This window comes from Cyanistes caeruleus, chromosome 9 (genome assembly GCF_971803275.1).
Source record: "Cyanistes caeruleus chromosome 9, bCyaCae1.hap1.1, whole genome shotgun sequence".
Classification (NCBI taxonomy): domain Eukaryota; kingdom Metazoa; phylum Chordata; class Aves; order Passeriformes; family Paridae; genus Cyanistes; species Cyanistes caeruleus.
Window position 1 is genome coordinate 11,552,331 of NC_141709.1, and position 72,089 is coordinate 11,624,419.

The following is a 72,089-nucleotide window of genomic DNA, read 5'->3' on the forward strand; positions in this document are numbered from 1 at the left end:
AAAAGTACTAATTGCACAAGCACATAGTCCCCTCTGTCAATCATTATGTATTTTATATTTATTGATGCCAGCTTAAATTTTTGACTAATATTTAAAATCTACAAAATAGGTGTATTAAGATAAGGAAGCAGATTGTGGCTGGCCTCTGAAGATGTGCATATATTGAAGTGAATATCACTCAAAGAAACTCTTAAATCTCTCTTGCTGAGGACCAACAACAGTGAAAATCAAAAGCCCTTAAACGCAAAAAGTGCTAATCTCTCACTGATCTTGAGGCATACTGGGACACAGGCTTTCATCAGGTGTTCTGAATACTGGTAAAAGAGTTGGAAAAAGGTAAGCTTCCTTATTTTATGGCAAACTGCCCTAAAATGTGGGTTTGAGGCAAAGAATAGTTTGTGGATCAAGATTATATTTTAATTTTTTAGAATCCAAATAATTTGTGTTATCTCTGTTATATTGTGCCCTACCCTACAAGATCTGTAGCATGAGCCTAGGGTGGCTGCCACAGACTGCACACTAACCAAAATAAGTGGAAACATAATTAAGCTAATTTGAAACACTTAAGAGAAGTCCAGACCCCATATTTATAGTAATAGTCCCATTCTACCACAAGGAACTCTTAATACCTCATTGTTGTGCTTTCAATTTATTGCTTTTACAGGACAAATCAATTCAGTTAGCAGTCCACATATAAGCACACATGAAGAATAGACTGTATCTAAGAAAATTAAATAAACTATATTTTAAAGATAAAATTTGGCTGTGTTTAATGTATTTCAATATGCATGTGCTGTTATCCCACAGCACATTGTGGTGGGTGTTATTTCATACAGACATAAAAATAGACTGGGAAAGCATTAAGGTCTGAGGAATTATCGGTAGATTTGACAGCTTTTCAAAACTTAAGACAGTATAATTCAAATTTTAATTGACTTGTGATGAAGCAGTTGTTTTGAAATCTTCCTTCTTAGTAAATCAGTAGCACAGCTCTCAGATGCTTAAGGAAAAGTACTTGGCCTTTTCCTTATCCCCAGAATCTTCATGCATAGCTGTATGTCTGCACCACCATTGTCTCATCTCCTGATTAATTATCTCATTTACATTTTTCATGCTTTCTGCTTAGAATGCTCCACGGACAGCCAAGATTTCAATCGTGTGCTGTGAGACACAACTGGTTCAGGAACACACACACACACACACGCACACACACACACACGCACACATTGTGTGCATTTTATTTTATTAATATTATTCTGAATTACATTATACTTTTAATATTAAAATAGCATATTATGTAGTGCTTCACATAAAATATTATGTTAAAGATGAAGCCAACATAATTTAAAACATTCTAAAATTAAGATTTTGTGTAATTTTCCCTGATCACCTCTTCCACCCTCTGGTATTACTCCCTCTCCACTTTGAGTCTATTGAGTGGATGAACTTTTTCCTTTTTTCCTATTTCATTTAAGGGAATAAAAAGATTCTTATACACTATTCTTATACAGTTATATTCTGTAGCTGCCATGCCATGCAACTAAAAGTTGCTCACAGTAGAGTGACACTTAATTAATAAATAAAAAATAAATAGTGATCTACTGATGAGTGCAAAAACAGCAAGTTCTCAACTGTAGGTCAGTCCCACCTAACTAAAGATATAGTTGGGTCCTTTCATGGTCTGATGCTTAATAAGACTGCGTAGCTGGAGGTCTCAGTGTATAAATTCCAGGGTGAATTGGGACCCTTAATACCACCTATCTAGTACTACACCTAGTACAAGTCTTGTCTTAAAAAAATTAGTGATCTCTTGAGGTTATCAGCTAAGGCAGCACATAGTGACTGTATTCTCACAAGATTAAGCATCTTGGGACCATGTATTGCTTTCCCTCAGGTTACTTCAGGGAATTGTTGTAAATGAAATTAGAATTTTGACAACTAGGTCCCTTGAGTTAACAACAGTTTAATTAAAAATTAATACAATTTAGTAAATTGAATAGCAATTTGGTATAAAAGAATACAGTTTAGTAAAATAATACAATTTAGCTAAATAATACAATTTATATATAATTTGCCAGTAATTAAGTATGATTAAAGCATAAGCAAAACCGTATGGGGAAAGCTTACCACCCCACCTCACGTACAAAACCAACCAGGGTATGGAGGGGGCTTCCCACCCTGCCTCATGTACAAAACAAAGCACTTCAAGCTAAGCTTACATACTGTATGCTTACACATATTCATGAATTTTTCACGTATGTTTCCTCCTAGTTCTGATTTTTCTGACTTTATGTCACTATTCTTCACAGCGCATGCCTCAGTTGTTGTTAGGGGGTCTTCAGTCTTCTTTTGGTGGTCTTTTGGCGAAGGCTTATCCTTTTCCTTGCTGTCCTCTGGATGGCCTCACAGGTTTGCGCATGCGTACTAAGCGTTGTGTTATGTAAGTCTACTAATTTGTCTTACATTTAATGATTTTTAGGCCCCATGCTTGAAGTCATTCTAATTTTGTCCATCTCAAGTTCGTTTTCATCTTGGGACATCACTTATATTCCAAACTACATCCTGTACCTTAATTTTAACATGTAACATCTGTAAAGGGGTACATCTGCCTCGTAACACTGATTCTCTTGATTACTTCTAATAATAACTTTCCAAATAGTTACAATTCAGTTAACACAAATCAATTCCATTTATTACAGAATCATGTAGTCCTAAATGTATGGCAGGTGGAAACCTTGGTGTTTTGCTCAGTGCAGGCTGGGAGTGTTCCACATTGTGCTCTACAGGCTTTTGTTGAGTGAGTTATTTCCCATGCAGCGTAGAGAAATGTCATGGGCCACTGACTGATGGCTGCTAGCCTTCCCTGCATAGCAAGATTAATTTGCTACAGAACAAGCCATATCAGCACCCTTGACAGGCAGAATATGTGTGCTTTCAGCAGCTGAAACCAACAGTTTTCCTAGTTAATGCTGACCTTTCAGTTCTGCTGAAAGGCAGCTTTGTATTGTTCCTTCATTTGAGGGTGGGTATTGCTACTCTTCCTCTCCTAAGCTGGAATAAAAAAATGGCAGAACATGGCCTGAAATGAAGTTTAGATCTCCACAGAGGTGTCAGGTAAACCTTTGGGGTCCTTTTCTGCGATGAACTGTACTATCAATCATTTTATATTTGATAGTTCTTTGTTCCTTATATTTTACCATTGATCTAAAAAAAGTCACGTGATGATAAATTAGCAGAGAAGTTTCTGAAGAGCACCTGACTGCAGGTATCGTGCATGCATTACTCTGAGGATAAAGACACAACTTAGGGGGTCAGATAAAATGAGGGTATTTTTTAAGGAAGACAGGAAAGATAAAAAACAAAGGGGAGTAAGGGATAATAGGGAGGGACGGAGGGAGGGAGGGAGGGAGGGAGGGAGGGAGGGAGGGAGGGAGGGAGGGAGGGAGGGAGGGAGGGAGGGAGGGAGGGAGGGAGGGAGGGAGGAAAGGAAGGAAAGGAAGGAAAGGAAGGAAAGGAAGGAAAGGAAGGAAAGGAAGGAAAGGAAGGAAAGGAACTCCAGGCCTGAGGATTAAGGACTCCTCTGGCTGAACTGGTGTTTGGTCCCAATGCAGGAACTCCACAACACTGCAGTGAGTGTTGAGTGCAGCTAATGTGCACTCAAATTTATATAAATGTCTTCAAAGAAGAGGTAGGTCGAAGTCTGCAGTGTTGGGTCCCTGCTGCAGCTAGCCTACAGTCACAAGGGATCATTCTTTAAGGCCTGTTGTCCCTTCTATGCTCTCAGTCCCCACAGCTTGCTGCTGGCAGCTCTGCCCCCATGGTCTCTGTAGATTGGTGCTGGCTGACATTAAAACAAGACCTTTCTTCCAACAGTCTGCTGTTCCTGGGGTTTTTGGCGAGAAAATTCCTCACTGGTTTGCACAGTTGCCGTGGTGTGAAGTAACAGGTCCTTTGATGCAGGTTAGAAATCCTTTGCAAAGTGCTGCATACTGTTGATGAGGGGATTTGCCCTGGGGCTTTTGAAACAGAGGCACTTAAAAGGAATCATTAAACTTACAAATAATGTATTAATAACAACTAATACATGAACAAGGGATTACAAAATAGGTATAATGCTTATTAAAATTGTTAACTTTGTTAACAGAACAATTAATATTAAATTAAAACATAAAGAACAGCCAGTACAACTCTTGAGTACAACTCTACAACTCTAGTGACTTCATGTAACTCATGAAAACCCTTTGTACAAAACTTGTACAACAACACTACTCTGCAACATTCTAATTGTTCTAAACAGTAATTTCAAATAATCACACATGCAAAAGCCAATTAAGGGGCTTTATAAATGACAATTACTGTACCTAAAAAAACCCAGAATATCTGAGCAGCTTCTAATAAGGAAATCTTAGATTAAGATAGAAGGTTGTGATCTATATGTACAGCCATGAAAGCAAGAGGGAGTCCCTGAAACCACTGCTCATAAGAAACATATATTGTAGTGCATATTTGTGTACAGTTCTGGAAAACAAATTCTGCTCAAAACAGCATCAGTCTGTCTGATAACTTAGGTGATGAAAAAACCTCAAAAACCAAAATGAATAAACACCTCCCCCCAGCCCCCAAAACAAAATAGGAAAACATTTTGCACCAGGTAGCTCATCCAAGTGTTGAGAACTATTTTTGTTTTACTTGTCATTGCTCTGATTTTGGGAATCACGACTTGACAACTGAAATTGCAGGGAGATTATGTTTTATTCCATCAGCTGACAGCATCAGGGATGCATGGGGAGATATATCTTCCAAACCATGCATACCTGGTCAAGACAAGCTCCAGGTGTAAATACACATTGATCCCACAAGCCCACACCTCCATGCCTGCCCTTCTCTGCCTTCTCTCTCTTCACATTATAATTAGCTGCCACACCTCCTGGTGGTCATGGGCTAGGGTCTCTGGGATGAAGGCCAAATGTCTTCCTTGGTGATTGCTGTTTGACCTCTGCTTCTGGGCAGGCACAGTGAAGGTTTGGCTCTCCCTGAGGTCATCTTGTTCTGCTCAAAATCACTCATCTGGTCCTGGCTGGTTTCTGGAGTCACAGGTTTCTGCTTTGTCAGATTTTCACAATACCTAGGTCTTGCTTTGCTGAGTCTTATAGTTTATATAATATAGCATATCTTAATGATTTTTCCCTGGCAACTAAGTTCCTATGTAATCTGTTACAAACTCTTTCTTCTCCACCTGCTTAAGCATGTTATAGGCTTCTAAAATTCTGAATTTTCAAAACCATATATGTTCCTTATTTCAACTCTCTACTGCTTTATACTGCCTGTGAGAACAAAGAGGGTACTCAACTGCCTTTTATTTTCAAGGTGTGTGCAATTTTAAGTATTTCTTAGTGCTCATTTATGGTACCTTCACATACAGGAGTTTTTTCACACAAACCCACAAGCAAACCACAACCCAAAAGAACCCCAACTACAAAAATCCCCGTGCAGAAACACAACACTTCAAGTATTTCACAGCAATCAGAATCAGCAAGTTTCTAGAATCATTATATTATGTGTAATAGCTCATCAGTATGTTTACTGCCTTCCATGTGCAGAAGAGCTTATGCTATGCTCATCCCCAACCAGCTGAAACTATAAATACATTAAATGGAAAACCATCTAATTATCTAGGGTGTCTTTTATTTTAACCTATATCGGGTCTTAATAGCTACAATGTGCTTGACTTGTGCTGTTCACAGTGTTTCAGTGATTCTGTTTTCTCTATCCACATTTTAACTTTGCTATTAACCTTGCTCAGACTCTGTGCCCAGGAATTTCTGTCAAGAAAGAGTAAAGTGTTGCTAGGACCTAATGGTTTTGACTTTAAATATCCTATTTAATTACAGTTTACTAGACATTGTATATCTGGCAGTTCAAAGGAAAAAGAGTTTGTCTAGTAATAGCACTGAAAGGACATCTATTTTTACACCTAATTTTGGAGATTCTAAAATCTGGACCTCTGAAAAGCTCTTTTTGTCCTGAGGATTTTCCATCTCTGTTTTAATAGTTATTTTTCAGTTATGATAATTCTGCTTTCCATAGGGTATTTTTTCCATAACGAGGGAGGATGTACCTAATCGATAAGATACTTTAGACCTTGATATGTTAAAATCTTAAATGCAAATATGAGTATTTTTTAAATTATCTGGTATTTGGACACTTAGTGAGACAAGCTAAGATTTCCCTAGTCCTAGGCATACTGTAAACTATTTTCCTGTAACTAAGGGCTTCTAAACAGCAAATAAATTCCTTTTCTTCGTTTTTTCATCTGTGTCTCAGGTTGCAATGCAAAGATAGAACCAGAAGTATGTATTCTATTACCATCTTTTAAAACCAGGTAGGACACTGTTCTTTATCTCTTCCATGACCCATCCCTCATAAATCTGGGGATCCTCTGTTAATGGGCCAGCTGTTAAAACCACATGTGGCTGTGTTCTTTATCTCTTCTGGACCCATCCTCCCACCAGGGGGTATCCTCTGTTAATGGGCCATTGAGTCTCACTGCATGACTGAAAAAATTACATCATCTCATTCGGAGATGCTCCACCCAGGGGGAGGAGCCAAGCATTCCTACCTGGGTATAATCTGAGATTTGGAACACCACAGTCACTCTTTTACCACTGGATTCCCAGAGGAAGACCAGACCCATCTACACCACCACTGGACCTTCACAGGAAAACTGCACCCTTCTACAGGATCAGGATCTACAGGATCATTACTTCAAGAAAATCACATCTGTCGCTCCAGAAGGACTGCAGCCACTGTTTAATCAGACTGCTAGCAACACCCTGACAAACAGGGTGTCAGGTTGTATTCTGACTGTGGTTTTTTTTGTACTACTGCATTTTTATTTTAATTTTTTAATAAATAACTGTTATTCCTATTCCCATATCTTTGCATGAAAGCCCCTTAATTTCAAAATTATAGTAACTTGGAAGAAGGGAGTTTGCATTTTCCATAGCAAGGAAGGCTCCTGCCTTCCTTAGCAGACACCTGTCTTTAAAACTAAGACAGTCAGGGGGTCAAATTCCCAGATTCTCAATCAATTCATTGATTATATTCAGGTACAGTTTCCATTTAAATACACAAAAACTAAGTTTAGAAGGGATGTTAAAATTTAGCCCAACACTCTTTGCCCATCTCTTGAGGGGGAAATAAATAAATTAATTTTTTTTTTTCTGAAAAGGCAAATGCAAAATTACTTACCACCAGTTTAGCTGTATATTCATGCAAGTCAATAGTAAATTCTTTACTGATTTTAATGGGAATAATTAGGTCAGTTTTAAAATTCAAAGAATCTCAAGTTTCCAGCTTCTGTAACACCCCTTTGTATCTTTCAAATAAGTACAAAATGCATCTGCAGTTGTTCCAAATTCCTTGTCCCGAGGCTAGACCCAGCCAGCTCTGGTTAAAATTCAGCAATCCACAGCTTTGGAATTGGTGCAAACAGCACTTGAGCTGCTGTGTTCAACTAGTTTGGAAGCAAATTATAAACGGTCCTATTTTAAAAGTCCGTATTCTTACTGTTCTGAGAAACTGAGTAAAATTACATTGCTTGTAAGGAAAGCTGTCCAAAATAGGTGCTGGATACCACAGTAATAATCAGCTTAATAAAAGTGCTTTGAGTGAATGCCATCTCACAAAAACAAAATGTGGCATGGTGCTTATTAGTAAAACCAGCTCGTTAACTGAAATTATTTGTAACTTGCCAAATATTAAATTGCTCAAATTGGTTTTTGTAATTGAATTTCAAGAAAATGAACAGTCTGTTGTAGTAATAAAGTGAGTATTTGGTGTATTTTCTCCAAATTAAAATTAAGTAAATGAGTAGCTAAGACTTTTCACAAATTTTGATTTTTTTTAATATCTAAAAATATCAGAAAGTTAATTTTCTTTTACTGCATTGCACTAAAAATTAATGTAAAGCTTAAGGGAACTTGAGAAAACCAGAATCATTAGAAAGTAATTTTTTAGGGTGAATTGTCATATTATTTTTGAAAATGAAATTTACTTTCTGGATCACTTGTCCTATTTTATAATTTATTTTACCTGGTTTATGTTTGATTCCTCTACAGGCACATCCTACTCGCAGTGGTGGCATTTGTCTTATTTCCTCATCATCAGAAGTACACTCATAAGTTCTGTTACATGCCCACCAATTGGTCTGCTTCTATTCTACTATTGGTTGCAGTGTTCCATGCCCCTGGATCTGTTTCACTTTCAGAGCCTTCCCACTTAATGCACCAAGGGGTATCTGCCATATATTGGAATTTCTGAAGCACACCCATTGACCATGTACTGTCCCAAGCCTCAGCTCCATCTTTCCCCTCCTGCCCTTCATGCCTCCATACAAGAACAGTATCTGAAACATTTTATATAGCTTTTTCATATTTTGGTAAAATACATTCCTACCTTGCTTCATCATTATCTGAAGTCATGCAAACGTCCCAATCTATGATTTGCCCCACATTGCCATGACTTATAGCACAATCTGGTTTCTTTAAAGGTTTCATCCTTTCTCTTACTATTTTCCAGGTTTCTTTAATGACATGTCTTGTCTCTGGTACCTGTTTACACACAATTGTTTTGTTCTTTTGTACATCAGGTAATTTTGATGTTATGATTCCCCAATTTATTTGATTTCCTGATGCCTTTGGTATTGGCATACAAGCAGTTATTCTGCTGGTGTTTTGCATATTGGCAAAATCTTTAACTAATCCAATCATTACATTTCCTGTCTGAATTGTATTAGAGACTTTTATCGCTTGTGTTTCTGGCTGTACCTCCACATCCCTCTTCATTCTAAAATGAAGAGTTATCAGCTGATCCTTTTGCATGTCACATTCCAAAGTAACATTGATTCCTACTGATGTTACTAAAGGCCATAAAACTATCATCGTTACAGTCACTGACAACCCAAACATTTGAAACAATTAAACACGTTTTATCTGCAGCTTCGTTGGTCTTACAGTTTGCACAGTCCACAATGCAGGAGAAATCTTCTTCACTTTGGTGTAGTGTATCCAGGGATCCAGTCTAGCTACTTTGACTGCTGTAAAGGTAGTCAACAGCACCTGATAGGGTTTATTCCACTTTCATTTTAATGGTTCCTCGTTTCAGGTCTTAATGTACACTTCATCTCCTAGATATATGTCATGAACTGGATTCTCGAGAGTCAGCGGCTTATTTCACACAACGGTGCTCCAAAGTCGAGCTAGAGTTTTTCCAAGAGACAGAATATAATTATACACCTCTTGCTTCCCTGTAACATGTACATTTAGATTAGGTTCAGGAGATTCATATGGTTTCCCATACAATATCTCATAAGGATTGACTGACATCCCGCTTCTAGGCTTTATCTGAATCCTCAGCAGTGCTATTGGTAAAGCTTGTGGCCACTGCAATTTGGCTTCTTGGCATATTTTACTGATTTGCCTCTTCAATGTCTGATTAATTCTCTCTAGCTGTCCACTGGATTGGGGTCTCCATGGTGTATGGTGATCCCAAGCTATTCCCAGCAACTTACTTAGCTCTCTCACTACTGTGGCTATGAAATGTGGGCCCCTGTCTGATGATATTTCTAGAGGCAACTCAAATCTTGGAATGATTTCTTGCAGCAACCACTTGACTGTCTCCTTTGCTTGGTTTGTGAGACAGGGAAGAGCTTCTGGCCATGCAGAAAATGTGTCAATCCCCATTAACAGATATTTGTATCCTCGAGTTCTTGGTAATTCCGCAAAATCTACCAACCAATAATCTCCTGGTTTTATTCCTACTCAAATTCTTCCTAACTGTGCCTGTCATCTAGCTACTGGGTTGTTCTTTAAGCAGATTTCACATTTTGACATTACTGATTTTGCCATTGTTAACATCCGCACCAAGATTAAATTTTGCTTTAACAATTTCACCAATGCCTCTGCACCCTACTGACATTCATTATGTTTAATTTGTAGAATTTCTCTCATTATCAAGGAGGGTACCACTATTTGTCCTTGTGTAGTCACATACCACCCTTCTGAATTCTTTTGTGCATTCAGCGAGCGTCCCAGTCTCTCATCCTCTGTTGAATATTTTGGTTTTGGAGGCAAATTGAATTGAGATACATTAGTTTTTAAAGGTGTCAATGCCATTGCAGTTTGCACTTCTCAAGCAATTTGTCGGGCTGTCCAGTCTGCTTTTTGATTTCCCCCATGAATTTTGGAGCTTCCTGATTGGTGAGCTTTGCAGTGCATGATTGATACTTGCTCGGGCTTTTGTACTGCTTTCATTAATTGCAGGACTGCATCTTGATGTTTAATGTGCATGCCTTGAGAAAAGTCCTCTTTCCACAGTGCCCCGTGTACATGTGCCAATTCAAAAAGCATATTTTGCACCAGTCCATATATTTACTTTGTTCCCTTCACTCAGCTCTAACGCCCTGGTTAAAGCAACCAGTTCTGCTCACTGGGCAGTTGTGTTTTCTGGCAAGGCCTTTGCCTCTACCACTGCACCTGTTGTTGTTACCACATATCCAGCGTATCTGGTCCCGTTCTCCACAAAACTGCTTCCATCTGTAAACAGCTCCCAGTCTGGTTTGTTCTAGTGGGACATCTTTCAGATCTGCTCTAGCCAAAATGCTGTGTTCTATCACTTCCACACAATCGTGTTCCAACGGGCTTTCTTCAACTGTTGTATCTAAAAACAAGGCTGAGTTCAAAAGGTTAGTTGTTTTTAATGTTACATCATCTTGTTCTGTTAGAATTACTTGGAATTTTATCATTCAATTTGGGGATGGCCAATGGCGCCCCTTTTGTTCCAAAACAGTGGTTACCATATGTGGTACATAGACATCTATGTGTCTACCCAGAGTGGGTTTTCTGGCTTCTTGTATCAGCATCACAGTGGCTGCAACTGCCCGCAGGCATGAAGGCCATCCGGCACTCTCATTGTCAAGTTGTTTGGAGAAGTAGCCTACCGGCCTTTTCCAGCTTCCCAAAGGTTTTGTCAGCCCTCCCAGTGCTAGGTGTAGTCTTTCATGCACAAACAGGTGAAAATCTTTGGACAAATCAGGTAATCCTAACACCAGAGCAGCTGTCAATGCCTCCTTTAGTTTGAGGAACGCTTTTTTCTGTGGCTTGCCCCAGGTAAATGGCTGCACCTTCTGGGCCTCATACAGGGGTTTAGCAATTAGTCAATAGTCCATGTTCCACAGGCAGCACCATCCAGCCATCCCGAGGAAGACTCGCAGCTCATGCAGGTTCTGGGATTCTGGAACAGCACAAATAGCTTGAATACAATTAGTACCCAGCTTTCGTTGCCCTTGTGAGGGGCACATGCACATCCCAGGTAAACCACAGTTTGCAGGGTAATTTGTGCCTTTTATTTCTTTATATCCTCCCATTCCCAGTTGATTTAAAATTACAATTGTTACCTTTATGCAGGTTGTTTTCTCTTCTGTAGCTATCAGCATACCATCAACATACTGTAACAGCAGGTATTGCTCCCTCAGAACTTGCCTGTTTTCGGTCCAAATCTCCAGTTCTTTAGCCAGCTGGCTTCCAAAGAGGGTTGGACTGTTCTTGTATCCTTGTGGGAGTCATGTCCAGGTGAGCTGAGTTTTTCTTCCGTTTTCTGTATTTTCCCATTAAAGACAAACAGCTTCCTACTTTCTTTGTCAAGGGGTATGCAGGAAAAGGCATCTTTTAAATTAATTACAGTAAACCATTTCTATTTCTCTTTTATGGATGTCAACAATGTGTAAGGATTAGCGACCACTGGATAAATATCTTCAGTTATTCTATTTATTGCTCGCAAGTCTTGTACTAGTCTATACTCGTCATTTGGTTTCTTCACTGGAAATACTGGTGTATTAAATTCTGATTCACATTCTTCTAGAATTTGGTATTTCAAAAATTTATCAATAATCTTTGCTATTCCTTGCCATGCTTCTGGCTTTATGGGATACTGTTTAACCTGTACAGCTTTTGCTCCTTCTTTTACTTCTACATGTACTGGTTGTGCCAACTTAGATTTTCCTGGTATGTCTGTTTCCCATACAGAGGGAATTACTTCATCCTCTACTTCCCTAGGGATAGTAAGGACTGGTTTTTCTTATATTATTAAAATTTGTCCTGTCTTTGATTCAAGAATTTTCATTAAAAGTTCTCCATTCACAGAAGTTATTACTGCATCCAGTTTTGCCAATAAATCTCTTCCTAAAAGTGGAATTGGACACTCAGGCACATATAGGAATTCATGTGTTAAAACTTTGTTTCCAAAACACAAATCCAGGTGTTGCAAGAATTTCCAATTTTCCTCCTTCCCTATGGCCCCAACTATTGTTGTTTTGTCCCCAGTTTACCCTTTCAGATCATTTAATACAGAATATGTAGCCCCCATATCCACCAGGAATTTTACTTCTTTATCTCCCAATTGTATAGTTACTAGAGGTTCCTGTATTGGTTTTTGTTCCAGTTCTAGTCAGCTGCTGTATTCTCCCAATACTATTAATTTCTAAATCTCCTGATCCTGATTGAACTGATTGCCGTGGTTAAACAGACTCAGGCATTCATTTTTCCAATGCCCCTCCTGTTTACAATAAGCACATTGGTTTAACATTAATATTGACAAAACTGATCCCCCTGGTCTTCTGCCAAGTCCACCCTTCCCCAGTTCATGACTACATCTACTGCGTCCTCTGAAACCTGGATTCTCTGTTGTATTACTGCCAAAAGATTTTGCTGCTGCTTTTTCCTAGCTTCTTTTTCCCTCTTATGGTATACCTTCCAAGCCACCTCAAGTAACTTATCCAAATTCTTTAATTCCTCTCCTTCTAACTTCTGCAATTTTCTCCTAATATCATCCTGTGACTGCCCAAGGAAAATGAGAGCAAGCTGAACTTTTGCTAATTTTACATAAATCTTGCCCAAAGTAACCCTGTTTGCAATGTGCTAATAAGCACCCCAAAGGAGAAGTACGTGGTATAGGGGCATTGCCATTTAAAACCCTTTGAGCTTCTCCATGTTAGAGTTACAATACACCACACACCACTGATGCTGAACCTGCAACACTTTCACAGTTGTCTGATGGATGGTGCCCAGGCAATACCAGGAATTCCTCCAGCCCAACCGTGCTGAGGTTTGGCTGCGTCTTATCAGCAGACACCAGACCAGACTGCAAAGCACCTTACCTCTCTCAGAGGGATGTTGTGAGCAGCAGAGACAGTTGCAGCTGGATGGGCTCCCTGAGAATCCCTCATTGCTGGCTGGAGCGTGATCGGGTTGCAAACTTGCCCAACAGCACTCACAGGGTCCCATCTGGGTCGCCAAAATATTACTGTTCATGAACACACATGATCACAGAATGATTATATGCAGGTGCTTTTATTGAAGCACACGGGAACTAGGGGTATCAGCAGCCCAAATCTAGCTCCATCGTCTTTGTCCAAAGTGCAGATATTTATACAATTTCAGCTGTAGCAGAAATCACGCTAACAACCTTATCAATATTGCTTCGTAGCTTAGCCCCTACTTGTACGAACATGTACAAATCTTATCTCTAGGTGTCTTAGAGACCCCAAGCACCAATTCCTGTTACTACAAACATCTTAACTTTCTAAACCATCCCAAATACCATGAATTCCTGTGGCCTACTTTTTCATGAATTTCAAAAACATTTAACCCTATAGTAAGACTTCCAGCCTGTTTGGAAAAACTTTCTGTCAATGGGAATAAGAAATAATATGAAGAATGGCATTTCTAAAGAGAGAAGCCAAGTGTTTTATAGATTCATTTGTTTGAGATGAAAATTCTGGAAGAGAAAGTGTCACACTGCAAATTGAAAAATTTTTATCAGGGTAGGTACTGATATTAAATGAAGTAATTTGGTTTAGTTTTTTTTCTTTTTTTCTAAAGAAAAAATAATCTGGAATGTATAGTCTGAAGACAGCTATTAAGCAATTTCAGTTACTTTACAGAATATCTCATCTCCAATTCAGAAGAACCCAAATGCATTTACTTACTGCAAATTTAATATACTAGAAAATAGTGTTTAAAGTGCATTAAGTGCTAATGTATGGTCATTAAGATTTATGGAAACTGAAGTAGATGGATTCTGATCTGACAAGAATCCTCTCCCATAAAATCCTTTTTATGCTTATTTTTACTGCAGTAATTCAGCTGCTCTGTCAGGGCCCTGCAGTCTGAAAGGAGGAATGCACAGATGGAGCTGCAGTCCTGAGTTTCACCCCATTGAGACTGAGGTTTAACAGTGCCCTTCTGTTTTCAAAAAATGTTCAAGTATTCTCCTTAAAAAAAAAGTAACCACTGAGAATTTGTCATAGTTAGTCACACAGAAGCAATTTAGGATTACAGTAGAACATGGAAAAAAACCCATACTCATTATACCAACACCACGTGTTTATCAGCATCCTGCTCAAGAGTTGCAGGCCGTTAAAGCAATCAAGTTTTACTGAATGACATTTGATCACTAAGCTAAATTCAGTCAAATCAATGTGACAAATTTTCTGTCCTTTAAAGAATGTACATGTGTGGATGCTAAATGCAAGCAGCAAGCAGGGAGCTCAGTGTCTGTGGAAGAGCAAGTCACATAACTTTCTCAGTCTCACCTGAGAAAGTAGCCTGGGAAATCATAAGGAGGAATCAAAATAATCCTTAGAGATAGAAGACAGCCTTGCAGGTGTTGTCAGTTTCTTGTTTTCTTGCAAGAGAAGGCTGAGGAGTGGTGTACCCCACTGACCAATGATGGTAATGTCTTAGATTACTGACCAATAAAAATTTTACCTTTCTGGACTTTCGTGTACTTGTCTTTAAAAGAAGATTTGGGGTAATAAACCTTGATCTCCTGTTCAACTCACAAGATGGTCCGTGTCATTACTACCTTGCCATTCCCAATATAGTGCGACCTACATGATTCTGTCTTGTTCAAGTTTTTCAAAAGCATGCCCTCTTTTTCAAATGCCTTAGTGACAATAGTGATGAATTTGGTTGTATTCATTAGCACAAATATACAGTTACTCCACTCCTAAACTAATGAAGGACAGCATTAGAAATGAAGCAGTAATTTCCATAGATTTCTAAGTATTAAATTACAAAATGTTGTTCTATAAAATTCTGACAGCAGAAAATAAATTGATAAACATGCCAATAGATGAAAGAAAATTTGAAGTCTACTGCAGTATCAAGTACCCGGGAATTCCTGAAACAAGCAGGTCTCTAAAATAGTGATTCCTGATACATGTGCATTGAGAAGTCAGACTTTTAAAAAGATAATTTTGCAGTATTTTTAATCATTCTGTCCTAGTTTAGGGCAAATTAGGGAGGAAAACTCCAAATGGGGATTTCCACAGGAAAATGCCCCTCCCCACCAACTGGTCCGGGAAAAGGAAAAAAAAAATTCCTTGGAGAGAAGTGGAAAAAGCTGTTTATTTAACAGAAATTGAATAATATTAAATAATAAAACCTCTTGCTGTTTGATGGGATGGTAAGTCTAGGAAGAAAAGTCTTTTTTCATGTGGTGCAGCTCGGCTCGCTCAGGTTCTTATCAGTCCCTCCGGCGCTGGAAAAGTGCCGAGGCCCAGGCCCCGGTGGGCCACAGGCGTGAGCTCCTGGGGTTTGGCTGGGTGTTCAGTCCAGAGCAGGCTTGCACAGATCCAAAAAAAACCACAAAGGTCCAGGGAACTCCTCTGCCTCAGCTAGCTAAAACTAACTAAAAGCCAGAGAGAAGCTCTGTCCCGCTGTCTGTCCATGCTGCAGACAACACAGTCCAGGAGCAGGATGTGCGGGAGTGATGGTTTTCTTTAACAGAAACTGCGCGCTTCTTCTTCCCCCTCTCTTGCTCTCAAAGCCAGTCTTAAAGGTGCAGAACTTAATATATAACATAAACCAGACGATTTGGGATACCAGTATCATAAAGTCACCCCAGGACATATTCTTATTTCTGACTTGGGAACAGAAGTTGTAATGAGCAACTGAAAGGTAATTCTTGATATCTTGAGCTGGTTCTGAACCTGGAGGATGGTCTTCTACCTGCAGAAAATAATGCACCTCTGCAGGAGAGAACTAGAATTGGTTTTGATTCACCCACTTCATTTTTCTCATTGGTGGAAAAGCCTGCAGAGTGTTTCACAGCCCAAATATAACAAGTTCCTCTATCACTAATAATTCCAGGAATCATTTGTATATGTAATGTGAATTACAATTATATTTTTTACAATATTTATTACCAAGCATGTGGTATTCTCAACATTATTGTCAATCTATCTGGCACTTTGGAACAGTGGGAATTAATTAAATTTTCTGTATATTAAACAAGAATTATAAAATACTTTAGACAAACGAGAATAATAAAACGCAAATAACTATTCATTCTTACATGGTCTGAAAACTTAATTGTGAATCCTGAAAGTTATGACTTCTGTATTTTATTCTTTTCTTTTCCATGAAATTGATACATGGTACCAATAGCTGTGAAGTCTAATTCCAGAAAATGCCTTAAAGTGTTTCTACATTTAATGACACACTAAAACATAGTACTTTGCTGAAGTGAAACCCAAAACTTTTATATCTGCTGGACTTTTCTTGTTTGGTAAGAAAGGTACCTTGAAATCACATAGTCTGAGATGATGGAAGAAGCTGCGGTTTGGCTTTTCCAAAACTTAAGCAAGTTCCGTAAGAGAAGGGATGTCTCTTACTACTCAGCACCAAAGCCTATTTCTAATGATAAACCTAGTAATTACACATAATTATGTAAAACAGCGGGACAGCTTTAAAATCTGGACAAAAATAATTAAAAGCCCATTTGTCTAACTTCACTTTTATCTGGTGACTTTCTCACTTAACCCAGGAGTCATTCAGTGTGGTAAAATAAGCCAATATAGAAAAAAATCGCAATAAGGCACATGGAAACTCCGTGGAATTTCAGTGCAGCAGGCTAAAAGCACAGGATCACTCCTGCTTTCTGCCTGAGGGGCAGTGGCTTATCAAAGCAGAAAATCTGAGACTGTTCTAGGAACCTTTATCAGGTAAATGTCTGCAGGCCACCTATGATTTATATGGCCCACTGGCTATTTGATGAAATAAGAGGTAATCTCCTGTCCAGAAGAAACATCTCTCTCCATAAGTAACTGCTCTTGGCTTTAGTGAGATTAAGTACATCAAAGAGGAAATACTGCTCCACTTCAAAATACTCAAGAGAAAAACAAGGTGTGATGAGCCCTTGTTGGAAATCTCTGTCCCCAGCCCCGGGGATCACCCAGCTAGCTTCTTGTCCACCGGGAGAGGGGGAGGTCTGACGAGGGACAAAGGTAAAAGAAGAAGGAAGCTCTTTTTTCTGGGACAAAGTCCCACAGCATATTTTCAGAGCTAACTCCAGGGGAAAAAAGAGAAAGAAATCATGAGGACTTTTAAACAGGGGGTAAAGGAGAGAGAGAACAGGACCCCAGCCAGTGGGGTGAAACGGAAGACGGAGGGGCAAGGGGAAGGAACCAACACACCACCAACCTAGGTGGGGCAACAGGGAGAAACCACTTTAGTGTAATACAACAAACAAAAAGCCCTTTTTTTACATTTGTGAAGATATTTATCTCTGTCATCCAGTACAGGGAGCAGATTGGTTTTTCAAGCTCAAACACCTTCTTTATTGGCTCTTTGGACCTCAGGAACAAAAACCGTCGAAATATAATTCACCTTACAAATTAAGAATCCTTCCCTTGTCATTTAATGCTTCTGTGTTTCAAGATTTCAGTTTTGGTGCCCAGGATGCCAGTCTGGGTAAACAAGGTTTGTCAGGTGTCCTAGTTTAGGGTAAATCTGGGAGACGACCACTAAATGGGGTTTCTCCAGGAAAGCAAAATTCAAACGACCCCTGCCCCTAACTGGTTTGGAAAAAAGGTATTTCTTTGGAGAGAAGTGGAAAAAACTGTTTATTTAACAGAAATCGAATAACATTAAACAATAAAACTTCTCACTGTTTGATGGGATGGCAAATCCAGGAAGAAAAGTCCTTTTCATGTGGTGTAGCTAGGCCTGCTCAGGTGCCGGATAGTGCCGAGGCCCAGGCCCCGGTGGGCCACAGACGTGAACTCCTGGGGTTTGGCTGGGTGTTTTTCAGTCCACAGCAGGTTTGCATAGATCTAAGAAAAAATAAAAAAAAAGTCCAGGGAACTCTTATGCCTCAGCTAGCGAAAACTAACCAAAAGCCAAAGAGAAGCTCTGTCTCGCGGTCTGTCCGTGCTGCAGACACCACAGTCCAGGAGCAGGATGTGGGGGAGTGATTTTTTTTTCAACACAAACTGCTCGCTTTTTCTTCTTTCCTTTCATTCTCAGAGCCAGTCTTAAAGGTGCAGAACTTAATATATAACATAAACCAGATGATTTGGGATACCAATATCATGAAGTCACCCCAGGACACCTAGTCAATGACATCAGTGACACCTCATGTCTATCACACAGCAGTGACTCTTAGTAGTTGTCATTTGCAGGCACTGCCTTCTTAACCAGCCAGTGTGTGCACTTACAGTTGTGTGGGTGCAAGTGAGGCAGAATAATTGTTTTATACTTCATCACCTGGCACAGTTCCACCTAGGAAAATAATCCCACAAAATATTTTTAGCTTTATTTCATCTTGGTTTATATTCCAGTAATACAGTTCTGCAGCTAAGAACATTTCACATTTTCTTGTTCAATTGTTCATTATAAATTGAGGTGATTTTGGTCATACACATGCTGAATTACCTTCATTTCAATGTCCATTTTTTTTCACAATAGATTGACTGAACATAGCAATCCAACTGATGGTTTGTACATGTAGCTACTGTTGCAAGTCCATGAAATTTTAAAATTTTAACTACAGCCACCCATCACTTCCATAAAGTTTCATTTAGGAACTGAAGATAAGTTTAAGGTATCTTAAAAATACACAAGAAGGGTTGCAAAGTTTTCTATTTTAATTCTCATTCTGGGATCAGAGATTTCTGACACTGGACTTTGCTAGATTTTGTGCCCTTTTCACAAAAAATTCTGTATTTATGTGGAATAGCATTTTAAGTAGAAGCACAGAGAATTAGGTGCAAACAGTTACAGGTAAAGAAATTTCCAATTGCATTGTGTTTGTAAGACAGATCACAGCAAAGGTCTGCAGTTATATTTCTTTTTCTACTTGCTGATATAATCACTGGTAATCTAAACAATATTGCAGTTCATGCTGCATTAGCAGTTACAGCTTAGTTCTTGGATTGCATATTTTCCTTTCACCCATTTTTAAAATGAATGATTTAAATTACGTGAATAAAGAACACTAAACACTTTGCAAATTAAGCAAAACAAATGAGAAAAATTACCAATACCAGGTAATCGCAAAGCTGTTTTGATGCGAAATGATGTTATTTAAAATAGCACTTGATCAGCTGTCTTTAAGTGTGTACTTGGAGCATTTAGAAATGAAGTTATTTTAAATTAATAAAGCTATTTCATTGACTGCATTGCAGGCATGGAAATAAGGCATTATATTTTTTTCTCAAAACTCATGTATTTTCAGCTATTTGGAATCTGGCTGCTGATAGAATGCGTTAAACCCCTTTTACCTTCATTTTATTATCGTGTAGAAACTTTGAATTTAAACATCCAGTCATAATCATTTTTCATTCAAATTGATCACAGCTTTGAAACAGTTGCTATGAAAGTAATCACATCACAAGAAAGACAAAAATGTAGGTCATTTGAATAAAAGGGAAATTATCATACAACTAGAACACATTCGTATCTCTTTTTGCATGCAGCCTTTCAGGCAAAGTTGCACATATAGTATTTTGTATTCACTTGAATGTTTTAGATTTTAATGAATTATGAATAATATTATAACTGTTGTTGCCTTACACAGCATTTTGAAAAATATTTCTAGTTAGAGTGACCTGTTCTCATTAGTTTGTCACTTTGAGCCCTCTCTTGAAATTGTCTGGGTTCCAATAAAAAAGTAATTCATAATAAAGGATGTCTGTTGTTATAGTGGCATCTTTATTTTCTAGGTGAATAAAATGGCTTATACAAGCACAGGAAGATGGCTCTTCAAAAATCACATCTCAAAGATTATGACATTGAAAAGGAGGGATCTAAGAACAGAAATGCTTAGGTAGGATCAGCCTGTGCCTAGAGCAACCCTGGGAGGGCTGCAGAGGAAAGGAGTAATGCCAAGAGGAAGGACATCCCTCATCCTGTGGAAAGCTTTCTCTTCTGTGCTGGCACAGTGGGAGCTCCTATAGACAACCCCAGTTACATCAGGGGGAGATCTCTGGAGCCTGGTCCCCACCAAAATCTCATGGCAAGATAAAACCAAAAGTAAAAATGCAGAGCAATTTATATCTGTCAAGACATGGTAAGAGTAGCAGTTTTACTCTGAGAGGTTTCAAGACTTTATTTTCTGCTAGGTAATTATGCAACTTACAGAATAAATAAAATTACAAGCCATTTTGTTGCAGTGTCTCACTGGGAAGCACCCTTAGCACATGTGCACTGTTTTTCTGCAGGCTTCATGGCACTTGGTACTGATGCTCAAAAGAAAAGGTGCTAATTTTTGACAGCTCCCCATCAAAACAAGCAGTTTTTCTCCTTAATATAAGTTATATTAAGGCTCTCAAGACCTCATATACATTTAATGTGTATAATATATGTACAGCCCTTCTTTTATTTAGAGATGTGCTTCTGGGTTTAGGTACCCTCTACTTCTAAGGTAGCCCATATTTCTACCAAAAAGCATTTGAAATTAGCTCTGCCATGTCTGCTAGGAAAGCAGACCAAACCCCTTTCTGAAAATGAGCTCTGTCTAGAGCAGGACTGTTTCCCAGGAAGGCATGTCATTTTCCTAGGCTCAAAAAATGCTAAAAATGATTTTTTTTTTCATTATATTTGTGAGTCTTGGTGTGGTTTTGGTGGTATTTTGTGTTTTTTTGTGTTTTGTTTTTGGTTTTGTTTTTCTTTCTTTGATTTTTTTTTCCATTTTTCTTCTTTTATTTATGTTGATTTTTTAGACTAACTTCTCATTATTAAACAGGCTAATAAAATGGAGAGGTAAGAATCTGTCACATTGATGAGTAATATTTACCCAATATTTTCAATTAATAAAATACTCATTAGTCCATATTCCATTTCAAATTTTTACTATGGAAATATTTTATTCCTACAGACCTTAGAAGGACCTTGGCTGTCTTACATTCCTGCAAAATAGAAGCCTAAAGATATTACTCTATTCATCAGCACTGCCAAAATACTCAAAAACTTTCCTGCTTGGCTCCTGTGACAGTGCAAGCTCAAAGTGATAAAAAATCAGACAGAGAAATATGCCCTGCTCTCATCAGCATTTGAAGCAAGACTGCCATCAGGATTAGATTTTTTTTGTCACTCTGTACTGTCCATTTCCCACATAAAATTCTGATGAATTTGGAGTGTATAATATTTTGTGGTAAATGCTTAATGCCATGTTGCCTTGCACTACATACTTCAGACTGTGTAATAATTCTGCTGCATTTTGATAAGGCCTGATAACTATAAGGGCCTCTGCTGCACCAAAGAGCCACAGGCTCCTGTCTGCTGCCCCCATGATGTTCTCAGGGAAAATCCTTGCAACATGGGAACATGCAGGGAGATCTAATTCTGAATGTATTTCCACTATATAAATCACATACAATTTGGCTTTTGTGAGTTTAGCCATAGATAGACTAATATCCTTTTATTTTTCAGTCATCCACTTCAAGAAGTAAAATTACAAAGAGAACAAATGCATGTGATTCTTGGTATCCTCATCTGCCTTCCTCTCAAATCCCAAATCCCTTTTTTTCTTGCTTCCAGAACAAAAGGAAAATAGATCTATTTTACTTAATCGCTGATGTATTTAAAGTGGCCATGAGGAATTCACCTGAAAATTTATGAATGGGCCATTCATATTAGAACAGCAGCCTTCATGGATATAAGGAGATCTTGCCAGACTTCCTCCTGAGGTTGGCTTATAGATCACAACCAGTTACAGGTGAAAAAAAAATAAAAAATAACCTGTGCTGAAATATTTTTTACTTGGGCAGTAATGATGATTGCTTTTTTACAGCTCCAACGAGGAGCTCCAGTGAGGACTTAGAAACTGGGAAATGGGAAAAGAAATTCTGTTTAAGACTAGAAAAGTTTTTGCAGATTGTTCTTACAATTAATAAAAGATAACCTTTCTTTTATTGTCCCACCTTTCTTGCACTTTCTGCATGGGGTGTGCAGAAATCCCTCTTGGAAAACCTTAACTGCTATCATGTGCTTGATAGATCTGAAGCTCGAGCAAAGCAACTTTTGCTAGGAGCCTTTTGAAATTACACAGAAAGTAAAATAGAAAAAAAAAAATGGTCTGAGAAGAGCACCTCTCATCTAGAAATGTAATTAAAATCAGATGCCTGATATGCAGTCAGTGTTATGGATTTTCCACTGAACAGATGGTGAATGTGCTTTTCCTAGCATGAGACACTTTTGTTTAGTCTCACAGGAGAAATAAAATATTTTTCAATAAAAACATGATTTAGCATAAAAGAAAGACAGAAAAAAAATCTTCCTGTTTAATAATGAAAGAGGATTTTTGAAAAAAAAAATATTTGCAGAAGTATTCCTAGTTGAATCTGTGTGTATTCTGTGGCAGAGACTTACTGGTGTGTTTTCTACTTGCAGGGTGTCTGTCACTGTGTACTTGTTATTGCTGTTCCTTCAGTAGTAAATTAGATTTTGATTCATTCTGCATCCTTATCATGAGGTGTATGGCTGTGTAGGGTGGAATTAATTTTTTCTCCTGCTAGATCTAGAATGTCTCTAGCACATAAACCACCGCCTTTGCAAATGTGTTTGCTTAGAGTGCAGTGTCAGAAGTGTGGGCTCACAATGGGTTAGGAAAAAGAAAAATACTTCTACAAATTAATAGACAAGAACAAGATCCTGATGTCCTCCAGCTCCCTGATATTGTTTCTCTGTTCAAAATTGCCGATCCAACATCTGAATTTGCAGAAAAAATTTATATGAGAACTCTCCAGCTACTCCAATGAATAGAGGACAGCCTAATCCACCAAGAAACATAATTTAATGTTTTCCATCTCTGTGTGAAGGAATTAGTATGGTGATAGGAAGTGTCACTTCTTGCTCTTCTAACAGGAGAACAAAAGATGACTGAAATAAAAGCAGGTGTTCTAAGAGCTTGTTTTGTAACTTTTTATACCTAGTTTTATGTGGTAACATTTCAGAGGTTTCAGATGCATAACCATTTTAAGCAAGCAAATTATGAATTTCTAGGTCACTGACAGGTGGTTTAAGTTTGCTTTCTGAACATCGCATGGTCAAGGATTAACATGCGTGACTGGAAATAAATTTTCTTTCTCTGAAGTGTAATCAATGATCCTCATTTTTGTCTTCAAATCAGAAAACCTGTGCAAAGTCCAGACACTGTGTGTGTAAGTGCTGGTCAGCATTTGCATTTTGTGAATTTGATAAGTAAACATAAATCATAAGAATGCATAAAATCAATTAACCAAACAAACCGTGCATGGCACTCCAAAGATGACTGAGTGCTGCAAATGCACTTATCTGCAGCTCCACTTATGCTTTCACTTACCAAGATAAGGGAAGTTATTTATATGTTTTAACATGTAAGGTACTTGCCAGAGAGTAAATGAGTTTCTGCTGAAATTAATGAGGAAATTTTGATTCACAATCACTCACGTATGTTTAGATTAATGAGAAGTCCAACATTTACTGGTACTCATATCTCCAGTAAAGTGTAGTTCAAACTTTGCAATGCAATTAGAAAAAATTAATTAGGGGGAAAAGTATAGCATTAGTTGAATTTTCTGGATGTTATCTGGTTTCTGTGAATAGAAATGGTAAAACTGTCTGCTCAAAGAGCATTTTAAAATTTTTCATGCCTTCAATAGCAAAATCTCTTCAAAACCCATACACATGGAGGGAAAGAGCTGAGAAAGCAACACATACTTCACTGTGGGGTTTTTTTAGCTGGAAAAAACATGTATGGGGTGTTGATTTCAAAGCATGGTACCCCCTCACTGTATCCAGTGGTCTTGATTCACCTCTGTCCTGCATCTTAAATCAAAAGCTGTGGAGCAACTTCTTGTAAGTAGTACTTTACCTTTGTTTAACACCAACGTGACGTTAAAGAAACTAGTTAAACACAGATTTCAAATGAAGAAATTCTGAACTCTTCCTAAGAAAATAATAATTACAATAGGACTTCTAGAATCTTTCACATCTTTTTCATTTGGCTATTTAATGTCTGTCTAGAGAACTGGACGTAAGTTTTTGCTATAAAGCATATTGTTATATTGTAGGTGTAAAACGTGTGCAAGAATATAGTGGCAGGGAAAATTCTATTCATTAGGTGATTCCACATATTTTAGTAAGAGCTCATTGCCAGTGTCATTTTCAGATAGTCTTTTCACACAATTCATTTTATTCCAAAAGGGATCTACTTATATTTACATCAAAACTTTCTGCAGCTTGAGATGTCAGATATTATTCATTTATGCTATCAAATCTACTTTTAAATTCAAACCTCTAATCTATTGCACTCTAACGGTGTAATAGGCTGCTTCTTCTGGCAAAGCTGTCCAAAGGTGCTATGAACCCTCTCTGAATAACTGTGAAATGGTCAGAATGACCATTTAAGTAGGAAGGGGACCCTGTGTATTTCCAAACTAATAGCAGCATAAATATTCAAACTTCTGGTGGCACAGAAATCTATGTCAATGTAATCTTAATTTCCTCAGACATCAGGATTTAAAATCATTTAGACCCTATAGTAAAAATCAATTTTGAGAATTACCTTAGAATCCTACTTGCATTCAAGCCAATATTGTTTTGATTAAAACTTTAATTTACAAGCACCCTGAAGAATTCTTTATGTTTCTAAAAAATGCTGTGCTTTAGATGTAATGAAGATAGGCCATATAAGTATAAAATGAATAAATCTTACTGTGTACAGTGCAAATAACTTATGATAAATGTGTCAACACAGGGCCACAAGAGTGAATACTTGGCTTTTTTAAAAAAAAGTTTCAAGTCTACCTTACGGGAGTGTTGCCCTGAGAATCAGGCCTTTCAATATTGTTTTCATGATTTCTAGCCACTTTCCCAGGAAAATAACTATAAACATAGGTGTTTATACATTCCATTAAAGATATGCCTTTTGATGGATGTCTCTCACAGCCAGTGTGGTTGGGAAGGTAGTAACCTGACTATCCAATCCCTGGTCATTGTCAAAAACTTATAAATACTGAAATCTCTTCTTCTTTCATCACACTTCGAGTTGTGTCTGTGTGAATCATTTCATGTCCAACAGTGACACAGGAGTAGTTCTGGTTAATAGATTTTAAGATTAGAAATATGCATCATCTACTCACACTCCCCAATATTGACCTTGATAAATTTTCTTGTTCACGTACTTGAAAATCCTCCTCTATAATTGGTCTTTTTTTATTTTAAATTATAATTATGCCCATAGTAGACTTATAATGAAGGAGAATAAGGTATAAGAAAATAGTAATTAATGGATTTTTATTAGGTTTGAGGGTTTTTGTCAAATAAATCAGCAGTAAACTAGGGCCTAGCATAGGCATTATGTTTCTTTGCTGTTTTGACTTGAATCTTAAAAGCCAAATAAGGGAGCATTTAAACTTGTATAGTAGCCCGTAGTTAAAATAATTACTATTTTTCTCAGCCTTCATTATAGCCCTGGTGACAGTGCAAGGAAACCCTGTGGAACAAAAAGTAATATCAGCATTTTGGTGATTTGGTAGCTTGTGCATTAGAAATAACCTTTCAATAACTGGTAAGGTATCAGTGCCAGGAAAATCTTTGAGAAAAATACTTTTTTTCTGTCATGATGAGAAGCGTGTTAAATGTTTACCTGTGCCTTTCTATTGCTTATGCTTGTTCATATATGTTTCAGAAGGAAGTTAGCAAAGTGTCCTAGGAATATTTTCTTAAGGAGTATTTAAAACCTGTTTCTAATATCTGTAGGACATTTTGCTGGGCTTTGAGGGGACTGGATTTAAGAGAGGGGCTTAAATGAGGATGAGGATGTATCACATAGTGACAATTCTCTTTAAAGTGTTATATTCTTCTATCTTGAGTCACTAGGCATTTTTCCTTAATGAAAGTGATTTTTAACATATGCAAAATTTTTAAATTTATTTTTCTTTAGTGAGTAGTTTGTGCCTCCTAGTGGAAAGAAATAGCATTAAAAGCAAAATCATAGTCAACCAATCAACACATTGTATATTAAAAAAAAAAAAAAAAAATTTTTGGCCAGTACCTTTTAAAAGATCAGCTCTTATATTCCTATGGGTTCATTTACCATTACTTTGAATAAATTTATCCATATGCATAGGTGAAAAGCATGATAAAACCAGAACATTTCTGGTTTGGTTTATGTGGACTTACACTTGTTGGAGGCTGTTTAAAACATTTACTTGAACTGGTTGTTTTTTCTATATCAGACACCATTTTTCAATTTCAAATAAATAACTGCATGACAGAATTCAGTGTAAAGCTCATCCAATTTGATCAGGCACTGGAGTTCTCTCCTCTGCTGCCCCATATCTAAAGCACAGTGTATTATTGGCATTAATCAGCCATACAGCTGATTATTCATTAATAAATAGCTCCATCTCAGTAAATAATGGCTTCAATTGGAAAGAGCTGAGTGATGCACTTATTTTAAAAACCCAGCTTATTGAGTGTTTCATAAATGGAAACTTTCTTGAACAAACTTTCTTAATTACAGTAGGTCGATGTTTAGTAGCTGTATCAAAAGCACTGTAAATGCCAGGTGTATTATCCAAATTATTTGGAGGTAGTCCTCATAATTCTGGAATCTCATTAAAGTCTGTGGCTTCAAAAGAGCCTAGTCAGACAGGCTAGTTGTGTCTCTCAAATCTGAGTAAGATATTTAACAGGTTCTCACATGAAATATGAGTTATTTGGCAGATTTGAGACCTTTGTTGAATCTGTCTGAGCTCCTCCTTATGCTTACCGCTCTAATGCACAGGGCATGAGGGTTTGGATCCACTTTCTATGTAACTGCAAGTAAAACAAAATGCTTTCAAACAGAGTGAATTTTTTCCTTCTCACAGTAGTTTAGTAGAAAATCACTGTTGAAGGTCTTTGTATTAAAATTACTCTTTTGCAGTCAATCATCTGATTCAGGAGAAGGCTTTTGACCATGAGGCTCTCTCAGAGGTGTGATGTAGCTGTGCTGAGTTGCACCATCTTGCTGTGTGTGTCAGGTCCTTGTAATTTCTGGAATCTGTGCAGGGAGCTGATATGAATGCTGTGGACAATACTGTCTTTGTATTTAAGGAAGGACAAAATGTATTGGTTGCCTCCTGCCTTCTGTTTAAGAGGTCTGAACCAATAATTGCCAGATGACTCAGCAGCGCCACTAATGCCAGCTGGAATTATTATTCTGTGTCTCATAAATATCATGATTACAGAACACAGCAATGATCATAATGTGCAAGCAGTAACAATCCAGTTAAGACAGATATGCTTTATGAATGTGCTGTATTTTACAAACAGTGAATCTCCTTGTATCACTTTTTCTCTATCAACTTTATGTGTTAAAAATCACCTATCCTACCCTTTGAAACTGTAATCATTAGGAAATAATTTATCTGGATAATACATGAACTTTTTATCTGTAAATGGTCAAACATACAACATTCATAGTTACATTCTCCTGAAATATGTATAACTAAAGGTTTATAGAGAAATAATTTTGCCTGTGTTGTTTTGATTCTGCAGTCAAAAATTCATTTATTATTGAGCTTTGTTTGACATTTCTTGAGGTTCAAACTTCTTGGGATTCTGAATATAATCACAGCAGATACATGTGCATCTCTTATTGCTTGGCTGAGCACAGAAGACTCAGAAACAACCCTATAGGAAAAAACTACTGTCTTGATGAATTCTTTAAAATCGTTAATGCTTTCTGGCTGCAGCATGGAAGCGGGTGGTGCCAGCAGAGCAATGTAATTAACCTTCCTTATAAATTAAATGTGCAAATGCATTGCATACTGCACAGAATTTAGATAGAATTATTTTTACTTCAGTGTAGGTTTAGCTGGGAAAAAATAGTTTTCTAACAGCTGCTCCATGGCTTGGGAATTTGAAACAGCTTTTACTCTCCTTAAACCAGCTATCAAATACCTGGGGCTAAGAATGGCATAAAATGTGAAATGTACTCATATATTATTATATACAGGATCAATATTTCAAAAGGCCATCTAAGCTCTCTGGGAAAACAGGAGTTTGCCAATTTTTCTGCAAACCACAAAAGATGCATAGCTGGAAACATTTTTCTCATCACTTAGAGTTCAGCAGACAGGCTTCTTTTTAATGAAAAGATGACAAAAGAATAAATAAACTAGTCATCATTTATTGGAAAGGCTCTTTAACAGCTGTAAAAATGGGAAAACCCCCTTGCGTAATTTATAAAGGTAAAATATATGAGAAAAAAAAGCAAATTAAAATTAATAATTAAATGAATGGAGAAAGTTTCCTTATTGCTTAAATATAAATTTGTGGAAAACATTCCCTTTTTTTTCCTTTCCCTAAGAATAAGAGGAAGTACACTCCACATCTTTTGGAGAAAAAAACATTATTTCCTCTATTATAGAAGAATGGTTCCGTCATCTATTTAAAACAGAGAAACATACTGAAAAGGCAGACAATTGAAATTTTTAGTAGTTTTTATTTCATTTGAGGAGTTTGTGGCAGAGTCAAAAGTACAGCTGGAGGTGTGGCAACATAAAGAGGTGTTAATCAGGAAGTGCTGGCAAAGTAGAAAATCAATACAGCTTTGGTATGGAAATTCATATGGCAGCATTCTGACTGAATGTGGGAGAAATCAATGACATGACATGAAAAATTATTCATTATTGCTTCTATTATAATGGGAAATAAACACTTTTTAAAACAAAAAAATACCTCCACCAGGCTTAATTTAAATTTTAAATCAAATTTTAAATCAAAACTGTCTATATTAAAAAAAAAAGTAAAGGGCACACTGAAAGGGAAATATGATAAATATTTCCATAATTGAATGCAGAGGTAAAAGTTTCCCCTAAAAGGATCATACGGTAATTTTTGACTCTGTGGAGCATGCTAAAATCTGGGGGAGTTTAGCAGAATAGAAAGTACTAACCATGTCATTTTAAGATCACTTTGAATTTTTCTTTCCCTGTTAGTAGACATTAAAAATCTCCTTATTTTTTCCTTTTTTTCCCCTTTTACTTCCAATGCATTTGTTTTTCAATGTGTGATTTACTTTTTATAATTCCGGGGTTTTTTCTTATCTATACCCATATGAATTTTATATACATTGTGGCACATGAAATTTATTGTTTCTTCAATTTATAACTGATATCAGAAAACATGTACAGTTCTCAAAACCAGAGAAAGAATAGCAAGTTATTTTATGAAGTGAAAGTTAATTCATACTGGCCACAAGCTGGGGAACAAATACTCAGGTTTGTTATTCTTATACAACAGCCTTAGAATTTTGTGAAAGATCGAATTAACTGAAAACTACTTCTTAAGAAGTCCAATTAGGTTGTGGACTTTAAAAATTAATCCTAACCCTACACTAATTGGTATTGACTCATTATTCCTTACAGAATTTGTCATTTGTTCTGAAATGAAGAAAATAAATGAGAAGTAGATAACTTCATCTCTCTTGTCCTTATGGATCAGTAAATTGTTACTTGGGAATGAATCATTTTGTAGGAATCCAACACAGAGTACTACTCTCAAAATTTAAAAGTCGCCTATTTTATATTAGAAAACCCCATTCATGATTGATATGGAGGCACAACTTCTATTTATATGTCTTGTATATAGTTATTCAGTGTGGGCCATGGGATTGGCATTTACATGCCTAGAGTTTTGATCTTGCACATGTAAGACAAATTAGGCAATATGAAGTATTTTCAATGCTTTTCAATAGAAAATATCATTCTCCCCAGCTGCTCAGGCAAACTTTTTTCCCTAGAACTTCAGGTTCTAGGTTTGACACTTTAGTCAGGATGTGTTAGTTGTGTGTGAAGCCTGGACAACACAGTTGGCACCTGATTATCCAGGCAGGAGAATTAAGAGCACAATGGTAAGCATTATTATCTACAGAAACTGTCTGACTTGAAAGTTGGCCTACTGTCCCAATAATGATTTTTTTATGACATTGTCACCCTGAAAACTCAGCTTCTGAGCTTGCTGACATAGTTTTTTAAAGACTTTCCCAGGACAGTAACTGTAAACATAGATATGTGTACATTCTTTCTGTTACATGCCTTGTGATGGACATCTCTCATGGCCAGTGCAGTGGGAAAGTGTTACCCTGACCATCCAATCCCTGGCCATGGTCAGAAACCTATAAATCCTGGGAGGAAAAGTAAACGCTCTTCCTTTCACCACATCTCGAGCTGAGTCCATGTGATCTATTAATCTTCAGTGGCAACATGATATGATGAACAGCACTGTGAAATAAATAATGATATTCTGATCACTGTATGTGTGTGCAAGGAGGATGTTATCGTTGGAAGTTACAGGCATAAAACAGATTAAGAAGAATCAAGGCACTGCATTTCTATTGTTTTATCCTTATGGGGCAGCAAGTCATAGCTAATAAAATACATTTAACTTCTTAGGAGGGCTCCATAGCACAGCAGAACACTTTTGACTACTGCAGCTGCCATCTCTGACATGTATATCTGTATCCATCTATCTGCACTTGTGCAGCTTTGATAGTGCTGAGCTACTCACAGCATCCTGAACTCTGCTCCATCATTCCATTGGGAGAGGAAATGCGCCCAGACTAACCGTGTTTAGGATGCATCAATATTTGGATGATAAACGTTGTAGGAATTGCAAATGGTTTCCCCTGAGGTATTAATCTACTGTATCAGCATGACTTCAGGGAGCTCTGAGTCTCTGTTTATGCTGCCTTTTGGATCAGCTAGTCTATATCAATTCCAGAGGTCTGCATCAGCTGTGATCCCATGGTACCTTTTGTAAATAGGATCACTAACCCCAATATGCTGCCCAGACACTGGTTCTAATAACAGTCAGTCAAGCCAAATTCCTCTGTATTCCAATGTTGCATATAGCATTCTTCACTGCATCCTGTGCTGTTTTCCTCTTACACCTCATGAAAATGAAAGCATTCAGAACTCCAAGAAATCAAACCTTATTTCAAGCATAGTTTTTCCTTTTCTCTTCCAAAAGGTGTTGCAAAACCTCAGTTGAAGCTGACTGCAGACTGATTTGGGATATTCCTAGACTGAGATTTCAAACTCACTAAGCCCTCTTATCCATCACAATTAGAGTTAGACACCCAAATATCTTCATGTCTAGACATATTGATGGAAGATAGAGTCTCTATTCCCTCATGGAAGATTATAGATAATTAGGATTAAGGCATTGGCATACATATTAGAAATTTCTGCAGCCAAAAAACCCCTTTATCATCTCAATCTGCAGTAGGTGCAGAGACAACTCTTCAGTGGCTGTTTGTTCCTACAAATTGCTTCATATAGCTAATAGCACATGTCACTCTCAGCAGAGCAGCAAAGATCCATTCCAGTTCTGACTGTAAAGGTGGAAAAGCAGCTGAAAGCAATACTTCAGCCAGGCTGAAAGGAAAATTAGCAGGTCCAGTTCTGAGTTTTGAGGGTTTCTGGGTGTTACAGTACCAGTTCTGCACTTATGCCTCAGTATGTGTATTTAAATAACCATCTCTCCTTCACAGACTCTCAGATGGAATACTATCTTTCTCTGATCCTCTCTGAATGACTTTGTATCATATATTTGAATAAAATCAAACAGTTTAAGGGCCGAGATCCAGATCAGATCCTGTTCACTTGGCAAGCAGGTAGTCTGAGAAATCTGTCACAGGAGAAATAGCTTTATTTGAAAAGCAATGACTGAGACTTTGTGAGTTCCTCTGGAGGCAGAAATTCTGTAAGGGAATTCACAAGAAAGACTAGGGCAGTTTAGATGTTGCAGGACTTCCATCACTTCACAGACTCTTCAGAAGAACCCAGGGACAGGAAGAAAGGAAAGAAGGCTGAGAAAAGCAGTCAGTGATGTAAGCAGATTAAGACCCTATTATAGAGAACAGAAACCAACAAATTTTCAGGATGAGCATGGCTCCTGATTGCAAAATGTGAGCTAAGAAATTATCCTTTGCACGTGTGCATAGAGCAGGCCATGGGGTCATTCCAAAGGTAATCAGATCTTGTAAGCAGGAGTGAAGAACTCTTTAGAGAAGGAAAATAATTTACAGAAAGTTTTTAAACTTTTTGGTGTTTTTAATGGTTTTAAAAGTATCTTTCCATTCTAGCATGTTTTATTGTCAATATCTTGTAGAATTTTTCTGGATCACTCTACTCCTCCTTGAGTTAAATATATACTAAATTTTCAGTGTTTGGTTGTTTGATGCTGGTCTATGAAGTAACAGCCACTTTGAAAGGTATGACTGCCATATATACAATCTGATCCAAGAGCAGTATGCATATTTTTATTATTTTATTTTTCTGATGTTGGCAGGAGTTTCTTAGTCTTTCCAGACAGATATTTAGTACATTTGACCAAGTGTTTCTGCATATACTGATCTTGTACTCCAACTTATTCCTGGGTGAATTAATTTGAGTATTCATAGAGCTTCTTGATTTGCTTAATTTTTTCCAGGATGTCACATTCTTGTTTTGTTTTGCCTGTGTCGCATCTTTGAGAGTGATGTGATTCTAAATTAGTTTTTGGCCAGATCTAGAAGCATTTCTTTCTGAGTTCTTCAGTTTTTACTTAAAGCACACCATATGAAATACTGATCCATTATATGGATAGTATAATAGCATTTTACTGGCTTTTCTTAAACCTTACACAGTGTCTTGGTTTGGAAGACAGGTGTCTGCTAGGGAGGGCAGGAGCCTCCCTTGGAATAAAAATGTAGACACACCTCCCTCCACATTAATATAATTTTGAAATCAAGGGACTCTCAGGCAGAGATCTGCGGGTTGGAATAACAGATCTTTACTGCTATGTATAACAAGGCAAACAAACAACAATAATACAGTATGAACAACAAAATAGAACCAGGGATCCCTTGACAGCCTTCTCGGCCGAGACAGGAAAGGATGGAGGAGAGGCTTTGCTTCACAAATTGTCTTGGACACTCAGTCCCGGTGCTTCTGCAGGACTCAGCAGAACAGCCAGCTGAAACGGCAGAAATGAGCAGAGACCCTGGGCTGGTGTGATGCCTGGCACTACTGCACATGCTGGCAGGACAGGGGGTGTGAGACCAAACGAAGGAGAAGAAGCAGAAGCAGAAGCAGAAGCAGCAGAAGGAAGGAGAAGGAGAAGGAGAAGGAGAAGGAGAAGGAGAAGGAGAAGGAGAAGGAGAAGGAGAAGGAGAAGGAGAAGGAGAAGGAGAAGGAGAAGGAGAAGGAGAAGGAGAAGGAGAAGGAGAAGGAGAAGGAGAAGGAGAAGGAGAAGGAGAAGGAGAAGGAGAAGGAGAAGGAGAAGGAGAAGGAGAAGGAGGAGAAGGAGAAGGAGAAGGAGGAGAAGGAGAAGGAGAAGGAGGAGGAGGAGATCCCTTGTCCCCCTCAGCCCAGCCAAACTCCCTGTGTTTCTGAAACACCAACAAGTACCAGCAATCAGGTTTCCCTGCAACTAATGGGCAAAAAATTCCATAGGTGAGAAGGAACAAAAGGAAGGACACCTAACCCCCAACAGACAGTTACACTCATAACTGCGTAAGTGGTGTCATTGTGACAACGACAAAAGCACCAACCAGCACTCTGTACTTTGCTGAGTCTAGTCTCAATTACCAAGTGCACCTATCTGTAAAAGGCTGAAATCAGAATGACACCGTAAAGACTTCTGTTCCACTCTCCCATGCCCTCCTAAGATGTTCCTCTCATATACCATCCCCCCATTTTCATTGCATACCATTTATAACAAAAGATCTTCAAACATAGAAGAGGTATAATAAAATTTTATTGATGTGTATAGGACAAACACAAAAAAAGGAAGAAAGAGTTTTGTTTATATTTGAGCATACTGAGATATAAAAGTTTTTTTAATAATATCACAAGGGTCATTTAGGGAGAAAAACATCTTGGGATCCTTAACTGTTTTTCAAAGAAAAAGTATTCTCTTAGGTGCATGATACATTTCAATGAGTACCCTGAAACAAGAGGAAGGTGAGCATATTTATAAGGGTAAAAATGGAACTCCTGATTTCCTCAGGTGCTTTAAAGAGCTTGTAAGCAATATGGTAATAGGCAGTACAAAGGTTTTTTTGATGCTTGTTCACAGCTATAATTCTTTGGTGAGATATAATGAGGTACTGACAAGGGCCAGAGATTTCCCGGGCTAGTTCTGATAGATTTTCTCTTTCTCTCTCTGGCACGGGACAAGAGGGGCCTGGGCCAGGGTTGCTGTTTGAGTCCCGGTTCGGGTTTTGAGCTTTCAGCCCTTCTTTGAACATGCGTCTGTTAGGTCAGGTGAAGGAATGAAGGGGGGACTTCCTTCTGGTTTGTAATTCACAGATTTATTCTGTAAGGGGAAATACAGGAGAAAAGACAAAGAAGGGGGGTCTGATCGTCACCTTTTAAAGGGTTCATGCCCTGGGGGGCTGGGAATTTTAGGAACCAGTTAGAAGTTACAGCTGGTGGGCACACTAACTTTCTACGAATAAAATACCACCAGGTAAAGATAAGCGGTAACGGACATGGGAATACTCTAATTAATTTCTGAGGATTAGGGCTTTTTTCACAGGCGGGGTGGAGCCGCAGGAGGAAGGGGGAGAGATCGGGCCACCTGAGCCTCTGCCACTGGGACACGAGGAAGCACGGGTAAAAGCGGCAGAGACACCGCGCCGGGGCCGGAGTAACAAAAAGCGAATCCCCCGCGGAGGCGAGGACGGCCCGCAGCGGGACTGGGGCAGGGCTGGAGCGCCGCAGGGGAAAACCAGCAAGCCGCAAGGTAACGCCGGCTCCGGGGCCCCGACAACAAAGGAGCAGGTGTTCCTCAGCTGTCCGGGCCGCCCGGAGGGAAAACCGAAGTGTACCCAGCACGGGGAGAAACACGAGCTGAAGCCGGAGCCCGGGCTCAGGCGGGCTGGGTCCTGCGTGAGCGAGCCCGCTGCGGGGTAAGGCGGCGGTGAGGGCCCCTCGGCGCACCCGGCGCGGGACAGCGGCCTGCGGTGCCGGCAGCCACAGCCCCCCGCGGGCGGCGGGGAGCGGCGGGGAGAACCCGGCAGAAGCTTTAATCGCGGCAGCGAGGGGGATGGGCGTACACCCCAGCCACGGTCGAAGGGAAATAAGCCTCCAACCTAGCTGGCAAACTAAAAAGCCCACCACAACAAGGTACAGTGAAAAGGAAAACAACTGCTGCTGTTTTATTAACTTACCCTGTTGGACGGCTGGAATTTCAGGGATTAGGCCTGTGTGTTACGCAAAGTGTGAAGTTTATGAAGAATCTGTCTTTCTGCCTTATTCTTTTATTCCTATTTCTTTTGTTTCTCCCCCCACACCTTATATTATCTTCCTATAGCTTTCCTACCAGGCACTTGAAAGACTGAAAACTATCCTCCCTTTCTTACATCGAATATTATGTACTATAATATATTGTCCTTTGCTTAGATTGTTATCTACAGAGGTTTGTGTAGCTTTTGAAGTTCTCTTAGATGTGGAAATGCTTCACATATTCTGAATACTAAAGGCAAAAGCAGGGATTTCCCACTCCCATATCAGCATTTATTATCATTCATACTTGAGTAATAAATATCTCCACAAATTACCTGGCAAGCTGTAGCTGCAGGCATGTCAATAAAATCAAGAAATAAAAACTGTAATAGAAAAGACTTGTTCAACTATATTGGTCTATATCATATCAACTATATCGTATCAGCTATATGATACTCTTCAAGACCTTTAATTTGTGATCAAATTAGTATCAACAGAACTGGCTCTTGGGTGCATCTACAATTTCTCTCTGAACGTGATAAGGATGTCATTTAACATGTGAACTCAGAATAGTGAAACAATTCCATATCCTTGTATATCTGTAAGGAGTAAAATCAGTCTAATGGAAAAATATAAAACAAAGAAATCATTACAAAGAGGTTATTTGGAGTTGACCTTTGAAGTAAATTGAAGTTTAGGAAAGGAGATTGGAACAAAATCACAAGTTTTGCTCCCAAGTATAATCTTTGGGGTAGTCTTTTATTGTTTGTATAAAAAAAATGCCTACTTGATAATACAAGTCTTGCTTATGGCAGCCAGTTTGCTTCTAAAAAGCTCCTCAGTGCACACAGTTGCAAGAGACAGTGCCACAGGAAGACAAGTGTGACAAAAGAAAAAAAGTCAATTGAGAAAAAACCTCATGAAATGTCTTACCTGCGATTGCCAAGTTGCATTGACCTGGCGACATTTGACAGCACAGCCCTCAACAACCAAACTCAGCTTCCACCTCGGCTCAACAAAGCTCTCAGAGCACAGAGTTACAGGGAGGATCCAGTGTTATTATTTTCAACATGTACAGTAAACTCATTCCATAAATCTTAAGGATTCCTTCTGGTTTTGATGTCAAGAACAAATGCAGAGAATTCAGAGCACACTAGTGAGTTCTTTGAATATTGAAGCAAATTTTACAGGAGAAAAGAAAGCTTCTAAAAAAATGTGAGACAGAGGAATCAAACCTTTCAATTTCATCTGATTTGATTTTGCATCTGCAGAGTGGAGTTACAATTACACTGCAATACCTTAGTGAATGAGATCACAATTAAAGACACAAAGAGACATCCCATGCAGATTCTGTCCTCCAGAGTAGAACAGTGCAAGTAAGGCTAGCGTAATTAGAAGTGATTAGAAAGCTCCGGTAAAGGTTTACATCTGCTAAATATGAATGTAAAAAGATAAGGAAAAGGAGAAAACTTGAGGAAATTGTTGTCAGATACATGAAAAATTTCAGAAAAGGTCGACAGAAAAGCTGGTTTGGATACCTGAATATGCAGAGCTGACAGAGTTCATCAGTTGAATTCCTCCGCCACTGTAGCTCCTGTTTGAACTCTTTTGTATCCCTGGGCTTTCAGAGATTTGGTTTATTCAGTAAAATAAATAACATGGTGCGATTCTACCTTGAAAATTACTAGGATGTAACTGTATTTACAGCAGCTAAGAGAGAGCTATCAAAGGACAAAACAGTAGAAAAATTTATAAATTCTAGTCTCAGTCCTGAAATTATCTTGCTTTTTCAAATTCCAGCAGAGATAGCAACTGTTAGAGACTTTGAGAATAAGCTCATTCTTCCACATAGATGACATGATTTTCCTGCAGTAAATGTGAATTTACTAAACAGGTAATTTTAAAATTAATAAGAGATAATGTTGCAGGTATAGCCCTTAATACAATATAAAGAGTTTAAATGATTTGCTGAGAATCTAAAACTGCTCTGGGGGCAATTTCTGTCCTTTATACTGCACACACAAAGAATAGTTGGCAGAATATAATAGAGGCATTTTTCATTTTGTAAAAAACAGGGTAGATAGTGTGCCATTTAAGAAAAAGTATATCGTAAAGTACTGCTGTAAATATTGCATGGCATTATTCTGATTCAATATGACTGTGTAGATGCTATGAAAAGCAGCAGGAAAAAATATCTTTTTAAACACTATTAATCTGCCCGCTTTTGAAATTTTAAATATTTAAAGCAACATAAAGCCATTTTTTTCCTTCTGTAATCAGCTTTCTAGCTTGAATATCTCTTGGGTTTTTTTCCAGATTTACACTTGTGTTATTTATTTACTATTATTTTTGGTTGTCACTGATGCTGCAGCTACTTATGCAGTAATAGAAAAGAGCTTTTCTTCTTACTAGGAAAAAAAAAATCCTTCATTTGGGTCTGAGATTGCCTTTTTCTGTGGTATTCAATTTCTTCTGCTCTCATGAGCATCCATTCAGATGGTCTACGAAAAGTGCCTTGTTACGGTATTAAGACTTTTTATAATGTAGGTAATTTTATTTACAACAAGATGAGAAAGATTCTCTTTAATACAACTAAACTTTTTTTTCAAAGATCAGGTTTAAAATATCTGTAGGACTCAACCACTCTCTGAAGTTAGAAATCTGTATTAGTATTTTTATCTTTATGAATCATTTTTCTCTTTATTTGTGCCATAAAAATTCAGTGTTATTGCAGTGTCAATTTATAAATATTCATATAAATATAAATATTGCTTCCCTACTAAGAATGAAGTGCTCAGGGAGTGGCTCCTTCTCCCTTTTGTGTCTCATATTTCTGCAGACCCTTATATGCATAGGCATAGGCTCCTTTACAATAAAGTGTCTTTTTTAATACTTTGCTGAGGTGCACTTAGAAATACAAGATGATGTCAACATTTCTTATTTCATTTTGTTTCTGTCCTTCACCACACAGTCACCTGAATGTTGTGTGCACCTTTTATTTTTTTTCGAAGAATTAGATAAAATATTGTTGTTTTGAAGTTGTACTTGTCATTTGGAATCATCCAAGAAATAGTAGTCTACTACTCCATGTTAAATCAATTAATTTTCTATTAATACATAAATTAATTTTATATTATTACATCAACAATTGTTCTATTTTTAACAGTAGATACTTGAGTACACTTGAATATTTTTTCATTTTATTTTATTATTTTTTCTGAATTATTGAAATATTTTGCATGCAGTCTTCCAATTTAACAAAGCCATCTACTTACAGAATAATTTAATAGATACATATTTTTACAGTTTACCAAGTCTTTCATATTAAAATCAAGGTAATGTATAAATCTCTCACACAAAAATGTGTGTTCAGCATTTTATTCTTATACCTAGAAATATTTTATGTGCCCTCTACCAGCAATTTTGGTTTCTTTCATGTTTCTTCATGCTGAATTTTATTGCAGATCAAGAGAAAACCTTTAATCAATTTTGTATATAACCAGGCATCCTTTCTATTGTGTTATGTATATTGTACAAGTGAATTCAAACCAGATTCAAGAGCAGCATCATGTGCTAATGATCCTGCTCATCTTTTGGTTATCACTGTGCTCTCAGAGACAAAGGAGAAAGAGCTGCATGAGTTTCTGCCATTGACTCCTTTAATTGGAAACTTGGAAAAGTAGTTTAAACTTCACATTTTTTCTCTGTATAAAATAGCTTTAAATTGTCTTCATAAAATATCAAATGATCCTGAACGTCTTCTCCTTTCTATGACAACTTGACTGTGGTGTAGTCGTAGGCTGGAGATTCTCTGAAGCTGAAAGTGACTTTATAAAATACTGTTTTAAGAAGGGTGAATGTCAGCAATTTCTGCCAGGTGAGCTCTCAGACCATTGTTTTAGTCTTTGGTTTTAAATATGCTGCTTTGTAGCTTCTTGCCTAATTCTGTATCAATACCAAGGAAGACAAAGACACAAAACTGATAAGGCTCGGCTCAGATACTTTATGCATAGGAAAACTACGACTGTTTTTAACTAATAGAAAATCAATATCTCACATATTAATAGTTATGCACTTCTTCCCACTAACACATATTTGTCTCAAAGGTACAGCTCCATTTATTGGGGCATTTTTGGGGCTTAGTAGTAATATGATATACTCTTACCTGACGCATGCAGAAAGAGAATCGGATCCACAGTGGGTGAACAATGAGGAAACTTCATTGCTTTTACAGCTGAGTGTTCCCAGGCTATAAAACCTGCAAAGTAGAAAATTTTTGCTAGCTGTGCTAACCCTAAAGCAAACCTCCTTTCCCAGGAATAGAAGAGTATTAATATTTAGATTTTTGTTTTTCTTGCCTCTCCAAACTGAGCTATGTTTTTGCTAGATTAGCTTGATCAGTCTGTACTCACACCAAATTATTTCAAACTGCACCTCATTTTGATAAAATGAAAATGAAATTATTGGAAAATACCGGCAATTTCTGCTACCATTTCAGCAGATCTGGTTCTGATGAAGAACATTTTACTTTACGAGGTAGATTAAAGGCCTAGCTATAAACAGGTAGTCATGACACTTGTGTCTATCCTGGGTAATTAGAATGTACCAAAGTTTGCTGTTAGGAATATCCCAAGAAGTCTGCAGGGCTGTGATCTGGTATGGATGCTGCTCCATTCATCAAAGGTTGCATTGGTGTTATTATGCATGTTCATTTCTTTGAATGCAGACACACAACAACATTTTTATTGTCCTGCATTGACCAAATTACGCCTGCAGTTAAATTAGTGAAGCATGCAAATAAATGTTTATATTAGTAAGGATGTGGGTCTCCATTTTCAGTCTCTCAGTCCACTGAGAAAAGCTAGTTTTAACAACAGCAAATTTGGAGTGCACCAAATTCAGTCTATAATTCACTCTGATTTATAGAATCAGAGACAAGAAAATAAGATTTTGTTAAAACAATAAATATGGACAGTGGCAGAAATTAAATATTAAATCTCTGGCTATCCTAGTTTAGGGCAAATTTGGGAGAGAGCCTCCAAATGGGGTTCCCCCAGAAAAGAAAAATTCAAACGGCTCCTCCCTGCAACTGGTTTGGGAAAAAAAAATTTCCTTGGAGAGAAATGGAAAAAACCTGTTTATTTAACAGAAATTGAATAATATTAAACAATAAAACCTCTTGCTGTTTGATAAGATGGCAAATCAAGGAAGAAAAGTCCTTTTCATGTGCTGTAGCTCGACCTGCTCAGGTTCTTATCAGTCCCTCCGGTGCTGGAAAAGTGCCGAGGCCCAGGCCCCGGTGGGCCACAGGCGTGAGCTCCCGGGGTTTGGCTGGGTGTTTTTCAGTCCAGAGCAGATTTGAACTGATCCAAGGGAAAAAAAAGTCCAGGGAACTCCTCTGCCTCAGCTAGCTAAAACTAACAGTAAAAGAGAAGCTTTGTCCCACTGTCCGTGCTGCAGACACCACAGTCCAGGAGCAGGATGTGTGGGAGTGATGTTTTCCTTCAACACAAACTGCGCGCTTCTTCTTCCCCCACCTTTGCTCTCAGAGCCAGACTTAAAGGTGCAGAACTTAATATGTAACATAAACCACGTGGTTGAGGATACAAACATCATAAAGTCACCTCAGGACACTGGCCTAGTCCCAAACAGCACCTCAGTGTTTTTAATGGCTAGCTGATTCAGGGCCCTGGCTGCACTGCCAACGAACGACAACTGAAGAGAAGATAAAAATAGAAGCAAGCTTATCCACTTAGGTAAAGATGACTTGGCAAAGAATGACCAAATAGGTATGTTTTTCTTCTGGAAATATGAATAAATGTATCTAACCAAGAATCTGCATAAAATCTGAGTAATGTCAAGAAACTGGATTTAAATCATTCAGTCTAACAATGATTCAAAGTAATCAGAAATTTACAGAATCAGAGGCCCAAGTTTCTACACAAAGCTTTTATTTTCACTCTCTAGCCTAGTCTTACCTTCTCTAGTTTCACAGATACCTCAAGAAGCTCTCAAGGGCTGAAGGAAACCAGAACAGTTACACTGCTCCAGAGTGTTCATTGCTGGCTGGGAGCAGTGCCCAGGGCTGGGAAGATGCTCTTCTCAAAGAGGGCAAGAGCAGCTTGCTTCCTTTGGGTTACAGCCTCAGCATATTTGTGTATTGGCTTCACTTATTGTCAGTAAAACAAAGGTCTCAGAGCAGTGTACTGTTGCCGCTGGTGCTGAATAGATCACACGGGCACAGCTCGAGGTGTGGTGAAAGGAAGAGAAAGTTTATTTTTCCACCCAGGATTTATAGGTTTCTGACCATGGCCAGGGATTGGGTGGTCAGGATAACACTTTCCCACTGCATTGGCCGTGAGAGATGTCCATCACAAGATGTGTAACAGAAGGAATGTATACCTATCTCTACGTTTACAGTTACTGTCCTGGGAAAGTCTTAGAAAACTATGTCAGCAAGCTCAGAAGCTGAGTTTTCAGGGTGACAATGTACAGGCCAGTACAAAATTCCCTGTTTTCAAGGGGAGAGTTTGGAATGAACTAATCAAATATTGCTTAAGTAGGAAAATTTCTTCCTTCCCAAATCGTTGATCTTTTATTAAAGAAATGTTGGCAGTGATCTCTTCTAGAAACAGAAACTCAGATGTTAAGCAAAATAACTTGATTTGCATTAAATAGTGTCCTTGGAAACATACCACAGCAAAATAAATTATTGTGATTGTTGATAGAGCAGCTTCAGTGAAAAAAAAATTAATAGTTATTATTTATTACTTGTGTAATTACTTTATTACTTATTTATTATTTATTAGTTATTACTACTTTACTGGTTGGCAAAAATAATATTGATACAATATTTTCTATAGAACTTTCAAAATATAACCAGCATATTGCTGTATTTTCTTACATAGTTAGATAAAGTCAAAGTTGAAAGGGGGGAAAAAAATCCCAAACAATACCATTCCTCTGATTTTTCTCAATGTTCCAAAGAGTTCAAATCAATTCAAGTACTCTTTATTATGAACAAGGCAAACAACTTTAGCCAAACTAAATCTTCTAAGCAAACTTAGACATATAAAAAATAAATTTTCCTGTGACTTCTAATATTTTAAAGTTTACCACAGCCTAAGGCAATGATGATAAAACTGGGGAAAAGAGTAGATAAGGAAAGAAGAAATACAATAAGTAGTGTAGGAACTAGTAATGAAAATGGGTTTTCATAAAAGTTTTCAGGGATTAACTTGGATTTGCAGAACTGGGAATACATCTTTTGGAGATTCTAAGTCTTTTGGAGAGTAACATTTTTGTATGATTTAAAAACCAGGTCACTCTGCAATAAAATCTCTGAGGACTTTCTTGTCTGGCTCTCCTGACACCAAAGATAATGCCAAATGTTTAAATTTCATGAACAGTGCACAGGGAAAGCAATTTGTAAACTATCCATCATAGTAGGAAAAGCGTGTTTTGGAAACATTTTAGGTGAATCTTGGTTTCTGAAGTGAATAGCAGAGTTTCCAGTGCTTTCAGCTAAAGTACAATTTCACCTTTGACTTTTCTGCAGTCTTCAAAAAAAAAAAAGTCCATTATCACTTTTCTGTCTCCTAAAAGAGCCAACAGAAATATTAGTTTCCTTCCTGTGTTTTCTCAAGAGGCAGAATGGGAAATTTAGTTATACTCAAAAAGCATTTTTTTTCCCAGGGAAGGACAAAGAAGGGATAAATAATTTTCCAAAAGCAGTGTGGAGTAATGGATTATCAAACCTCAAAACGCTGAATAAAATTTGGGGAAATTTTTGTTTTGTTTTGGGATTTGAGTGTTGGGGGGAGGGTATTATGTTTGGTTTTTGTGGGTGTTGTTTTTGTTTTCTCTTAAATTTGGATTTTTGTTAAGATCATATTTTCATCAGAAACAGGGAAGAAAACCATGATAGAACTTTATTAACAGATAAAAAACAGGTGCAAAAAATTGAGTTTTATATTGTCATTTAAAGCATAGAACAGATGAGGCTGAAATTCTATGGTTACGATGAAAATAACTTTATTTAATTGTCTGAAATGATGAAATAGGGATTACTGAAACTGAAAATAAAATACATATTTTCCTCCAGATATGAACCACTTGTTTTATGATCAATCTTTATTACAGAATATCTCAGTCACTTTGAAAACACTGAAACACTTGTTAATCTAAACCATCTGAATGTTGTTTTGCCGGATGGGGGTTCTGAGTATGGAAGTACCCGCTCTGAGAGGGAAGCAGTGCCATCTTTGAGCTTATGTAGTCATATTACTGCTGCTAAAATTCCCATTTTCCATTTCAAGAAAGCAGTGTTTTTTTGTGATATGAACATTATCTCAGGAATGGAGCTCTGCATCAGGAGGAAACTGTTGTTGGGTGGCCTTTACTTTCAGTTATTTATTTGTTATTTACTTGGTCTGAATTTGTAATAGGGCCTTAAAAATATTATCAAGTGGAGTTTGAGAGCTCTCAGCAGGGTAAGAAAAACTGTAATAAGAATTATACCAACAGATATTACAAGAGGGTTATACTGTAAGAGTTGTGAGTGCTGCATTGGCTGTCATCACTCCTCACACCCTGGGTGGCAGCTCCACGGCCAGCTGTGTGTGAGGCTGTGCAAAGCAGACCAGCTGCAGGTGAACATTGCCCCTCCAAGGGGATATAATCACAGTAGCACAGGGCCAGAGCTCTCTTTATTGAGAGAGTTTTCCTGCCTGACTTTTCTGTTCCAAAAGCATGTTCCTGCCATAACAATCACACAGTGTCCAAGAACTGCTAACACTGTGTTGGTATAAAGTGAGTAAAAGGAGTTATATTAGTATACAAATACTCTTAGCAATGCATTTTTAAAGCTATCCTATAATATTCTATGTTGTTTGGATCACATAATTTCAGAAATTAGGCATGTATTAGTGATTTCTAAGACAACCTCATGATTTTGGGAATTTCAGTCATTACTATTGTCACATGGGAGTACACAAGGGTGGATGATCTGAATTATGGGTGTTTCCACGGGCCAGGAAGCTCAGTTAAGGAATGGGAGTTCAGTGTCATTGGCATGAGTATATTAAAGTGCAGGCAGGCAGCTTGGTGAAAAGCAGTAGAAAAGGTGTTACCAATCCAGCTTCAGGTTGGTGACTTGGGGTGCTGGATTTTGCTTATAGGTTATACAGGGTGTATTGTCACCCTGAAAATCAGGCTTTTCAATACTGTTTTCATAATTTCTAACCACTTTCCCAGGAAAGTAACTATAAACATAAGTGTTTATACATTCCATTAAAGATAAGCCTTTTGATAAATGTCTCTCATGACCAGTGTGGTTGGGAAGGTGTTAACCTGACTATCCAATCCCTGGTCATTGTCGAATACCTATAAATACTGAAAGAAGAAAATGAACTTCCTTCTTCTTTCATCACACTTCGAGCTGTGTCTGTGTAAATCATTTCGTGTCCAACACTGACAGTGTATGAAGTTGCCTTTCCTGCTGGCTAAAGGAATATTGGCATGAGTGTGACTGCTCTCCCCATTTTTCTTCTGTGATTGTTTACATTTCTAGAAAGGTAAAACTCAAACATGCAGTAATATAGAAGGAAATTGAATCCTGCAAAGAGTAAGGATAAATAGAAGCAATTTTGCAGGTTAAGTGCAAGGAGTAATACCTGTCATTACAGACCAACAAACATTTTATTTTAGCTTTATTTCACCTGTTCATTTGGCATTTACTCTGGTTACACTTTTGCTTACTACACTGGTAATGTATGGCCCAGTGTGCCAAGGCTGCCTTTTTGCTTCATTTTCTCAAATGAGCCAATTGTAAGTTTTCTTCTTATACCTTTAAACCTCTCTTACCAAGGGGAAAAAAAAAAAAAATCTCAACCAACCTAATAAAATAACCAAGAAGTAATCTTAAAAAAGATCTTTTGAACAGGCTATTTACAAAAAATTGTAAAGTTCATATTATAAAGTGAACATTCTTGAGCTCCTGTTCAACAAAAGAAATTCAGCATTGTGATCACACTTGGAGTCAGCTAGAATAAAATGACACAAAATATTTAATAGAAGGCTTGGGAAATGATCTTGTGAACACTTTATAGGCATTCTTGGTTTTAGGAAAATGAATGATCCAACTCATTTCCAAGTGTTATGAAACTGTACCTACAGAGTTTGATATAAAGTGTTTTGAACTCAATTAAAGGGAAAGGGAAAGGGAAAAATGGCCAAGAAGGAGCAATCCAACCTTCAGAGAAAGTACAGAATCAAGCCTTTAATTTTTCCTATGTTTTTTGTTAAGATATAAAAATAAATTGTAAAGTTGATGGATTTTTCTTCCAGGCAGCACCTGACAAACCATACCTCCAAGTTAGGTATACAGTCAATATCATCCCTATAGTACTTGATCTGGTAGGAACTCAATCCTCAATAGGCACATATCTAATAGGGAATATTTTTTTCACTTGTAATTCCTATTTATGCATATACCTACATCTACCATATTTTATTTTAAAATACACATTACCTAAATATTTATACTCATTGGAGAGTAGCTGTATTTTACCAGAAGCATTTTCCTACCTGGCCACTGCTGATTCGCCACAGAATTTTGTAATATTCACAGCTGTCAGATTTTTCAGGCTATCTGGTATTTTACAGTATGTGATCACCATTTAACACATCCCTTGATGACAACAGTGTTTGCTCTCAGTTAAACAGAAAATTGTATTTTCAACTGATATAAACCATTATCTCTTGAATTGCAGGGAAAAGCACCTGTATGTTAAAGGATCATAGAATGGTTTGGTTTGGAAGGAATCTCAAAAACCATCTGATACCAACCCCTCTGCCATGGACTGGGACACCTTCCACTGAACCAGGTTGCTCATGGCACATTACATGGGAAAACAGATTGCAAAGGGAATTTAAAGGGTGACCTCTCCAAAGAAATGCCTTTTATCTTGCACATTTGGCAGAATATAATCATTTAAGATTTCTGACACCAGGGTAAGTCTTAATTTCAAAATGTAAATCTAGAAAGTTCACTGTGAAGCATTTCTGCTATTTATTCCAAAGAAAGCTGTCTTAGCAGGGCAAAGTAAAGCAAAACATATGAATTGCTTCCTTTTTTAATACCACACAATTCATATTTGAGACCGATTGCTGAACAAGAATTTAATTGAAGAGCTCTGGAGGATTTATAAAAGAAATGCATGAGAACTTCCACAATTCCATTAGATATATAACATTTGCATAAACCTGTACAGTCAAGACCATGAGCTGCTTGAAATTTAGGATATCTTTCTGCTAACTGGTGTTACACAGTTGATAGTTCAGAAGTAAGATACGGTTTGTCTTCAAGACCTGAGTTTTCAAATGTCCTAAAGTAATTTGTTAAATTATATAACCTATTACAATACTCCCTATTATTTACCCAGATCATACATTCAGAAGCATATGGACTAAGATGGAGGGGTGGCCTTGAAACCAAAAGCTGTAAAGATAAAAATCCTCATATTGGATCTGAATACAACAGCTGGTGAAATTCTGATTCTTTGACACAAAGTCTTGAATTCTTTTGCTTCAGTAAGAGCAGGTGACTTTCAGGAACTCTGTGATTTGGTTCATAATTTTATAGGCCATTTCAATTCTTTTATCTTTATCATAGTGTTTGTATAACAAATAATACAAGTCCTAAAAACCCCAAACTTCTGACCCTCTAACTGAGATTAGAGGTTATAATGAATCTAGATTAGAACTGTAAGCAAGTCCTAATTTCAAACCCCCTCGACACTACTTACATGTTGGGCACATTGTGTGTGAAGTTACAGCTTTATGAAAGTCTAATAATTTTGTAAGAATAGCCTACTCTATTGATTTAAAATGGGAGAATGGAGTTCTTCCATTCAAACAAGGATTAAGCCAGTCTGTTTTCCTCCGTGAGAGATACACTGTGCAATGATTTTTAAAATAGCTGATTTAAATAATAATATCAAATCCTATAAAACAAATGGTCTATGAGCAGCTTCATAGAATACCACCTCCTATATTATGTTCATATATTAGCAGTCTATAAATCTATGCCACTTAATATTTGCTGCTTTAGCATATTACAACCAAAATCTAAACACTGCTCAGCATTCTTTCTGTCACAATTAAGCAATTATGAGCTGAACTTCTGCTTTTGCTGTTGTATTTTCAGTTTAAAGGTTATTATTTCTTCGGTAATTGAGTTTTACTGGTTCTGCATAATTTGCATTAATTGCAGTAATTAATGGTAATATTAATCTGCCTCTGTTGTGTACCCAAAATTTGAGCTTGTGACAATTCTTCGTGAGTATTGGAAAGGACAGATAATGTAATATGAATAGCTTACAAAAACTGGTCTTAAGTTTGTCAATGATAAATTTTAATGGAGACAAATAATTAGAGCTATTATTGCAGCAAGAAGGGCTTTAAAATTTAATTTGCTTCTGCCTTTCACACTGAAAAATAATTTAATTTTTCCATAAAGCATAGTACTTTGACTCCACAAGATCTGTAGTAGATACTGCTAGAGAGAGATAGAATTAGAGAGTCATGAGGTGTTTTCCATATATTTTGTTCTCTGTGGTGTATTCACAGAATGTAATTGGTGATGCAGGTAAAAGCATGATTTACCCAACATCTTGGTGGATTAGCATGTAGCAATAAAGGTTACATGTATGCATTGACATGTCTTTATCCTTATTTACATGTACCAAACTTACCATACCTGCATATTTTTTAAGTAATAAATTCCCTGACAGTGCAGTCTTATCATAATGCTCTTGTATGTGGTCAGAAGGAAATTATTTCTTAAAGCCCAGCAAACTTTGATCATATGCACACAGCAAATTTGCATCTTTGGTGTATAAAGTCATAGTTGTATCTTGCTAGCTATGTTTCAGTTTCTTGATTTTCTGATGGATTCTTTCAGATGCTTTTAAATATTTAAAAGAAATCTTGGAAATACTGTATGTGACTGTTTCATTCCTTTCAGGAGAAAAAGTGCTGCATATAAAAATGTTTTGAATCTGGATGTGGCAGCTGGAGCCAGCCATGCTGGGAGCAGGTGTTCCACAAGCTTTTCCCCACAGCTCTTCTGGCAGAGCTCTCTCTGCTCCAGCCAAATTCTTGTCATTTCATTACTGGCTGTCTCCTGGATAGCCTGGCAATTGGGCCAGCTTTCTTTTGTGTTGATAAAGACCAAATTGGACTAGGTGGCAACTATTTAATTCGTCTCATTTCTGAAACTCCTGCATGTGGGTATTGTCATGGCCCCAAGGGCAGCTGTAGGCTTTAAATGCCCTGAGCAGCCTGCTCTGCCTCCCTTTTCCCTGTTTCTTTTCCATTTGAGCTTACCTGCCTCCCTGGTATGTGCCATAGGTGTTCCAGGCTCTCTTGTATCTATCACATGGCCTGTTCTCCCTGCTCAGACTCTGTGGGGTGGTGCCAGCTGGTGAGGGCATAGCCTGTGCTGCCCTTGCCTTTGGCTCCTGCTCATCCTCCATGGAGCTGCTTCTGATGCTCCTTGAGAGGTGTTACAGGGAATCCAACATTTTGCTGTTCTTTACAGAAAGCTCAGAAATGCTAGAGAACTTGCACAGTCACCAATTTGATCCAGAGAAGTGGAAGAAACTTTCTACAGCTAGATAACTGCAGAAGTTTATTTCCTTTGCGATCCCTTAGGTAATTTTGAATACGTAAGTTTAAGTGACCAACTCAGGGTCATAAAAGAGCCATGTGGCTCGAGGCAGAAATTCAAACCTTAATCCCCTTGTTCCAAATCTTCTCAATTTGTGAAGTGGCTTCATATGAGAAAAGAGGCAATTAATTAAAAGCTGTTAGTATTGATTTTATAGATGGTACTGAGAACTCAAGCAGTATCTGTCTAATTCAAGTCTTCTGTATTCACATCTACTCAGAAAACAGGCATTGTAATGTAGGAAGGAAATGCATTTATATCCTACTGAGTCACGTGTTTTAGCGCCTTTTCTATAAAATAAATGCACTCAATCTTTTCTTCTCAAGCCCTTGGAGGAATTCTAAAAAGAGAAAAGCCATTGTTAGAAGAAAACTGTCTAAAGTACCTGCCATTGAGATAAACTTGTATTCGTCTTCTGGCTGCAAAAGGGCACAGGCTTCTGCTAATGTACATTTGTACTCTGTCTCCTCTTTCCCCAGAAATCCTGCCTTCTTACAGTGTGGTTCCTTCAAACTCAGTGTATTTTGTGCCTGTCCATTAATTATACCCTCAAGACATTAGAAGCCTTGAAATGTAAGTGTGCAGGTTTTGCTCAGACATAAAGAGATCTGTGTCCTCAAGAGGGGAATCAAAGGGCAATTATCACAGCCAAGTTTTGGCACATCTACATATGTCCTGTGAGCCTCACCTTTTGGTATGAAACAAAAAGAAAATGGCAAAATAAAACTCTGCTCCATGTTTATATGGCCCTTCTTACAGCATCACTGGTAAGATTGGAGCTTTGTAAACTAATTCATTCAAATTCTCTGAAAGCTTTTGTTATTTGTTCAACAAAACCCATCTGGAAATCTCAAACAGTAACCGTTTCCCGCCTGCTCCCCCAGATCATGGTTCAAATCAGCACAAACGCAGTGTTTCCGTACTCAAGTGTTCAGAAGTGCCCTGTCAGTCTCTGGCAGGTGTTCATCACAGGAGGTGCCTCAATGATATCTCTTAACCAGGTTCTTTAAACTATTCTATTTTGAAATCTCTTACCATTATTCATTTAATTTCTGGCAATGCAGTTTACAGCATTTCATATGAACCTGTGCCAAAACAGATGTAAATGCACTTAATTATTTTTGTTTTAATTTCCTCTTGAAGATTCATTTTTAATCAAAGCTATCCTTTGTAAACCTTACCTACCCTTCATTTCTTTCCCAGAGGGCTCATCTGAGGTCCACTGAACTCAGAGGGAATATTTCAGTGTACTGTAAAGGCTTTCAATGAGCTTTCAATCGCTGCCTTCCATGTGAAAAACAAGCAGACATCAGGATCTTTTCTTTTTTTTCTATTTTTTTTAATAGGTTAACGCTAACTTTGAATCATGTGCATTCACTGAGACTTTAAATGCTGTTAATTTAGAACTTCTCAGATGCTTTATAGCATTTTCTATTTGCAGGTCTTATATGTGAGCCTCCTCAGTTTGCTCAGAAGTACTCACCTCTCTCTGAAGATGAATTTTTACAAATATATTTTCTTCTTTATTTGTAAACTGTTTGCTTTAACAAAGCAAAAATTTTCATTGCTGGGATCATGGGATATTGATTTTCATTTAGGAGTGGATTGTTCAGGTTTCTTTCTAATACTAGAAAAATGGTTAATCTCTGATAAAGTTATTTTCTTAAATGAATAATTGAAAACAACACCAAAAAACCCCACAGTGTTTTGGATAGGTATTGTTGCTTTCAACGTTTTTGAAGACCACAGTATCAAGAATATAGATGATATGGAATCCTCTGTGTCTGTAAACACTGGCAAACCACCAGTGCCTTCCAATCTACCTTCTGGTTTAATCAAACCTAATCAAATATGGAACAAACACCATGGGAAGAAAAAAACCATCCCCACAGCTGACCTTCATGCAATTCCATTTCATGATGACTTTTTATTCTTTCAGTTCTAAGTATGCAGTTAATAGAAGAAGAGGTAAAGGGCAATCAGTTTCCTGCCAGTAACTCAGGGGTCAGAATTTCAGGTAAATTAGATAATTAACAGTCCCTAAAGCAGACCCACAGTAGAAAGGGAATTTAGGAACTAATAAAAGACATTTATAAAATTATGCCTAAGAACTGGAGGTGCTTGGGAAAATTCAGCAGCCTTTTAATTAAAGGAACTAACGCTATAGAACTCATAAATGACAAAGCAAGCCCATCTTCGGGAAACAGTCTGAAACAGCTCCATCTTCCAGCCTCTGATTTCCATGTGTGATTGTAAAGTTTCAATAGTAAAATCACAATTAAAGATCAAGAAAGGAGTATTTTTGTAAGAAATAACAATTAATGTTGTCCACCACAGAATCAAGGTGTGTATTATTGAGGTCTGTAACTTGTAGCTAGCAGGCTGTATGCACAGGATAATATCCTTCTATAGTGTAAGCAGAGATAAACACATTGTAGGATCCTAGGAAAGAATGGCCTCAGCTTTAAGTTATACAGTGTGGCAAGGGATAAATTATGGTAAAATACCGATATATTTACTACCTGGGTGGTTTTTCGGTATGTGGTGTTTTGGTTTTTTGGATTTTTGTTTGTTTGGGGTTTTCTGTGGGGAGAGTGGTGAGGTTCATTTGTTTATTTTACAGAATATATTCCCTGTTCTTGTGATTACAAGGGTTTACATTGCAAGTAGTAGCTGGTAGAAAACTTGTTAAATAAAAGTAAACTGACAGAAGACAAGGGATGAAGGAAAAGGCATTTGTATGACCATGACAAGATAATGATCAAGTTCTTGGGAAAAATGAAACAGAACAGTTCTGTTGCTTCAATTAAAAATGAGAGTTTACTCTCTGACTTGGTTTTTATAGCTCAAAAATATGGCCACAAGTGTTGGAGTCTGAGATGCAGAGTGTGTGCCCTTGTTTCTGATACTTAGTTCTAAGATCCAGAAAAACACTGAATTTCATATAACATGAAATTCATGAGCATGTTTTCATGGTAATACATGAAAACAACTGTTAAAGTTAGATAGAAAAAGATGAAAGTGTAAGTGTGTAGATTAGAAAGTTTTCTTAAGTCACTGGGTTAAAAAGTTAGTTTAGAGAACAGAAGACAAGATGGAAGATTTAGGGTGTTGTCTCTTGTTCTTCTTTCTTCTTCATGTTCTTCTAGAGGTTTTTGGATAATAGTAAGCGATTGGACAGAAAATGCCGCAGTGCAGAACACAGGTGTTGGGTCATTGGGTCATTAAGAAAAATAATATATGTGTCTATTGTTAATTGGGTAAGAATAAGTATAAAGATAAAAGAACTGCGTAATTTGGGGCCATTTTGTGCTTTCAAACACAAAGTGAGCCACAAGGCCTTGTTGTACCATCAGAAGAAAGAAATGTACCAGATTGCAAAGAATTAAGCTTGTGTAGCCAGTCTGGAGAGACCTGCCAAGTTTTGTAATGACCTTCTAATAAACAGGAGAAACAAGATTCTAACGAGCTCGGGAGTTTTCTTCAAAACCAGAGAATAGAGATAAGCAGGGCTTCCCATGAGGGAGGATCCCAAAAGAATTCAGCCCAGAGGAGACTGAGAAATCCAGGAGGAGAAAGAAAAATATAGAAGTGCAGCAGAATCAGAGAAAGAGATAAAGATTTTTTTAGAGAAAAGTTACAAGGGTGTAAGTTTGATTTTTAGTGATGTTGCAGAAAATTTATAATGTAGCAAAAGGCTAGTATTTTGTTTACATAACTATCAGTGATTCTATTTATTAAAGAAAATTTAGGAGGATCAAAATAACATTTGTTTGCAGAAAAATATGATACCTCGTCTAATAAATGTGCAAATTGGCAAAAGTCTATTCAAGTCTGCTTTTCCACCAGCAAAGGAGATAGCACTGGAAAGAGGAGAGTTTTGTCATAATTCTGCAACGCAACATTGCTGTTGGATTAAGTTCAAACACACTGCTGGAGATGAGTCTAATTATCCAAGCCCCAAATATTTTCATTTAGATTCAGTTCAGAGTAAGTCATGGTATCAGATTTCTAACAAATTACAGGATGGGAGGTTTTTATCAAGTACCTGACACCTGAAGGTCAGCTGTGGTCCTTCTGCTTTACAGAACTGTGAAATACTGTCCAGGATGTTGCCCTAATCCCAAGTGAAGTTGTACCTAGGCCTAAACTCAGGTCCTGCAGTGCAAAAGGGACAAGACGGGTGGGAGAAAAACACCTCTGTGATGTCCTGAGCCCTAGAAATAAGATGTTACTTGGTCTTTACCTTTCATCCCACACTGCCAGGCATCTCCACTTCTGGAACACTGTGGTGACACCTGCATTTCTTGCCTGAGCTGGACACCATGTGCTGTGGGGAACTCACAAGACTTAATCAGCAATCAAGATGTATCCCAAATATGGGGAAGCAATTACACTGTAATAATGCAGTATAATAAATTAAGGTCATATTGGCAACAATCAATTTGAATAATTTAATACCACTGAAAACCAATATTACCAATATTGGTAATACCAATAAAACCAATGCCTGTTGAAACATTCATTACAATAATCGTTTAGACTATATGAAAAGCTTATAATTCGGTATGAATATTACCAACCTCTATTTCTCAGGCAGCTAGAAAATTATTAGAACTGATGATTTTGTATGTAATATGGAAATTAGTTTCTTAATGGTAGTGAATGTTTTATGGCAGTGAAGATATAGAAACCGGATTTGTACTAGCAATTACGAACTGCAGTAAGGTATTGTGTACTGAAAAGTTTCTTCCTAAGTCAATATTATTAACAAAGTTGAGGGTTTTTTATTTGTAGACTAACAATGGGTTTGATAGCCTTTTTTTGTTTGTTTTGCTTTAAAATTAAATAAACAAATGAAAATTTTTACAGTTGGCTGTAGAAGTGAGACTGAGCAGTGGCAACATGGTTAATGACTTAAAGAAGTTTGTATTCAATTGAGGCCTTTGATGACCTTTGGTCTCTTCTAAGGGTCTTGCTGTGTTTGGGCCCCAGGACCTCATCTTTAAAAAGAGTACAATGTGTTGCCTATGATTTTTTTTATTTATTTTGATTTTTTTGTTTGTTTTGTTTTGGGTTTTTTTGTTTGCCTGTTTGTTGTGAGCTGCTTTGAACAGAGCTTGTCTTTGTGCAGTACGGTGCAGAGTGGTCCAGTGTTGGCTGTTATACTCTAATAAAAAAATCAAATATGCTTTCTTCAACTTTTAACTTCAGAAACAAGGAAATGTTTCTTTCAAATATTCTAGAAAGGATAAGGCATATTGCCTGGAATGACACTGTTGTAGCATGACATGTCTGTAAAGTCACTGACAGTCTTGTACTGAATTATTTTTATATTGTGTTCTTAAGAATGTCTCATGATAGGTGGACAGCAGTAGATATTTCCTTCATAAAGCACTTCAGCAAATTCATCAATATACTTAGTTCCTTAATTTCTTGGGCACCCTTAATGACTTCATAATTATAAATATTATAGAGGTCAAAGGGTCTTTTCATCCCAGCAGTAGAAAAATATTTAATTTTGTTTCTTCTCCATCTGGAGTTAGAGGAAAAATATTGCTACAGTTTCTTACTTAGACATTGATCCTTGGGCATTTGGGTGTTTTATAATGTTTTCTAGCTATGGCTTATTAGTACACTCTAGTATGTTTCACTTCTCCTATTGACTTTTGGAAAGCACAACAAAATGCAGTTCAGGACATGCATCTTTGTTCTTTTTTACTTCTCTATTACAGTGCAGTTCAGAGTTTCAGAATAGCTGTAGATCTGTGAGCTCTGTACATACCCCAGTAAGTGAAAGTGAGCACAGCAGATGCTTCTGAAATCCATGGAGAATTTTGGGAACTCTGGCAGTACGCAGAAGGAATATTACTTACAAATATATCTCTAAATGATTACATTATTAAAAAAAAAAAACAAAAAGAAAAAGAAAAGCAACTAGAAAGATGTATCTGTCTCACTAGCTTGGCACCTACTTTATATTTGTAGTTGGGCTATTCAGAAATCAGTCTTTATATTAATTTTAAGAACATTGACACTTACAGTTTGCAATTACATTGCTCAAGATGCAGTTGTATGAGAGACGACAAAGGAAAACATCTCTCAAATATTCTTGAATGAGCACACCTTTTTCATTACTTATTTACTAAGTTTTAGAAATCTGCTAAGTGCTTTAAAGTGTACAGGGAGAGTGCTTCCAAAAAAATACCTTAGAATGAGCTACCCTTTCCATTCTGATCTAATGCCTTGGTCACTCAGGTGATACCAGCCTGTGATTTCAGGTGGTGGCAGAAGGAGTAGCTTTGCTCTCCTAAAAGGGAGCAGTGTCAGAGGGTCTAAACTGATCTCTTCTTGCAGGAACTTGCTGCTCTGGAGACAAGTGGTTGGAGCCAACAGAGTCTGCTTAAAGATCAGTTAGAGCTGCTGTAAAAAGATGCTGCCTTATAAGGAGCATGATTAAGCTGTGATTACATATTTATGAAAACATAACTGAGCTGAGTGAAGACTTAATTTTGCTCTATTATAAATGGAAAAAAGGGGGTTGCATTGTTTTTCTTTTTTTTTCTTTTTTTTTTTCTTTTTTGTGGAAAATGTCTGGAATTTTCACAAAAAAAACCCAACAAAAGACGTTCCAGAAATGTTAATTTCATATTGAAAATTATTTCAGTAAAATAAATCTCCTCAAGCACAAATAGATGTAAATAAAATTAGATCCGAATGCAGTTTGATTAAAAATTGTCAGGGAAAGGGGAAAAAAGAATAAGAATGATTTCTGCATTTACAGAAAGTACTAAACATATGGACAATGAGACAATTCCAGTAAATTAGCAGCCTGCTTAATTCATTAAGAATTCATCTCTTGGGTAATTCCTGAAATTGAAAATGTTGACAGCCTATTACCAAAATGTCTAATCCTAATGTGGAGTTGAGGGTTTTTCCTGTTAGGGTCAATGACTCCTTAGAGTCAGAGAAAAGACAAATGCTGCCACCCTGTAGTTTGCCAGAATGTGTTTTTTACCATTAAATTATAAGAATATAAGGAATATAAGGAAGAATATAAGGAAGGCCATGTTGACATCAGCCCGATATCTAAGTTTCTGAGTAATGGGATGCCAGAAATCTATAATGCTTTGTCTTTGAAAAGTTAAGATTCCATGTCTAATGCCAGAAATGATCACATACATTTCTATTTCCTTTTTTTTAAAAAAATGGTATCTGTGACATAGCTGCATGCTAAAAAATTCTGAGATTGTGCAAAATGGGCCTTTCTGGAAAAAAAAAAAATATTAGTCATGTGAAATACAGTTGCTTTGCTTTCTTATCGCTACCATCTCTATTAAGCAGCATTTGCCACAGCCAGAGCCACTGTGCAACTGAAAAAAAAATATCACATGTGAGGGGTTTTTTATCCTTTTTTAATTGATATCTTTCACTGCTGAATGTTTCAATTTTGTGCTCATCTAATTCTCTATGTTGCTATGAATCTTCTGGATTGTAGCTTTGACTGTGAATAACAGGGTAGGAGCCAACTCCTTAATTCGAGTGCAATTTAATTTTCAAATCTATAGATAGAGTAGTTGTCAGAAGAAAGTTTGAAAATTAATGTATTTTTCTATAAATAATGCAGTTCTAACTGATGGTGTAATCTCCCACAGTATTAATCTTTAGTGATCAACTGTTTTCACATTTCTCTAGGTCTACTCAGAATAAAAATTACAAAATAGACAGTTACAAACAGTATCTGGTATTCCCCAACTCACCTTTCTTTTAATGTCTGACAAATATCTTCAGTATAGGAAGACACTTTGTAAATTTAAAAACAAACAAACACACAAAACAAACAGTAATCCACTCAAATCAGTATACTGGAATTTAAAATCAAACATTAAATAGCACCTAGCACTGCAGTGTAGATAGAAACATCCCTGCATTTGCAGAATTACTAGGTTTGAGAAACTCTAAAGAAACCATTAGGACTTGGTGTTAGGGTATTTTTCTTCTGAAGTTATTCAGCCCACTGGAAAGTAATCTCCTGAAGTGTTCAGTACTTTGCTCACTTTGCTGATTGAGTCAGCCTTCCAAACATAAACAGAAGAAAATAAAAACCACAGACAGTTTGTAAACCTAACCCCTCCATAAATGAGTCAACACATCCACTAAGATACATTGACTTTCCATCTCTTCACATTTATAGTAAGTACAGATTGCAAACAGGAAATTGTTAACTTTGTGGGAGGTGACATCAACTATTGAAAAACCACTCAGACTATTCAGCTGAGTCTTCACAGACATATGGTGAACATCGTTTATTTCTATCTTTAGCACACTTTTATAGGGTCTGACAGGGTCCATGGGCTTAGCAAGCGACTATTGGTTAATACATGTTGTTTTACATTCTTTTCCCAGAACACAAGGCTATTATTTTTCTTCCAATCTCGCTGCTCCAAGAGAGTTTCAAGGACACTACCTTTAATATTGTTGCTTATACCAAAGGCTGGTTTGTGCAGACAGGATTTTACTAAAATATCATGCTTTTACTCTGCTAAAATATTTTACTACAACTAACTATGCACTGCACTACCACCCAGGAAGCTGTTTTTGCATACTGAAACTCCATTTTTGGCATTCTTACCGTGAAACAAATACAATTTTATCTTGCATGGTTTGTCAAAACTGCCATCTTCCTAGGAAGAGCTGAATTCAACGTATAATTCAGAGTGTGAACTTTGTAAGATTTTATTTCCTTATCTCTGTATAAACATGATTATCCAAGCCTTTTCCATCTCTAACTGCTATTAGCTCATGGTTCTAAAACCTTTATTCATGGGAAAAACCTCAGGGTTCTAACTACACAGACATTATTGAAGACAAAACTTCAGTGATCATATTCTGAGAAATACTGTGGCCTCTCACACCACACAATCCTTCCCTATTCAGTGAGTATACACAGCAAAACCAACTACTACAGTGGCACTCTGGGGCCATGACTTTCCATCCAGTCAGAGTTGGGACCCTCCATACTGGTCATATTTGGGCCAAAATCCAAAGTTATATGTGTGTAATATGCAACATTAACAGTGCACATATTGCTCTCCTGGTAGATAAAAAAAATGTCTTCTGTAAACACTTGTGAGCTTCAGCACTTCACAGTATTTCTGGTGTCTCTGTACTTCTCATACAGACAATTAGAAGAACTCTTTGGTTCATTTCTCATGTTGCAGCCCAGACTTGTTCTCAACCATGTATGCAAGGCAAGGATTTGTTACCTGCCCTGACACAGCTGACACACAGCAGCCCCAAACTTAGCTTCAGTACTAAAGCCTGATGTAGGAACTTAGTCTTGTTGTATGATCTGAAGTAGGAGGAGTTCCCTTCTTTTTTAATGAAAGTTGGCTGTCCTATCTGAATGGATAGTGATTAAACACGGCATTCCATGAACTAACTACTGAAGTGATTTCAAATGGCTTAATTCAAATGGTGAATTATTTGATTCCTAGAAAAATGAGTAATGACTTAGTTGTCTCTGTATGCACAATTACCACCCAAAATTCAGATCTTGTTAATGATTTCCTGAAGTCCTTGCTATTTGCATTTAGCAAAGCAATGAAATGTGAGTCATAATTTTCAATTTTCGACGAGTAGCACATTAGCAAGTTGCTGTGCCTCTGTGCTGCTGCACTGAGTCTTCTCTGATGTGAAGAGAGAGGAAGAAAAACAGAGTAGGGAGAGGCAGATAATTGATTGATAAACATGAATAATGCAATGATTTCCCAGTAAAATAACAAAAATAGTAATGACACTTAGTAATTATTGCTAGCATGCTAGTAACAAAAAACAATTCTTAAATTTTGTTTTATAGCTCATTATATTCTAATACAGTATGTTCTGAATAATGAAATTCACCACAAGAGTAACTGACACAGATTGCACCTCAGGTATATTTGAATTCAGGGTGTTGTCTTCTCGTTTGGTATGTAGTGATTTAAATAGAGATATTTTTTCCAAGTAGCTTAATTGTTATGGGGAAGAAACATTACAAGGATATAGACTTTACTGAAATATGTCAAGCCTGAAAAGCTAGAGGGTATGAGGTGTGTCCCCCCCCACCCCCAGGGAAGCAAAGATTTCGTTTCAGATAAGCATTGTTAAAGTGAGAGGCGTGGCTGTAAAGCCAGCCTAGTGTGAATTCTAAAACCTGTGCCTCAGGGTATGTGCCCTGAAAGAGTTGTCCCACCCCAGACCCTCGTTGCACGGCAGCCCAGAGGTTCTGATTGGGTTTGAGCCCCTGGAGTTTCTCCCTTGCTGTCTTCCTGGTGGTCCCTGACCCTGAACTCCAGCCTGGTTCTGTCCCTCAAAACCCATCACCCTGCCTCTGTTCAGGGCTCTCTGTCTCTGGATCTGAGTTTGTTCCAGTGCTGAATAAATGGTTTCCTGAGCAGAAACCCATCTCGTTGGTGTCCCATACCACTCACTGGCAACTGTAGCTTCTCTGGACATGATCCTGCAGCTGCTGAACACAAGAAGAGGGGAAAGGTGTCGCTTCTTCCTTGAAAGACAAATATGATAACTGTGCATTGCATTACAAACCTTGACCCTGTAGCAAACTTCTCCTGAAAAAGCTTTTACAGTAACTTTATGTGTGGTTTTGGTTATGCTGTGGAGTAGAAACACTACCTTAAGGTGTTCTCAGATAATCCATCTGCTACAGGAATACCAAAATCTCTGAAAGAAAAAAGCCACACAACTTTCAAATGGGATGCAACATAACTGCTTAACCACCCTCTGTGGATTACCTCTCACACAATGCCCAGTAGTGCAAGGCTGTCAATCATGTTTAAATGAGGACATTAATTAGCTCAGAATAGCTACTCATTTCTGGTTGATTATTGTTTCACATAGTTTCTCTTTAGATAAATTATTCATTAATTATTATGGTCATCCCTTCTTTGGCTCTAAGAAATTTATATTATCTGATAAGTGACCAATCTTTTAACTTTTCTTCATTAATCATTGTATAGTGTTTTGCATTCCATCTCATTTCACCTTTACTTGAAGGAGATGCTGACATATCATTGTAAATTATCATTGTACAGTAAATCCTTTACACTTGACAGCATTAGCTTAAGCACCTTACAGGATCTGTGCCATCTCACCATGACATTTGAGATAATTTTCTTAATAAACATTCTTTAAGTGATAGATCTTCTTGTGTTTCTACTATTAGTTCTGTTAACTTGTGCTATCACTTTAAATTTAATTAAGGAAAGTGAAGCATGAAAGTTTGCTGGTTTTAATGCAATCTTCACATCTGTAAGGTTAAAATTTGCTTAAAAATAAAGATCTGTTGTGAATCCATCACAGTGTCACACATACTTCATGCAGGAACTAACAGTTCAGACTGCAGGGAGGAAAAACTTAAGGAGTGCTCTGTGGTTGATCAGAGCACTCTGGACCTGTTAGATTAGTGAAGGCCCAGAAGAATATAAGAAGGAAACTTGTGACATTAGGAAAAGGCTGGGGAAGGAAAATTGGATAGGCAACGTTTGAGAAACTATTAGACAGGTGGGTGGTGAATTTCTGTTGTTGGGTGTCACGGAACATAAACTTGTAAAGCTGTGCCCTTTTTGTATGTGAACCTGCTTTTATCTTGATTCTCCTGGTTTGGGAGTTAAAAAGATATAGCTAACTTCCTTACACGAACAGGAATGAAACATAGTTTGGGGCAGATGAAGGAATGGCTTGACTACCAAAGCAAAAAGGAACTGTGCTATAGAGAAGAAATGGCCTCAGAGTATGTGGGGAGATCTGGGCATGGGTTATTTTGTTATTAATAAAATATTTTTTGACCAGCTGTTGAATGAGACTGAACAAAATACACATTGCTCTGGCTGGACAGAGTAAATACTCTTCAGTGGAAAGGCAATTCATAAACATCTTGCAGAACACCAAAAAGATGGACAGCATTTTCTTTTAGGTCGAGAACCCAAATGATATTTGGATCCAGTGGGATTGGATTGCAGTTTTGTTTGTTGGTTTGCAGGATAAGTGCACATCTCGACCAAAATCAAGCAGTCTCTTGGAACAGTCCTGCCTTCAAGTCGCTTGTTAAGGGGGTGCTCTAGGCTCAGTTCGCAAGACAATTGCATATTCTATGGAGAACGCTGCTGCCAGAAACCCTTATGCTGTACTGCCAGAAGTGCCGATTCAGTCCAAGTATGTGATCCTTCCTGGGATGCAGTGCTAACTGCTGTTCTTTGTGCCTAAGGAGGTTTGTTTAAACTCCTCCCAACATGCCCAGGTGCTAGCAGCCTGTTTAGAACAGTCACCTACTCAGATAGGTCCAGCTTTGATGAGGATAAACAAAATAAATGACAGGAGTAGGGAGGCACTGTCAGACTAACATTAGGACTGCAGTGTATATTAGCTTTTGCATGGAAATCTTGATGTGATTTCTATTCCAGTGGATTTTCTCCCCCTGGGAAACAGTATATCCAAAATGTCTTTCACAGACTTGAACAGAAGTTGAAGTCATATTATATGCTTTAAAAGCAACCAGCACATTTGAAATTATTTCAAACAGAAAACATATTGAGAGCCTGCTAAAACAAAACTTTCTGTCCTTTGGGATTTAATTTGCTTAGAAACAAAACATTCCCCTTAAGATAAATAGCATTATTGGCATTGATTCTATTAACTGGAACAACACTTCCAAATTAATTGAAAAAGATTTCCTAAAACCACTGTAACACTTCTATCAATTAAAAATATGTCCTGATTGAAAAGTTTGGGGCTGAGGAACTATAGTTACAGCACACTGAAAATGTACTGAATTAACTTCTAATTCAGGTATTTCATATCAAATTATCTTACTTAAGCTATTTTATATGAGGCTACTTTATATCAAAGACAAATGCAGCATTACTTGAAAGAGTTCACACTGAACATGAAATCATTAACTCTCAAGGAGGTGCCATATGGTTTGACAGGAACTGGAATACTCAGACACGGGGGCAGCTTGAAGCTTCAGTATTGTGAGTTCATTGGTCTAGAAGGAAAAAATGCTGAAGAAAAATCTTCAAAGAACATGGATATTGTCACCTGGATATATTTTGTTTTAATTCTTTGGATAATCCAGTCCTGAGTAATTACAAAGTACTTCAAATGTTAAAATAAATGTGCAAGTAGAAGGACAGTTGATTTCTGCTAACCATGTTGGTAAATAAATTATGGAAGTATACAACACAAAAGTTCTAGATACCATTTTTTGATCTTGGGAAAATCAAGGGTAGAAAAATGAAAGAAAAATACATTCTTTGAGTACAGACCATTGTGAGAAAGTTCTATGCGCTGGCTTCTATTCTTCTGAATTCCAGGACATTCCTAGATCCTATGGCAGTGATTAAAGACCAAATGGTATTTGTACAGTTGAGGACTGTGCCTTGAACATTTTCCCAAATTCAAAGGATTTTACTCTGTGACTGGAAGATAAAGTGCTTGACTTTTCAAATCAGGCAATACAGACTCTACCTTAGAATACCTTTAAACCCCTGAGAAATGTACATTAATAGGGTGTGCTGGACAGTGTGCAAGTAAGAGAGAAAAGTGAAGAAAAAGAGATAATCATGTGTGGACATGATTTTCTGAGCCTGAGAGAGTTTTCAGCCTGTCAGTGGCTGATCTGTTCCCAGGGCAAAGTTTCTTGAGAACAGTTTTTCTCCAAGGACTGTTCTTTGTAAATAGGTTTTTGGTTCCCAAAACAATATTATACAGATGTCCTGAGTGTTTTCTCTTGTCCCACCAATGGGATGAGAGAGGTGTTATTCCCTTTACCAACCATGTTAAACCTGTATTGGAACACCTTATAAAAGGGGCTTAAAAACCCTGAAATAAAGGCTTCTGCCTTCTTTGGATGAAAAATCTCTGCAGCTGTGATTGAATCCATTCTTCTATTTCATGTCCACTAGCAACAATCATGTACCTTGAAAAACCTCTACACATGACTCCTGAACATTCAGCTTGTGCACTAAATGCTGACAAGTGTTGCATGTGCAACACAAATGCCATGGGTAAATCCATTTCTTTCTCAATTGAGATTTCAAGATGTCTTGTGCAGGTTGGCAAACATGGATTCTTCTGGTTTTGTTATACAACAGTCATTTTCTCCACAAGATGTGAGGGTGGGTTGAGGGTGGGCACCTGCAATGGTTGAAACTATAAAGTAAGAATTTCATTCTGCTTTTAGTCAGGAGCACAGCTGAAAATGCAGATTGGCTTGGAGTATTTAACTTTCCTACCTTGAAAATGCTTTTCAGTCTTTCTGTAGTGTAGAAGGTAAAACTAGAATTAATTTTTCTGAGGAAACCTATAATGGTTTGGGAATATTTTACTTCCTGAATATTGAGACTAACTTTGTTTTTGTGTGTGCCTTTCTTCCCATGACAGAACTTGATTTTTTTTAGAATATATAATTTGCTGCTACAGTAAAAAAATCATTTAAAATATAGAAAAATAAGCTAAGGAGATGCAAAAGCATGTGATATGACCAATAGCATCTGTCATCTGGACAGTCATATGACAGACCAGTGATTGATAATAGGAGAGCATGGCAGTTGAGGGGTCCCAAATAAAAATCATAATAGTCCTCAAAAATCAAACTGTTTAAGGTACAGAGTTATATTAAGTATTTTAATTTATTTTTAAACTTGTGCACAGCTTTGCACTTGCAGGTCATACCTGAAGTCTGCAAAGATAAAAGTACCAACATACAGAGATTAAAAACAATTTTCCAGGTACTTCTGAACTGTCTGGAATTTGGAAGGAAGTGGATTTTACAGCACACACTGGTCTCAGGAAGTATGGGCAATTCAGATAAGCTTTGAATAATCATCAAACATTTTTCTGCTTACTGCTTATCTTCCCTTTCAAACTCTGAAATATTTTAGGCTTATCTGTCACAACAAAAAGGGAAAAGAGTCAAATTGCTATCATGGTTAAAAAATTGTACAGCCATCAATAATAACAGGTTTCTCAGTGCTCAGAGTCATTTGCTAGTACCTGCACCCTCGGGCTGAGAACTGAAAGTAGGCAGAGGTTTGGGTTGTATTAATTTCAGAAAAACATTTAAAAATATCAGCTCTTATCTCTAGAAGTGTTAGTCAGTGTAGAGAAGAAGATTTCAATTAACTGGAGGTAAAATTGGTTCAATATGTTTTCTTCATTGTTTTTGATTGCTTGTTTTCAGGATAGTTAAACACATTTAATAATCATTGTATGAGTATTAAGCAATTATTTTGAAATTGTGCTGTATTGAAACTTTTTCCCACCAGCTCTCACACTTTTTAATGAGGCAGTCCAGCCAAGTAGACCCAGTTTGGCAGAAGCAAGTGCTGTAATACATAGTTCTCAGGAAAGTTACAGTGATGCTAGTTTTATGATGCTTCTTTCTTTTATATTCTTACAAATTCCTGTTAAAACTAATTATGAAGCATTTTCTTTCTTTTATTTGCTGGCGTACTTCTCTGTTGCAATGTATTTCTTGTTAATGGCATGTTCTGTTATTGCCCAAATTGATGGTTTGATCCAAATTAGTCCCTCCCACCCCACGTTTTCAATCTACCCTGAGTCTCCTGTCAATCCGACCTTAAATCCACCACATGCTTGGAATTTCACTTCAGAAATCCCCTAAATTTCCATGTTTGATTAGTCCATGTGACCCCCTTTTCCCTCCCCCCACCTCCCTCATTGGATGATGATTTTGTGAACCCTGCCTTTCACCCCTACACAGGATATCTCTGATCAGCTGATGCTTTGTACCCTCCCTTTGAACCACCTCCCTATTTCAGCTGTTGCACACTTGAATTTTCTGTCTTTTGCCCCCAAGATTCCCCAGAGCAATAAATCCCCTATTAACCCATGCAGAAGACCTCCCTCTCATCCTTGTCTCCTCAGAGCCCAGACTGACAGCCAAAAAGCCGTAGAGTAAATGCTCTAGTGGCACCTCAGGTCACCCTGCTCCTGGGGTGTGACCCACTCCTGGTGCAGGCCAAAGTGATAGAGCCAGATAAGCTCTGGCCCATGCATTACTGGGGGGATCAGAAAAGCCCTTCAGGGTCCAGCCCATTCTCTCCCATTCTCCACACCACTCAGGATTTTCCATGCCTGGGTCTATTCCTGAGCCAGGGGTCTCATCAGCTCATCTGCATATCTCAGCCCCTCACTCTAGAGCAGCTGGAGACCATATAGAGGAAGCTTACCAGATTAAATACCAGGAAAGTGGTCTCTTTAAGATTCAGGGCAAATTGAACTTTCTCTAAAAGTGATGTAACAGATTCAAAGGAGAAAAAGGAAAGGAAAGACTGAAAAGCCTCATCCCCTGCCCCTCCTCTAACAAACTGAGTTCAGTTACCAATAAACCCCCCAAAAATGCTGCTGGGACTGAGAGGCAGGGTTGGACGAAGAAACCATAAGCCAAACATACCTGGCACGAACTTCAGTACCTTTAGAACTTCCTATAAATCAGTATCACTGAGCCCAGCACAATGGCTATTTTAATCCGTGCCCTTCTACTGTAAAAGCTACATCTTAGGGACAATACTGGAGCAATTTCTGGATAAGAAAATAAACCCAGGGACCAGAAAGGTATTAAAACCTAAAAAAAGCCTAGGGACCAGAACCACATGAAGGCCTCCACCCCAAGTGACATGAATTCAAGCAACATGGCTACTGACTGCTTTATCCTGATACCGACTAAGAACAACCAAAATGCAATCAGTACAGGTTTTTCCACTTTCTCAGGCCATATGCTGGGCACCAATAAATATATTTGTCCTGGTTTAGGGCAAATCTGGGAGAAAACCTCCAAATGGGGTCCCTCCAGAAATAAAATTTAAGTGGCCTCTCCCCTGACTGGGTCAGGAAACTATTCCCTTGAAGAAAAGTGGAAAAAACTGTTCATTTAACAAGCAAAGTATCTACAAGAATAAAAAAAATGAATAATATTAAACAGTAACACCTCCCGCTGTTCAAAGAGATGGCAAATCCAGGCAAGTCCTTTTCATGTGGTGTAGCTTGGCTCGTTCAGTCTCTTATCAGTCCCTCTGGCACTGGAATGTTCTGAGGCCCAGGCCCCAGTGGGCCACAGGCGTGAGCTCCCAGTGTTTGTCTGGGTTTTCAGTCCAGAGCCGGTTTGAACAGATCCATGTGAAAAAATAAATAGTCTGGGGAACTTCTCTGCTTCATCTAGCTAAAAACTAACTAAATGCAAAGGAGAGCTTTGTCCCGCTGCAGACAACAGTCTGGATTAGCATGCAGGGGAGTGAGGGCTGTTTCTGAGCACAAACTGCACGCTCCTTCTTTCCTTCCTTTGCTCTCAGAACCAGTCTTAAAAGTGCAGAACTTAATAAGTAACATAAACAAATCAACTAGGGATACAAGCATCACAACGTCACCCCAGGAAATATTCTAATCTTTAAAATCAATGGTAATGTTCAAATGCTCCACACAATCATTTTGGATTTTTTTAAGCCTGTTTGTAAATTGATAAACATTAATAAGGACTAAATAGCTAAACTGATGTAATAATCCCTGCCTGATAAAAAAATTAATTCTTTTGTCTCATATTCCCTCTCCTTCTCTCTCCCTCTTTTAGTACCTTTATTTTGTTCTTGGTGTTTGCTTCCTGCCATTCAAATGCTCTCATTTGGCTCACCCAGGAGAGGACCAGACAACGGGAGGGAAAGTGGAAGGAAGGAGTATGTGGTCAAGAGTGAAGAAAGACTTTAAGGGAACTGGAACTTTCTTCAGGGACTATCTAACCCTATCCTGTTACAAACAGCTGTACCTCAACAACAGAGGGTTTCCTTTGAGCTGTCAAACCGGTTATTATCAGTTCAATGAAAACACCCTACCTAAGTAACTACATGGCTTCTAACACTCCAAATCCCTTATTTAGAATCACCTAAAGTGTGTTGAATAGGATAGGACTGTAAGATCTTGTTCTGTGTGTTTGCTCCTTCTGCTGCAGACACATAGTACAGAAGCATTCTCAGCTTCAGCAAGATTCTGTGAGAGGTTTCAGTACACATCTATCTGACAGAGCAGAGTACAAGCAACTGGACTAAAATACAGCTCTCAGAAGAGGTTGCTCTACAGACCAGCTTGTCTCTGAATCAAACCTAGATGTTTTCCCTGTGTGTAATGGCACTGTGTGTACTCAGTATAAAAGCTTAAAATATTTGCCAAACATAAATGATATCTGGAGATGTGTCAGACAGGATGCTTGACCAGATCTGGTCAGAAACCAAGAGAAGAACACAAGGATCCAATCATCAGAACTAACACAGACTTCTTTAATTTTAAAATACATATAAAAAAATGTTTACCAGTTTCATTGGAGCTAGACTAGCAGCTGTAAGTTACTGTTTCATGTAAGATTAAAAGGCATCTTTCTAGTAAAGAGGAAACACAGTTTTTTTCAGTACTAGCACTGTAAACACAGTCCACTAATAGCAGAGAATTCTTCACTGATTGTGGACATGATTTCTGAATCTGAGGGAATTTCAAGCTCTCAGGGACTGGCTGTTCCCAAGGGTAAGTCTTGTGAACCTTCTCTCACTCAAGGATTATTTGTGTAAATAAGGAATTACTTTCCCAAAACAAGACACAGATGTTCTGAGAGTGTTGTCTCTCTTGTCCCACCAGTGGGATGAGGGAGGTGTTGTTCATTCTACTAGTCATCAGGATGACCTGACCAGAACGGCTTATAAAAGGGTTGACAAGACCCCGCAATAAATTTTTTCACCTCATGAAAAGTGGCGGTGTGTATGATTATTTTGGAACCCTCAAAATACTTTGTGTCCTCTAGTGACAACTGATCAGTGCAAATCCAAGAGGATTTATGTCCTCTTTGCAAAGGTATAAAAGGGGCTAAGACACCACTTAACTGTCCTAGCTGCCGAGCCACAATCGCTGGCAGCAGAGCTTTGATAACAATGTGGGTGCCATGGGGCCATCACTGGTGTGCACTGGAATATGCTAAAAAAGAATCAGGATGGGACCATGGGGGTTAAAGGTAAGTGTGATACAGGGAAGATGAAGAGCCCCTGGTATCGATTTACACAATGTACCATAGATCCATCGCTCTAATGCATTGTCTGGCTTTTACCTTGCAGCCTGAAGCCAAATCTATTTCAACAGTTTGTGCTGGACAGACACCAATTACAAATTACCTCTTTCCTGCTGCTTAACAGGGCTACAAAAAATGGTTTAAAATTACTCTCTAAGACCTACCCACATGACTTTTAGAGCAGAAACCAAAGTAACTTGAATGATCAAAAATCGTTTCTATTTCAAGGTGAAATGTCTTGGAAATTCATGGAAAAGAAAAATCCATGCTAAAATTAATCCAGAAATAGCAATGTTTTCTGGTCACTGTAAGGAACTTAACTGGATTTGCAATCATGTGAAAGAATCAATTAGGAGTCAAATTTAAAATAAATTAAAAAACAGGAAAGGGAACTTCTCAGTATGTATTCAGGTATTGCAGAACACTTAATATCATTCTGGCACTGCCAAACAACTATAAGTCTATTTAACTAACTAACTAAGTGGATTTTCTATCTGCTCTGGTAGAGAATCAAAACAGCCGGAGAACAGTGGCAATTCAGCTTGTGGTAAGACGGGTTGATTAGGTCTTTAATAGGCAGCTCTTCCTGATATTTATGTGAAAAACACCCCCCAAACCCCAGAAATCTACATAAAACTAATAGTGCAGACCTAATAAATGTATTACAAGAAAAGCATGAAGTTTGCTCTTAAGGTCTGCTTCTCACTCCAAAGTGTATTTGCATGCTGGTCCTGTCATAGATCCGGTCTGCACTTATGGCATACAACACTTGGTAATGCAATAAAGTTTAGTGAAATATTTAAATATTAGCTCAACTTCAGGAGAAGAGGTGTGATAGATTGGCATTTAAGAAAAAAGTAGGAAACATCTAAGGAAGTCAGGGCTGCTGGAGGCTGATGGGAGTTTTTTCTCCTGGCCAATAACTAGCCACTTCTGAGAACTGACAGTAGTTTTGACCATTGAAAAGTAAGATCAACCTGTGAACACCACCCTTTGAAACCTAAACCCAGGAATTTCTCTCTCTCTCTCTGGTTTCCGGTTTTAAAAGGTAACAGAGCCCCAGCTGGCTCCTGTCCCCTGCCCACACCATGCGGCCTGGGCCGGGGCTGGGCTGGGCCTGCCGCGGTTCCCGGGCAGGAGATGGAGCCTGTGGGGATTTCCTGGGCCCAGGCTGGGCCGGGCTCTGCTGCAGCCTCCCGGGAAACCTCCGGGGTGGCTGAAGATTTTCCTGGGGGTGTCCCCGGCTCTAAGCGCCACTGAGATGAAACCTGGCACCATGAACACCTGCTGTGGCTTGAGCCAGATTTTAACCCTTTCACTACCCGGATGAGACCTGCAGATTTAATCCTTTTTCCAGAGAGAGGGGAAGAGAGAGAGTGATCAACATGTAGAGAGACAACATAAACTATCACAGCCAGTGAGGAAAGGAATTAAGCCTCAGATGGGAAGAGAATAAGAAGATGCACTAATAAGCTGAAATATTCTTTTATTGAAACTGTGGAGATGAACAATAATGTTCTGAAAAAACTCCTTTAATTCATGGAAGAGTAGTTTGGGGGGATGAAGTATTTCAAAGTATGGATCTAAGCAAAGGTAATTCATTGATAGAGCTGAGCAAATGGTGAAGTACTTGTGATCCTATGAGGTGCTGGAACAGAAAAGGAGAAGTGAGTTGAAGATATGTGGCCCTTAAGAGAAAAAGAGAAAACCTCTGTTCCCAAAGATGATCACAGATGAGACAGATGAAGAGAACTTCTGCCTTTGAATAACTCATCCTTAAAATGACACCCCTTGAATCATGGCCCATGAACACACCTCAGAGTGATGTGAAATGGGAGGAAAGGACTGATGGCAGAGTTTTCCAGGCAGCTGGCATCAGAGAAATAGAAAGCCATGAGAAAACGGTTTTCTTGTGAAAAACTCTATAGATTGACAAAAGAGAACTTCTTTTTCTCTACAAAGACTGATGAAAAGATTATAGGAAAGTTGGGACTGTTTTAACCACCAGGTTTTGTCTCTATGTTGTCAGTTAAACAAGGGAATGGTTGGGTGGTGGGGAAAAAGGGTTTCTGAAGGTTTTATTCTGGTTTCTTATTCTTGTAGTTTTGTTAGTAAACTTTCTTTACTCCTTTTAAGTTTTAAGCCTGTTTTGCCCTTCTATTAATGCATATCTCACAGCAAGAAATGAGTATGTTTTCTCGTGGTTTTTTAGCTAATGCTTTAAAGCCATGACAAGAGGTCACTCATAAATCGCTTATGTACCATGTGAAGTGAAATATAAGCCTAAATATGCACAACATTTATAAACCTTCCGGCCTTGTCATGTATCAGATTGAAAGGGAGGGAAATTTCCTCTGGTTATATCAAATACATAATAAAAAAAATAAATAAAAAAAAAAAAAAGTCAAGTTTTGGTTTTGGTTGTTGATTAACTTAGGAATACAACGAATACTAGTAATACAAGAAATACTGTTGAGTTCTCAAATCAAAATTATCTTTCTATGCACTCCAGTTATACGTCACTGTGTTAACTTTACTCACACGTAAAACACCTACTGACCTACTGATCAGAATTTATAACACAAAAAGTTGTGCTAAAAGACTTTCGGCTTCAATGGTACATACAGTTTAAAGAAATATCTTATAAATATTTTGTGTGTATCTTATCTCTGAAAAACAATGATTTTTTTCCTTCTTATTGTAGGTTTTCATTATTTGCTGAGTGTTTACTGAAATCCATCTCTAATACAATTGTAAAAGTATTGTGAACAGGGACAATACTTTTTCATCTGTGCAGTTTCATTAGACTGGAAGAATCAGTATACCTTATTACATGAAGACATAATGCCTTGGATTGAAACAGCAGCAGAGGTTAATGAATATGAAATGAGTTCACCCAAGAATACCTAAGAACAGAGAAGAATGTGAAACACCAACAAAAGGCACACCATTCTACTACAGCTCTGCAGAAGCTTTATGTTTGCTATTTCACCTAGAGAAGAACATGAGTTATAAATCTGGATTGTTACAAAATGTAGGTAACTGAGCCAGGGCCCTTAGATGGAAGAAACCCAGTGAGTGTCTAATACAAAGAAGCTTATTATCATATCATCATATATATAATTACACTTTATTTATTCCAGTGTGGATAGTTACATGTACATGCAAGTAATCAATTTTCTGTTAACTCACAGAAATGTCTGAAAGAAAAGCACAAAATACTTAGAGTAATACCTTTCATTTCAAGCTGATAACTGAAGCTACATCAGTAAATATCTGTCAGGAAACTCAGACTAAAACTGGTATGTCAAAGGCTTCTGAAGCCCCTACAGCTCATGTAGAATCACAATGGATTCAATTCCACATGTGAAACTTGTAGAGGTTATGAAGAGTCATTTGTCAGAGAGAATTAAGCACATAACAATTTGCATCATTCCAGAAGTTAATGAGAAACTAGCTCATATACGTGCTCCAAACCAAAGGAATTCATACAAATATACTCAGGTCCACCTCATTTTGCCAGCTCTGACAATGAAGCTGCAACACTGTGGGCTGTGAAGTCACACTCTGCCAGCACTGGCTTCTCTTTGTGTTTCAGCACAAAAGTCTTAAGAATTCACACAGTTTCATATTGTAAACTCTGT

The 72,089-nt window shown here is 37.8% G+C and overlaps 1 protein-coding gene and 1 long non-coding RNA gene across 6 annotated transcripts; one reads left to right on the forward strand and one right to left on the reverse strand.

The window, feature by feature from the left end:
* Positions 1 to 4,733: 4,733 nt before the first annotated feature.
* LOC147651595 (uncharacterized) lies at positions 4,734 to 36,878 on the reverse strand. 5 transcript variants are annotated; one of them, XR_015274140.1, is made up of 5 exons: positions 36,524 to 36,623; positions 18,011 to 18,175; positions 13,214 to 13,359; positions 11,541 to 11,693; positions 6,890 to 11,292 (listed from the first exon to the last, which is right to left on the reverse strand). XR_015274140.1 is itself a non-coding variant. In XM_086842902.1 (4 exons), the coding sequence occupies exons 1-4, from the start codon at positions 36,555 to 36,557 to the stop codon at positions 11,216 to 11,218; spliced, it is 372 nt and encodes a 123-aa protein (XP_086699028.1). In that variant the 5' UTR covers positions 36,558 to 36,645; the 3' UTR covers positions 7,890 to 11,215. The 5 variants fall into 5 exon arrangements, 1 of the variants encoding a protein (XP_086699028.1); XR_015274142.1 differs by having other exon boundaries at positions 7,890 to 11,292; positions 11,541 to 11,655; positions 36,524 to 36,607; XR_015274141.1 differs by lacking the exon at positions 11,541 to 11,693 and having other exon boundaries at positions 4,734 to 9,259; positions 36,524 to 36,859.
* LOC111932697 (uncharacterized) lies at positions 34,957 to 54,530 on the forward strand. The gene is made up of 4 exons (XR_015274145.1): positions 34,957 to 35,491; positions 46,363 to 46,603; positions 49,802 to 49,895; positions 50,764 to 54,530. It is a non-coding gene; the product is annotated as an uncharacterized LOC111932697 (long non-coding RNA).
* Positions 54,531 to 72,089: the final 17,559 nt, after the last annotated feature.

Excerpts from the sequence above, each read along its gene's own strand:
- LOC147651595 (XM_086842902.1), bottom strand. The coding sequence starts at position 36,557 with ATGTCGCCAGGTCAATGCAACTTGGCAATCGCAG. Across the intron at positions 13,360-36,523 it reads ATGCAACTTGGCAATCGCAG|TAATATTTTGGCGACCCAGA; the intron begins GTAAGACATTTC and ends GTTCATGAACAG. Across the intron at positions 11,293-11,540 it reads GAGATTTGGACCGAAAACAG|AATCCCAGAACCTGCATGAG; the intron begins GCAAGTTCTGAG and ends GTGCTGTTCCAG.